At 37.6% G+C, this 72,089-nt stretch overlaps 4 protein-coding genes and 1 long non-coding RNA gene across 37 annotated transcripts; 4 read left to right on the forward strand and 1 right to left on the reverse strand.

The window, feature by feature from the left end:
- The first annotated feature begins 6,900 nt into the window (after positions 1-6,900).
- On the forward strand, positions 6,901-14,091 carry LOC105052372 (probable arabinosyltransferase ARAD1). Its single transcript, XM_010933157.3, has 3 exons — positions 6,901-7,063; positions 7,659-8,583; positions 13,161-14,091. Exons 2-3 carry the CDS (start codon positions 7,666-7,668, stop codon positions 13,671-13,673), a joined length of 1,431 nt encoding a protein of 476 aa, XP_010931459.1. The 5' UTR covers positions 6,901-7,063; positions 7,659-7,665; the 3' UTR covers positions 13,674-14,091.
- A 1,762-nt stretch (positions 14,092-15,853) lies between these two features.
- Positions 15,854-33,677, forward strand: LOC105052371 (uncharacterized). Of its 2 annotated transcripts, none has more exons than XR_833358.3 (3): positions 15,854-16,083; positions 16,439-16,592; positions 33,537-33,677. It is a non-coding gene; the product is annotated as an uncharacterized lncRNA (long non-coding RNA). The 2 variants fall into 2 exon arrangements; XR_012135025.1 differs by lacking the exon at positions 33,537-33,677 and adding an exon at positions 18,571-18,676.
- A 4,301-nt stretch (positions 33,678-37,978) lies between these two features.
- On the forward strand, positions 37,979-40,467 carry LOC105052370 (E3 ubiquitin-protein ligase SIRP1-like). 2 transcript variants are annotated; one of them, XM_073244400.1, is made up of 3 exons: positions 38,056-38,161; positions 38,382-38,506; positions 39,002-40,467. In XM_073244400.1, the coding sequence occupies exons 2-3, from the start codon at positions 38,430-38,432 to the stop codon at positions 40,074-40,076; spliced, it is 1,152 nt and encodes a 383-aa protein (XP_073100501.1). In that variant the 5' UTR covers positions 38,056-38,161; positions 38,382-38,429; the 3' UTR covers positions 40,077-40,467. The 2 variants fall into 2 exon arrangements, with proteins under 2 accessions (XP_073100500.1, XP_073100501.1); XM_073244399.1 differs by lacking the exon at positions 38,382-38,506 and having other exon boundaries at positions 37,979-38,161.
- A 6,232-nt stretch (positions 40,468-46,699) lies between these two features.
- On the reverse strand, positions 46,700-59,585 carry LOC105052367 (uncharacterized protein At5g19025). Of its 31 annotated transcripts, none has more exons than XR_012134800.1 (6): positions 59,139-59,585; positions 58,277-58,954; positions 52,510-53,183; positions 49,761-49,801; positions 48,655-48,739; positions 46,700-48,424 (listed from the first exon to the last, which is right to left on the reverse strand). XR_012134800.1 is itself a non-coding variant. In XM_073244393.1 (4 exons), the coding sequence occupies exons 1-2, from the start codon at positions 59,155-59,157 to the stop codon at positions 58,281-58,283; spliced, it is 693 nt and encodes a 230-aa protein (XP_073100494.1). In that variant the 5' UTR covers positions 59,158-59,585; the 3' UTR covers positions 46,700-46,958; positions 49,761-49,801; positions 58,277-58,280. The 31 variants fall into 31 exon arrangements, 7 of the variants coding, with proteins under 7 accessions (XP_073100494.1, XP_073100492.1, XP_073100493.1 ...); XR_012134796.1 differs by having other exon boundaries at positions 50,013-53,183; XR_012134789.1 differs by having other exon boundaries at positions 46,700-49,801; positions 50,013-52,677; positions 52,844-53,183.
- LOC105052369 (myb-related protein 2-like) lies at positions 51,042-53,283 on the forward strand. Its single transcript, XM_029266812.2, has 6 exons — positions 51,042-51,246; positions 51,355-51,431; positions 51,508-51,565; positions 51,647-51,734; positions 51,815-51,884; positions 52,465-53,283. Exons 1-6 carry the CDS (start codon positions 51,042-51,044, stop codon positions 53,221-53,223), a joined length of 1,257 nt encoding a protein of 418 aa, XP_029122645.1. The 3' UTR covers positions 53,224-53,283.
- Positions 59,586-72,089: the final 12,504 nt, after the last annotated feature.

Raw genomic sequence — 72,089 nt, forward strand, 5'->3', positions numbered from 1 at the left:
TGAGTTAACGACTTACGAAGACATTCAACAATACACAAGAAAAAGACCGAGCAGAAGAAAAAGTAAAGGAAGTTTTCATTCAAAGTCAAAAGGAAGTTTACAAAGTCGGGTCGAAGCCCGATTACAAGTATTCCAAAAAAAGAAAAGACAAAAGAAACAAAAGTCGGCAACGCCCGATCATCCCTCTGAGTCGATCTCCTCGACCGACAGGAGATCGGGGATGACCGGTGTGTCGACCACGATCGGTGCTGGGTCGACGGCCGAAGCAGGACCGTCGGTCGGCGGGGGGCTGGCAGTCGGCGCCACTTGCTCCGGGATGGCTTCCTCCGCCACGACGGTGCCTCCCGATGGCTGGTCGGCCATCTCCTCGGTGGCTTGCTCCTCGGCCCCCGGCGGGACGATGCTGCTGATGTCCAGCTTCGGGTACAAGGCATGGACCGCATCCCAACCGTCCTCGTACCCCACCCGGTACGATGCGAAGCCGGACTCCAGCATTTCCTCCCGATACTGGTCGGTGGCACGGAAGTCCTCCACCGCCCGACTGGCCGACTCCTTCGCCGACCTTGCTTCCTCCTCCGCCCGACCGAGCGAGTCCTTTGCCGACTCTGCCTCTGCCTTCGCTATGTCGGCGTCGGCCTGGGCGATCGATAGATCCTCCTCGGCTTTGGCGAGCTTCTCCAGGCTGACCTGAAGCTGCTCGCGCTCGCCTTGAAGTTCGGCGGCAACGCCATCCCGCTTGCGCCGCAGACGATGTGCAGTCCGGCCCTTGCGCTTGGCTTCTTTTTTGGCCGACCTTAGCTCGGACCCGAGCCGGGAGACTTCGTCTACCAACTTGGCCTCCCGGTCGGCCGACTGCTTTAGGTGGTCGACCAACATTGCTCGGTCGGCTTCGACCGCCGCCGACCTTTCCTTCCAAGCCGCCCGGACGTTCTCGAACCTCCGGTACCCGGCTTCAAGCTCCGACATGGTGTAGATCAGCTGCTGACACAAATGTTTCGTCAGAAAAACAAAGTGACGAAAATTCTAAGGGAGAAGGAGGCGGAACAAGACTTACCTCGACCATGGTCGGGTAGAACGATGACAGCATCTCGATCACTTGCCGAGACCTCAACGCCTCCACGTCGGTCGGGAGGAGGATTCCCTGGCACAGCCTCCTCGCCAGATTGTGGTCAGCCAACGCCGACGCCCCTTCGGGGAACTGTGCGCTGGGCGGCACAGTTCGACTCCCCGACCTTGTTTCGTCCGCGGGGTCCATCGAGGCCTTCCCCCGATCGGCCGCCCCGACCGACGAAACCGGTAGCGAGGGGATGCTCGAGGTTGAACCGGCACCCCCCATTGCGGCCACAGACGCCGCCGGATGATGTTCGGTTTCCCGAACGTCATCTGGCTCCACCGCCGCCGGTGAGGCCGCCGATGTTCCTTCGGCCGCTTCTTCCACCGGCCTCTCCTCCGCATGCGCTGCCGGAGCCGCGAGCGCTTTCACTGGCTCTGATTGGTCTGTCGCCGACGCTTCGACGGTCGGCGCCGCTGGAGTAGGCTTCTTCGGAGGACGCGAAGGTCCTGCCCCCGATGCCGGCCTCTTCCTTGTTGCAAATTGCCGGATCTCGGCGTCGGTCGGCCGCATTCTTGGAGGTGTCCCTGCGATACCGACAGATGTGTTAATCAAAGAGCCGGACAAAGGGCCGAATGAAAAAAGGACCGGGGGATCGGGCGATACCTAGTCGGGGGATCAAGCTCAAGCCGGCGTCATAGAGAGCTTGTTCGGTAACAAGCTCCCTCTGCTTCGGGACCGACATATCTTTGAGTCGGTGGAAGTCCTCCCGGTCGTCCGCCTCCACCCGGCTGTTGTCATTTGCGTCGGTTCGGGGCACGCCCCAGTGGGAAGGGAAGCCCCAAGGAGATGGAGATGATACAAAGAAAAACTGGTTCTTCCACCCATGGATGGACGATGGAAGACCAGTGATGAAAGAAAGACCCTTCCGGGAGTTGAAGAGCCACCACCCTCGGGCCTTAGGGTGGGGTCGGAGCACAAAGAATGCCCGGAAGAGCGAAATACGAGGGTTGGTCGGCAAAAGCTGACACAACAGCGCGAAGCTGATTATCAGTCGGACAGAGTTCGGCGCCAATTGCGCCGGACAAAGTCCGTAATAATTCTGCAGATTCCGGACGAACTCCGGAATCGGGAGACGAAGACCCGCGTGAAGGTCTTCGACATACAACGCCAGTTGGCCAGGCGGAGGGTTGTTAACCCGACCGCCGGCCCCTGGGGCGGAGAGTTGAAACTGCTCCGGGATGCGATACTGCTTCCGAAGCCGATCAACGTTCGGCCCCGAAAGCGAGGAAACCTCAACTTCCGGAGTCGACCGGGAGTCGTCGGTCGGATTTCCCGACCGAGCTCCCCGAGTCGGATTTCCGGCCATTACACCGGAACCGAACAAGAAGAAGAAGAAGCAAAGAGGAAGAAGAAGAAGAGGAAGGGAAGACCACGAACCGGCGATGAACCCTTCTGGAAGCTGGAGGAGAGGCTCTGCCTGCGACGACCGAGAAATCGCCCGGACAGAGTTTCTGCAGCAAAACGTCGATAGTGAAGTCCTGGGTCCGGATGGTCCTATATATATAGGACCGTCCGACGGCCGAGATGCCCCCGCGCCGACCGAAGACTCACGGATGTGCGACACGTGGCGGCCTCCGGGCGGCCTGATGATTCGGCGCGCTCATCCCGGGACGGCCGCACCGCCCTCATTAAATGCGGGGGGTGCCGGCCCAACCACCTCCGACACGTGGCAAACAGGGCCGCGGTTTCGCATTAAAGCGCCCGCGCCGATTCGCGTTCCCGATGGGATGCCTGACAGCGCCCCCCGCTCCCAGAATCGGCGCTGGGCGACGGTCTGCGTTCCCCAGAAGCCGTCGGATATCCGGTCGCCTGACACCGAATCGTCCGGCACCCGACCTCCTGACGCCGACGTAACGTCTGACGACGACAAGACGGGACGTCTGACACCTGACGTCGACGTGACACCTGACACCGACTAGACGTCTGACGTCAGCAAATCGCTCGGCGTTCATGGGACGCCTAACGTCGACCCGCGGTACGGTCGGAATTTGGCGTACGACGAATCCGCTCCTTTTCGCCTGGGATTGCTGCCCAACTAAAAGCATCGGCCAGCTCACCGTCCGACTCAGGAGTGGAGGGGGGCAACTGTTGGGGAATACCCACCGACCGACCGACTGACAGCCGGACCGACCGACCGACTGACAGCCGGAGGGATCAATCGACCGACCGATGGCCGGAGGGACCGACCGACCGACCGACGTCCGGAGGGACCGACCGACCGACCGACGTCCGGAGGGACCGACCGACAGGCGCCATCGCCGGTCGAATTAACGGCCCACAACTGACTGAGGATGTGTCGGTCGGGCATACTTTTTCCGACCGACTGAACCTAGAAGTCTGTTGGCCGACTCACGCAAGACTCGCCGACCAACGGAGGGGCCCGACGCCTCTCAGCTGGCCACCGACCTAGGGTCGGTCGACTCCTCCAATCGCCGTACAGCCGCCAGAGCTTGTCAGTTCTGACAGCAACATGCGGCACGGCCACCTAGGGGCATTGTCCCGTCGAGGGCATTGTCAACCCTAGTGATTTGACGGCCCCACGGTGATATGACACTTTCACGGTGACTCTGACAGTCTACAGTGAGTTGACAATTCCTCAAATTGTCCGCGCTATTAATGACGGTGCCATACCGCGCTCCACTATATAAATCGGAGAAGACAACAGTGCAAGGGATCTCTCCACTTCTCGACTTGAAATCGACAGGCTCGCTCCTCTCCCTCTCTCTCTCGATTGAGCTCTCTGTCTTCATTTCACTGTTGCCCAGTCACCTCTCTGACTTGACCGTCGGAGGGTCCCCGCCGGAGCCGCCTCCGGTCAGTGTAGACTTCTCTTTTTTGCAGGCGCACATTCCCCGACGATCAGACGACGAGGCGATTGGCCGCAACAATATTATATTATATATAATATAATATTATTTATAAAAATAATAAAATAAATAATATAATTTAATTATTTATTATAAAATTATATATAATTTTGTTAGAATTATATGCCGCCAAATACACCCTTAAGCCGTTATACGTGGGTTTAGCAGTTTTCGTTCTATTGAGATGACTCAGGGGAGGGATCTTTAATTTGTCCACCGGGTGATATAAGTACGGCGGGTAGGTGAGTTTAAAGGAATTCTTAATGGCAAGTACTGCTAGCTGTTCGTACAGTAGGCATGAACGTCATATAACACTCCTCTTAAATTTGAGAACAGAACCGACCAAATCATCGTTGCATAATGGCCTAGATTTGGTTCTCTCTTTTTAATTTATACATGGATGCGACATTCCGACCTTGATGCAATTTATGTGTAAGGCTGAAATTATTGAAGCTCCCAAATGATCCAACTAAATCTCCGGTCAAGATCCAGCATCCTACCAATGATCCAAATCCAACCGTAAAATTCACAATCAATATATAGCCGGCTCAGCCACAACGGGTATATCCTATATTATCCTTTAATCCACGTAGATCATGATTGAGTCAGGTTTAACATCATTTATTATAATTTAAAATTTTATTTAAAAATTAATTAAAAATAATATTTAAATTTTTTGATTATATATAAATATTTAGAATCTACTCATTACATTATCTATATGAAACTAAACACGCACTCCACGTGAATCTTCTTTTGATTTGGTGAGAATGCTAAAGCTTAATTAGGAGCATGCAGCAGGTATTGTTTAATCTCATGTTAGCTTTGAAATGAATAGATTTTAGATATTTATATTGGATCGATAAAAATTTAAATAATAATTTTAATTAATTTTTATAGGTAAGGTTCTACGTGGTTACATTAGCTTTTGCCCAAAGATTTTAAAATTTAAAATCCAACCAAGAGAGTCGTTGCTCTTTATTTGGGTAAACTTCTTATATAGTGTTTTGTATCAAGTGAGTCAACTGAGCTACTACTAAAAAATTATGATGGATTGATTATATCCAAAAGCACAATGCCTTCAAATTAAATTTTTGACACATAAGACTCTGCCCCGCCAACAAAAAAAAAAAAAAAAAGAAAGAAAAGTTAAAGATCAGGAACTAGAGAATGGACCGAGCATCACTGGTGGACTAAATCAGAGAGGGAGCATTTATATTACAGAATTACAGCTTCCGGAGATCAAATAGAGCACAAAATTTTATCTATTTCCGGATCCATTACACGACGATGAGAATACTAATCCAAACATCTTACACACCAACTTAAAATCAAAAACAACAGCATCGATGGATTATTTATGTAGCATGGCTTTAACTTCCAAAGACCGTTCATCAGGAGGCAGAGGTAGATGAAATAGGAGTGGTCATGGAAAAAAGAAAAAAAAAAAAAAGAGAAAGTGGGAGAAGGGTGGAGCTAGCAGTGTTGAGACCCAGGGAGTGGGAAAGAAGAGAGAGTGGGTGAGGAAGAGGGAGGAGAGACAGGCAGATAGCATTAGAGGTGGGTCATGGACATGAATGGGTGGACTATTAAGAATTCAAATTCAATAGAATTGGGGTGCATTTTGTTTGGAATTAGAAGTGGAATAGATTGGGATGGAAATTGGAAGAGTCATATAATTTTCAGTCATTTTGTTTGTGATCAAAATTGAAATTAGAATTGAAATGATATTTGAACATTAACAAGAAATAGGAATTAGATTTTGGAGGATTAAAGACGTTCCTACTCTCCTCTAAAATCCAAACAGAAATAAAACTTTTCAAATCAAACGGTTAGAATAAGAATTATTCATTTTTATTTTTATTCCGCACATTTCTCCGACCAATCATATTTTTGGTATCAGGAAGCGTCACATGATCAGGTCATTGCCTTCACCTATCCATTTCTTTTTAGAAAAGAGGTCCCCACGCAATTATTATCGGACCTGTACCTGCCCTAACAAAAAGGCTACCGTTGAATTGGCTCATTCCAATGACCCCCTTCGATATAAAACAAAGCTCCCAAATGGTCCCCAAAAATCCACATGCACTGTTTCATGCCAGGCATTAGTACCTTTCTCTTACCAATTCCATTCCCTAATCTCACAATCGGATTAGTAAAGTTTTCACCTAACATGTAAATGGTGACCTCATCACAGCATTACCACACCAACATCGGCTTCTAAGATAGGTCACTTCCATATATCTAGCATAAATAGATCATATGGTAACATTGTTTATAATTATTTCACATTGATGGCTAGAATTTGAACTTTATTATTGTTCTACTAGTCCCCTTGGTGGTTGCTTTATCTTGAATTAATATTTATTTAAAAAAATAATTTTTAAAAAAATATATTTTATTATATTAAAAATAATATTAAAAAATATTATATTTAATTGAAGGTGACCTTATAAAATATTGTCAGATTTTCAACATGCATTTGAATTAACAATTTAAATATTAAAATATACGGGCATGAGTTAATAAATATTTTTAAATTAATATAATAAAAATAATATGTTAATATAATATCAACATCATATATATTAATATGATCAATATTAATTATATGATATAATTAATAATATTAATATAATATAAATGATATTATTTTTATTAAAAAATATGATAATTTTAAATTATCTTCACTCGATAACGTAATATAGGAAATTAAATAATTCTTGATGGTATTTATTTTATTTTTTTTCTTACAAAAATAGATATGAATTCATCATTTATTTTATAATATTTTTATATTAAATATGATAATATAATATGATTATCCCTGACCAAAGGGTCTTAGTTAGTAAGTATGTATTATATAATTAAGCCATATATAAATAAATTAATAATATGCCCCCCACTCCATGCCCCGACCCCCCCCTCCCTCTCGCCCCTTTTCGTCTGACTTAAAAATGGGATGTAAATCTCCTGAGGATGCCGAGCCCGCTTCCCCCGAGAGACCCGGACATCGCGCACGAGCAAGAGAGTGAGAGACAACCAAAGATGGAATCCTTTTCAATCTCGCCAGGATATGGAGGTCATCAAACAAGCTCATAAATACGATCCGATAGATCTTTCGTTCTTTTTTCATCGTTTCTTCCATCTTGATCCCCTTTCCTTTGTTTTTTTTTTTTCAAATCAAATTCTGCCTTCTTGATAGTTTTCTTCGATTTTTTTTTGCAAGACTTTGTGTTGGTTTCGATTTTTCTGTTTCTTGGTTTGGTTCCGATCATAAAGCCGCATTCTTGATTGATTGAGATATGTAGCTGGATCCTTTATCTTAAATTGGAATGGGATCTGCGGAGAGTTTTGGGTGATTGGCTTTTGCTTGTGGGGAGGGAGTTATTTCTTCGTTGTTATGATGATGTTTTCTTAGAGGCTTTTACGTATTTGTCTGTCCTTTTATACATAGTTTCTTAATCAAGATTTAGTACATAATTGAATGGCGGCTTGTTGTTTGGTTAGCTGATTCTTGATTAAGAGCTTCCAGGGTTCTCTATGCTTCTTCTTGTTTCCATGACTGTTATATGTTTGACTCTGGTTCTCAATCGGTTTCTGCCGACATTGTTGTTCTTGGGTCGATAGAATTTTGATGCCTTCGAGCTAAATTGGGCCTTTTCTTGTGGTATTAGTGATCAAATGGCCAATAGAAACACACAGACCCATGGCCTTGTGAGCCGAAAGTTCCTGTGCTGTTGGCTCTTCCTTGTGATAGTCCTGGTTCTCTACTGTATCTTCTCTTGGGATTCCACCTCCCTGCCTGCTCCCATCGACCATAGCCTTTTTCCCAATCAAAAGGCCTTCTCGTTGTTCGAAAACCAGAGCATTCCTCTAAGGGATGAACTGAGGGATGACCTGCCATTGAACCAGGAGACCTATTCCTTGGATCAACCCAAAGAACAAGAACTTAAGAAATGTGATCCGAGCAAGGCAATCTTGAAGGTTTTCATGTATGATATGCCTCCTGAGTTTCATTTTGGTTTGTTGGATTGGGTGGCCGATGGCAAGAGTGTCTGGCCAGATATCCGAACGAAAATTCCATCCTATCCTGGTGGGTTGAATCTCCAGCATAGCATAGAGTACTGGCTCACATTGGATTTGTTGTCCTCAAGATTTCCCGATCGTAGTGGCCCATGCACTGCTGTAAGAGTTGAGGACTCTCGTGAAGCCGATGTTGTGTTTGTGCCATTCTTCTCATCTTTGAGCTATAACCGGCATTCGAAAATCAAACCACCAGAAAAGGTTAGTCGGAACAAGATGCTGCAGCAGAAACTGGTAATGTATTTAACAGCTCAAGAGGAATGGAAAAGGTCAGGGGGAAAAGACCATATCATAATGGCACACCATCCAAACAGCATGCTGGATGCTCGGACGAAATTGTGGCCTTGCATGTTCATTCTTGCAGATTTTGGAAGGTATATTCCACGTGTAGCTAATGTGGAGAAAGACATTATTGCTCCTTACAAGCATGTGATCAAGACCTTTGTGAATGACACATCTATGTATGATGATCGCCCTACATTATTATATTTTCAAGGAGCCATCTACAGGAAAGATGTAAGCACCTTTCCACTTTCTCTTGTTTGATGCTTCTGTTATTGCTTCTGTCATTCAGTCTTTGTAGTTGTATTAGCACTTTGATGACTGATAGTTGTAATTTTATAATTCCAACTGGTTAGCATATCATTCAATGTAGCTAACTGTATATCCTTTACCACTTACGGATTAAGCAGAGTTAATGCAACCTGTTTGAACAAAGATAACTTTTAGAAGCGTGGAAAAGCCTATTTGATGAAAACTCAACTGGTTAATGACATTGTAACTTGTAAATAGGTCTAAACAATGATGATGTAAAGTTCATCTCACAAACCAGATGGTTATCCAGGAACACAAATACTTCTGTAATTCACATTCAAATGATGCATGGGGGCCATATCTAATTCTTAGAAGCAATGGATTGATTATGAAGCAAGAAACCAAAGAACAAAATGATGTGCTTCCAATGTTAAAAATTCTTCCATGATGAAAATTATGTCAAGGACTTTTTGGTAAAATGATAACAATCCTCTGAAGTTGTTCACACAATATTGATTGTGGAGCTGCTATTTGAACAGACATTGTTTAAGCATCTTTCAAGTATCCATAACCAGGAGCTAGTGAAGAGAACTTAAATTCACATTGTTATTTTGGAGTGTATTAAAATGCAAGGCCTGCTTGAGATGAACCTTTGACTTGTTGATTATGACCTTTATCATGTCATTAACTTGGATTTGGTGGTTAAAGTGTGCTACCGATAATTTTCATATCTTCTAATCATTGGATCAAGACATTTATGAATGACTCATCTGATATTGATGATCACCCAACTTTATTACATTTGCAAGGAGCCACGACCTCCTACAAAAGAAGGCCAAATGCTTTCCCAATAATATTGTTTTGGTTTTTTTTCCATTCCTCCCTGGTCCTTTTTTGTAGTTTCATCGGCAGTTTGATGACTAGTTGTTGTTCATTCATCATTTCAACTGATCAGCACATCATGTGATATTATCTATTGTTCTACTATAGTCTATTCATAGCCTCTCATGAATCAAGCAATTTGTTAGAGCAAAGATAACTATTATAGGCATGGTACTTGACTGAAAATTCAACTGTTTAAAATGGCTTTGTTGGATTTTGCACATCTAAACAATGGTTATGTAGATTTTAGCTCCTTAGGTATATTGTCAGCCCTCCGTTCAAGAAAAGCAAAATGTACATTGTCAGCCAGAAGACCTATTTCTGTGCTACAAAGTCAAATAACCAATTACCTTTCTTTATTTTAAATGAAAGGGATGATGCATAAGGGAAATATCTAATTCTTAGAGGCATAGGATTGCTTTTGGGGAACCAAAAAAAGGATTCCTTTGTGCCTGTTTGTGCCCGCCGGGACTGCGAGGGATTTCCAATATTAAGATTCCCACCGACTTAATTGGTAAAGTTACCACAGTACTTTGTAATTTTGTTGCCATGAACTCATTGGTCGAACGGCTATTCAAATCTACATAATGAAAGCACCTTATGTGTCCTCATTATCAGGAATCAAGGCACCAAACCTTGAAGTTATGTCTTTGCTCTGGAATGTATCAAAATTCAAGCCCTGGGGTGAGCTAGGACTTGCTGCTTGTGACTCTCTATCATCTATCATCTTATTACTTGGAATTGGTGGTTAAGGTGTGCCATTTTAGTGTTTGTATCTTCTACTTGTTCCATTTTCCCGCACTCGTATAATCTAGTCATGAAGAACTTTAAATTCATAACCTTTCATTCTGATCATCTTTATACAAACTCCAAGAACGGTAGTCTTACCAGCTTCTGATCCCTAAACAAGTAATACCTGGAATCTCAGCTACATCTTGTATCATGATGATACTTATTCCTTTTTGATTTTTTTTTTTTTAATACTTGAAGTTTTCTAAGACTTGTTTTTTTGTTTATAGCTGATGCAATATCACATTCCATCTTCAGCCTTTCAACAACCTGGTCCATGGTTGGCTAAGCCCAGTCATTATCAGTACAAGATATGTTTAGTCCAGCTTTTGTTCCGCACAGAAATCAATTTTTCCTATTTTGTGAGAATTTGCTTTTGTTTTTACTTTAATGAAGACAGCAGTATCGTGTCCTTGAGACTTTTTAAGTCTTGATATTAATGGGATCTTATTTTCAATGTTTGTTTTTCTATTCAGCATGTCAGCTCATAATTCCTTACCCTAAAAGATTGCTTTCTTCCCCCTTACACTAAAAGATTGCTTTCTTCCCACTTTTGTTATACTCCTTCCAAGTCCAGTAAGTATCTTAATGGCTGCTTGTTGGGTGCATTAACTTAAATTGCACGGCCAAGCTAGATATCCTACCTGCCAGTAAGCTTTCTAGCTTTCATATAAGGGTACTTCTATTGTCTAAAGTTTCCTTTGTTTAAAAGGTGGAATCACTTCAACATATTGACATCACGTTGAAAATCGATTGTAAATATGTCTCGTTTTGACAAATTGTACCCTGATTTGTACGGCCAACACTGCAGAGATAGATTGAGCTTCTTGGTCAAGTATGCCATTTTAGCATTTAAAAATTTATTAAGTCATCGAGTACCTCATCAAAAGAGTTTTTCAGGGAGGCTAAAGTCATAATCAATATTGAATAAGATACTTCTATAAGTCTATTCATTTTTGGTCCATGAAAGAATCAATTAGTGGTTGAATAGTCACCATAAGCATATTCTTCATTAACCATGGAGTGGAGCAATTCCTTCAACTGAGTTATTCCGTTTAGTTAGTGATTCTACCTTCCAATGAGTGATTTCTAGATCCATTAGCAGCCTGTTCTGAATTGATTTTTTCCTCGTTGTATCATTCTTTGTTATTGCACGCATTCAGCACCAGACAGCACACTAACACCAAATTGTTTTTGGCTGTTCTGCATCTTTTACGTCAATTAGCAAATGCCTATAGTAGCTTGGATCGAATATCGAAGATGGTGGACCATTTGTTTGTTGACTGTGGTGACTGGTGACTAAGCAACGTCCAGTGTTGTATTATTATGGAATTTATTGATGACAGTGGGATTTTCATGTGATGCCATAAATAGTTTCATGAACACAGGACAGTTGTATTCTAGCCAACCAGGAGGGTTTAATTGAACTGCATTGAGTTGTATTTATAAACCAGGAACTTCTCTTCGGACAGAACAGACACCAGGAAATTGGTATCTTATCTTCAAACTCTATGAAGAGGTTGAAGTATTATGTCTTCTACCATGCCATGTCACTTGGAAATAGTCTCTGATGCCATCACCAACTTATTTTTTTAAAGTTAATATGGAAACCTTGGTGATGATGATTCATAAATTTAGCCAGCACCTGAAGGATGAGCAAGTGGTTGATGCAACTGTCATTCCATTGCATCCTTACCATAGGGTGGTGAGTATGAAGAGTGGGGGGGGGGGGGGGTGATGGTTATGGATTGGAACAGAGAGAAGTTGTAGTTAACTGCTGCTCTCCATTATCTCATGTGCATCACAATTTTCTTTCAACCAGTAAATTTAGGCCCATCTTATGTTGGAACTTATCTAGCTGAGGTTGATTTCTGAAATCTTCATTATTTCTTATAAATTTTACTTTACCAAGATAATCTGCACTGCCATATAGAATATGTCTGTATTCATACTGATTCTGAAACTACCAACCAGTGATGCAGTCTTGTCGAATCTTGTTTTGTAAAATGATGCCTTTTTGTTGGATAGAAAAATGATGCCTTTCATAGATGATGCATTGTTTATGCTTTAGTTTGAGTTTCTTGTTTGGTGGGTCTGAAGATGTGCCAACTCTTTACTTTGGATCTAATTTCAATCCAACAAGAAACATCACCCTTTCTTTATGTAAGCTAACCATTCCTCACGATTCACCAGCTAAGATGTGAAGAGAATTGCACATTGAGTGACTAAATGATTTTTTTGATCTAGCAGACGAAGGTAACTTTCAAATATTTTATGAGTTGGATATGGTTTTTGAGCAATGTCTCTATCTTCTCGATGTCTCTATTTTCTGACCTGTTAAGCTTTTAATAATCAACATTTCATAAATTGGGCCCTGAGAATTGAGTTTGTGCATGTCTCTTAAAATATAACATGCATTAATATAATATTTTGCTACTTTGTTCTTTTCTACAACACTGTTAAGCTTTTAAACACTACTGACCTTTCTTGCAGATAAAGCCTGTTATATACATTTACATACAGTATTGCAATGGTTAATTCTTAACATTATATTTGACTGTAAATGATTTTTAACTTCTCTACCCCGTATCTTTATTGTATACCAGTACTAATCAATGAGTTCATGTGGATTTGTGATATTAGATAAAGCTTAATTCTCTCTGTTGTTACACTTTGAATTCTTCATATGTTGTTACACTTTGATTTCTTCATATGAGGTTCTAATATTTCAACACGGAACTGTCATGGATCATAGAAGTTTTAGCTTTAAAAAAACTCATTAACCAATGTAGTCTTTAAATTTCTTGACTTCTATTGAACTCCATTTGCCTTTCTAGTAGTAGTATGAAATTTTTCTTAATTGACAGTCATCTCGATTTCACCCATAGGGGGGGAGCATTCGACAAGAGCTCTTTTATCTTCTCAGAAACGAAAAGGATGTACACTTCTCGTTTGGCAGTGTTCAAGCGAATGGGATCAATGAAGCCAGCCAAGGGATGCATTCATCAAAATTCTGTCTGAATATTGCGGGGGATACTCCTTCCTCCAATCGCCTTTTTGATGCCATAACCAGCCACTGTGTCCCTGTCATTATAAGTGATGAGATTGAACTCCCATTCGAGGATGTCCTGGACTACTCTGAATTCTGCATCTTTGTCCGTGCTTCTGATGCAGTCAAGGAAGGTTTCTTGATGAAGCTGATTAGAGGCATAAGCCGAGAGGAATGGACACGAATGTGGAAAAAGCTGAAGGAGGTTGAGGGCTATTTTGAGTTCCAGTACCCTTCTCGGAAGGATGATGCAGTGCAGATGATCTGGCAGGCGGTGGCTAGAAAGGTACCTGCAATTCGGCTGAAGGTACACAGGTCCAGACGATTTTCTCGGTTTAAAATTGGGAGATAGAATCTGAACCGAAGGATGCCTCACTTTTACAAATGACTGCTGGAGTGCTGAGGATCTTGTTTCGTATCATTTCTCCGGCAAACAGATTTAGTCTCAGGATATGAGGAATATTTGGGATCTAACGGAGTTTATATTCCATCGTAGCAATTTTCTCTGACCATGTAAAATTGCAGCTTGTGAGGGGGGGGGGGAATGTGTTCTTAATGTAGGATTTGAGCATTGATTTTTGAGTTTTGGTCTGTAAACAGTAGGGTGTCAGTTGGCATCCTTGTATCGACTCGTACTCCAACAGAGAGACATTATAGCCTTTTCCCATTCAAGTCTAACAAGAGGAGAAAGGTCATTGGACTGTCAAAACACCGGAACAAAAGTCATTGAATGTAGAAATGCCAGTGGATCCTTGAGGTATTCAGTAGTAGCCATCTTTGAGTTTATTCTTTACAGATTTTACTGACTCCTTTATCATATTCCACCACAGACAGGTCGGGCTGCTATAGAAGGCCACAAATTTACCTTCAATATTCAGTCATTGAAGGCCACATAATTTTTTTCTTCAATTTTTTGTCCTTTTCATTGATGAAGGCTTATAGCTAGGGGATCCATGAATAATATAGGCTCTGTTTGCTATTGCTACGGTTTTTGGTTTTCAGATTTTAAAGTCAAATGCGAAAAATCTGACACAAAAATTATTTGGTACCTCAGTTTTTTCATTTTTTTAACAATTCTAGTTTGATTTTTGAAAGAAAATAGTAACAATTATAAAAGAGAGAGCTTTTGTTTGCTGGCTCTTGCACCATATTTCCACGCGCGTAACGGTCGGATCTTTTATGCCACGCTAGGTACATCCAGTCATCCACACTTTATCTTGATGACAGTCTGCTTGCTATCAACAATGGTGCAAAATGTGCCCTTCGAGATTGGTGTATCATGTGGACCTCGGACGGTGGAGAAGTAGTGCACTTGCGTGAACACCATTGTTTTCTAGGCCACGTCATATGCCTGCCAGCCTGACCCACAACCGCTCTCCCTCCTTTGTATCGTAGAAAGTAGAATAATGATAATTTTATCTAATTTAATCCAAACATTTGTAATCTAATTAGATGATATGGAATGACATAATTTTGATTATGCATAAAATCATGAGTTTTTTGAAAATTTAAAATTTTATCTTAAATTTTTATTTAATGCAATCAGGTTATCTAATTTTTAATTTTTTTTTAATTTAAATTCTGATTGTAATTTCCGTCGGTATGCTGTGATGGAGTTATGATGTGGTCTGTTGGTAAAAATCTGCTTATGTGACAAAAATAGATGCTTAAATCATATTCCCCATCTACTACAGTGATGGTATAAATAACTCCACACGTCTTTTGGCTAAGACTTTCTTTCCAAAAGAAGGGGAGTAGAAAGATGAAGATGTCGTGAGCAAAGTCTCTCACGAGTTCGTTGGGCTCTGATAATGGCAATGATGACAATGAGAAAAAAAAAAAAAAAAAGAGAACCTTGAGAGATCATCTTAAGAGTTATCGTCCAAAGAAGTGGAATTTGATGAGGACCTCCCCATAGAGTCCAGAACCTTAATGAAGGGTATCAAAGAGGACCTCTCCGAGCTCACCAAAATCTTAACTCACCAATTCTGAAGCATAGCGTCCTTCTTTGTCTTGCCATCGGCTCTCCTAAGACCCAACTCTCCAAAGATAAATTCTTCGACCTCCAATCACGATTGGAGTTCTGATTCCTCTGATCCAGTGGCCTATGGGTACTCTAGTGAGGCTGCAACAGCGGAGTCACCGAAAATCGCTGGAATCTAGAGCGATTTCACTGAGATCAGTGGGAAGGTTAGGAGTGGGATCTTGATGCTGTCAACTATCAAAATGACGTCGTAGATCTTTAAGATTGCATTTACTTTTCTGTCATTTGGAGCCGAGAATGAAGAGGAGGAGGTGGAGGACGAGGAGGAAGAAAATTTTTGAATTAAAACTCTAATTGAAGAGGGGATAATCTAGAGAATAAAGTCCATAATTCTGCTCTGTCATTCATTTTGCCATATAAACATATTTTTACTATATAGATAAGTCACATCATATTTTCGTATCAATATATATGGTAATTAGGTTGAAAAAATTTGAGAGTATTGAACAAAAATTTAAGATAAAATTTACAATCTTTTAAAAATTTAGGGTTTTATGCATAATTAGCTTCACAAGGACGAGAGGATCCCGCGTCCTTGTGGAGGGAGGGGGGCATATGTTGCGAGTTCTTTTCCGTTCTCGGGGAATTGGGAACGGGTTCGGTTTATAATGCCCTGCTCTTTTACGTATCTCGGATCGCGGATTCGATCGTTTCTTCAGGATTCCGTTAGGACTCCAAGCTCTCGCAGTTATCCTCAACTTCCTCATCGATCCCAACGGTTCAATCCATAGCTCCTTTCTATTCCTAAATCAATTTTTTTTTTTTTTTTTATCATGCTCTCCTTTCTCTGGATTCAACCGCTCTTCTAATTACACCCCGACATTAGGGTTATTTCAAGATTCTAATTCTATCTACATTTGTTTATTCGCGATCTCTATCGTTTTTGTGAATCCTACGGAGGCGAGTTTTCATGAATTAGTTCTTGTTTTCATATATCACTCGTCAGTATGGATGCAAAATTGGTTTTTGATAACTGATTTGTTTCCGTCTTTCATTCCGTTTAGAGGGAAAATGAAATTGTTTCAAGTGGATGTGCTGAAGTTGTTAAACTACTTTCTTTTGTGGTATTTTAGATTGGTTGCGCTGTGGTTGGATCTCGTGTGGCATTATATAATGATCTGCTGCTGAGTAATCTGGTGGTGGCGCGCTGGTGGCGGCAGCTAGGCTCCTCTTCCTTGCAATTTTGCTGGATATGGCGTGGTTCATACTTTTCTCGCAAACGATGTGGTATGCCACTCGAGTATTCATTGCCAAAGCCTTGTTATGGATTACTAGTGTCTGCTGAAGTAGATCAATGAATGTGGTTATGGGCATATCATGAGATCTTCAAGCCTATATCTGCGCATGCATATTTTTGGTGTATTTCTTTAGTAAGGTGTCTGAGATAGACTTCATTAGCTGTTGAACTGAATTCAAATAAAGAAGTGAAAGAAGGCAGAAAAATAGTGTGAATATTCTTTCCCCAATGCCTTTGGGCTCTAGTATACATAAAAATGATATATATCACTAATAATTAAAAAAAAAATATGCATATCAGCATGTTAACACAAATTGTCAGATGTCATAAATCCCTGATCCAAAGAGCAGTTAAATTCAACCAACACTAGGTCTTACCTGAGCATTTTCCTGACCTGAAGTAATTCTGTATTTAAACTTAAGTACCATCATAAAAAGTTCTGTTCTGAAAAATAGACTACAGTTGGAATTTAAGGCATTGGACATCTTAGTCTTTAAAATCTTTTCTAAATTATAGTATGATAAATTTGTTATCTAATATATCTAATATATATATATTAAAATGGAGCAACCGTATTGGTCCATCTCCATTTAACACGTGGATAAAAGGTTTTGTGCCACGTGTCCAAGGCAGCATTTTTTTTTTTTGCTTTGGCGTGACAGAGAGCCATGGAGATGGATGGAAAAAATCCGTGAGGTGGGACAGCGGCCGACTCGTGGGAGTAGATGCCGAATCTGTCCTTGCGGCCGTTGTCGGAGAAGGAGGGGGCACCGGGATGGGGCAGTGGCCATCATTCGTGGCCATCGTTGGAGGAGGGGGCGTTGGTGCCTTCCCTATGCAGCTGCCTGTGGCGGAGGAGAACGACAGGGGTTGGGAGGTGGTTGCCATTGGCTCTTCTGTTGCCTTCTGTTGCCTACGACGACTGCTCCATCTTTGAGGGTGCGTGGCGGAGGGTGGTGTGGGCGAGACGGTGTGAGGTCGAGGAAGGCACAGAGGCGAGGGAGAGGGGCGCGGTGGAAAACTTATGGCTTGGGTCTAGTCGAGTTACTTCACCATCTCCGTTGGAGCACTTAGTGGAGCTCCGTCACTGGCCGCTCCTCCACCTCACCGCCGGCCACCAGCACCTCCACACGAGAGAACCTAAGGGAGATCCGGGGGTTTTCTTAGTTTTTGACGGGGGTGCTTTCTGGAGCATATGAGATTTTGAGCAAGGTGTGGTGATGTGAGTTGGTCCCTTAAGGTTTTGACAGCTTAATCTTGGTAGAAGAATTATATTTGGCAGGATTTGGGAGTTCTGATAATTATGGATTTCTGTTCTCGCGATAAAAAAAAATGATCAAAGGGAAAAAAAAAAGGAGGAGCAAAAAAAAATACCTAAGAAAAGAGAAATAGAGGTGAGAAGAGAAACGGATGTTTGGGGATGAGGGATGAAAAGAGAAGCGGATGTTTGGGGATGGAGGATGGGGGGGATGGGTTTATATCAACATTGCCTTTATGATATTTACAGTCCTATTGTAATTTGGAATTTTGTGAGAGGATAGGAGAGAGAAGATGATGGCAACATGAGTCGGGCTGGGTCCCTATGTCAATAATTGTGGGCCACATAAAGACAAGGTTATCGTTCGTTTCTATATAAAGAATCTTTGCTCATTATTACTCTTAATCGCTTATTATAAACTAATAATTTTTAAAAAAAAAAATAAATAAAGAAAAAAGAATAAGATTATCTTACGTCACTACATAAAGAATTTATCTATTTCTACTCGATCACTTATGATATACCAAATTTTTTTTTGAAAAAAAATAAATAAAGAACAAAGACAAGGTTATTATCAGTTGCTAGATAAGGCTTGCACTAGGCTAAGTTTCACCTTTCTGAAATATCATGTGGGTACATGAGGATAGTGAACTTTTGACGGTTTGCTGTTAGCCAATTGAGTTCTAACTTTTGTTCTGTCTTTTTTGCAGATCGAAGTAGATGAGGATAAAATTACTGTTATTGATACGACTATAAAAAAAGAGATATGCGTGGGATGCAAATAAGTAGTTGTACTCTGCTTAATGATGAGGATTCCTGAAAATATTTACATCTTACTCTCATGTTATTTAAACAATCTAATTTTATATTTTCATTTATAATATTTGATATCATCTATGATGTCTTTTATATTATGTTTGATTTTTAATTTATATAAACATTATTTCAAGAAATAATCACATGTCGTGTATTGCACGGGGTTCTAAGCTAGTATTGTTAAGATGCCAGAAGCTGGTATATGTTCATCATCAAGTAATATGGTAACTTGGACCCCTTTTAGGTGAAAGTTAATTTTGATGTGTAATTTTGAAAGAGTTGAATAGATTATTCATGCAACCACTTTCCACATTAACAACAAATCAAATTCTAGGAAATATTCTTTTCTTGCTTATTTATAGAACTCTTTTAGCTTTTCAGTAAGAAATGAATATGAGCACAACTGTGGATAAGTTCAAGGGGTCCTACAACTATAAATAGAGGTGCCTAGCTATTACAAAGGGTATCTTGAATTGAATAAAGTTTCAGTTCTCTTCTCTATTGTTCTATGAGTTTGAGACCTTTTTATTGTTGCTTCTTCCTCCTATCTGGCTACCTCATTGTTGGATAGATCTTCTTCATTGAGGAGAAAGATCATAGTCTGCACTACATGGTTATATTCTCTTTATTATTATGCAATGTAAAGTTGCATCATGTTGCTTAAGCTTCTAGATGCTCCTATGTCAAAGAAATCTTAGTCTAAGAAGCCTGAATTATGTGCATATTTCTGCATAGTAGACAGCTTTGTATCATCTTGTGAGTATATTCCCGTATTTTTTATGTAGAAGTAGTTGATGAAGTTTGTAAGATTAATACAATATTTTTTGTTTGGCAAACCCTCAATGGTTGGTGTGATTATTTGTAAACTGTATATTTAAAATTACAAGATAACAATATGCAAAAGTGAACAATAGACAACAATAACGAAGAGAGAGGAAAATAAGTTTGCTTTTTTTTTTTTTTAATTGAGAGTTTACTTGTTCTATGATTCCGGGGGGAGAGAGAGAGAGTTTGTAAAAGGTCAAGAAGGTATTAAATGCTTCCCTCTTTCATCTCTCTCTCAAGATCATCTTTAACTCATCATCCTAACCAATCCTGTCTACCGCTGCTCATGGGATTGGCAGCATACTCTAAGATCTCAATGTGTCCCCACTCCCCAAGGATCTGGGAAGTTGGAGACCTTCCTTCTGTCAAACTACAAGTTGAAAGGGTCCCACATATTAAGACAAGAATAAGCCATCTGCTGTCTTAATTTATTGGATGACATAAGGTTATGAAAACCTTGTTGAGCTATCTTAAGCATGAGCATTTATTTGAGGCACAACAGTATTTGGCCCACCGGTATTTTAGATTCATGAACAAAAGGACAGAATACTTTGATGTAGCAATAGTAAAGAAGATATGCAAGATGGGAGGAGTTTGAGAGCTGGGAGGAATGAGAGAGTTAGTGGGAGTGATCCAGCTTGAGGAGTAACTGGGAAGAACTGGGAGGTTCAACAGGGGCTTTCTCAGAATAGCTAAATAAATTGGAAGCATTATAAGTTCATGCTGAGAATAAAAAAGTTTCCTCATGGTCATTGGCATCCTTATACTTTTTTGGATTAGGATTATGGGGGAGTATACTTTTGGCTTATTTTTTTAACCTTTGTATTAGATCTTCATGAGTAGTTAAATGCTAAGTATTTCATGGTTTTGGTATCCTTTTGTTGTACACCATTGTCACCTGAAATCCCCATCTTTAACGATTGATAGCATTTAGAGAACTATTTCTGGTGGTTGCCTCGGATAGGACAACCTAATCAGCAGCACTGGTGCCCAGACAGCCTTCTTAGACTATGCCAGTTGGACACAGACAGAAATCAATTGATTGATTGGTATTTAGGTGGTCAGCTGGGATGCAATACAGTTTGAAAATGGAAGCAAATCAGGCATGCAAGCTCCTAAGCTCCGCCAGAATAGGTGAAATTTAGAAGGGAAAATGATGAAGGCGCCAAGTATGGGTGCCTGATGGTGACAGCAAATGGGAGCACCTGATGAGGGCACCTAGGGGCATCAAGAACACCCGGCACCAGCAGTGTTGTTCTTTCTTCCCTTTTCTCCCCAGCACATTCGGTCCTTTTTTTTTTTTCCCATCTCCTTTCCTCTTATTCCTCCTATTCCTCTCCCAGGTGTGATTGCTTTCCACTTTAGTGTGACACCTGGGTAACAACTTATTTACTTATTCTATCTTAAACTTTTAGATTACGTTTGATGCATCGCCAGATAATTTTGAAAGATAATGTGAATTACTTTTAAGATAAATTGTTACTATTAAATTATCGATAATATTGATTACTGTATTTGGTATATGCAGGTAATATTGCAGTAAAATTATTGAAAATTTTAATTGACATATTTGGTATGACAATCAGATTATTGATAATATAAAATTAAAATTTTAAAATATCTTAATAAAATTTTATGAAATTTTGAATTACTGAAGAAGAGTTTGGTTTTATTTTCTAAATTAAATCAAAATTTTCAAAATACACTTTATGAGAGGAAAAGGCGGCGGCTCGATCATCGGAGGAGGGGTTAGTGGTGATGGAAGCAAGGGAGGAAAGATCGATGCTAGCGTAGAAGTGGGGGCCGTGGCTGAAAAAAGATGAGAGTACGAGCAGAGGGGAGGCGGTTGAGGGCAGCGAGGGCACGGGGGAGTTCGGAGAAGAATGAAAGGGTGAGAGCCGTCATGGGTTTTGTGTGATTTTTTTTTAGGGATAATTTTGTCCAAATTTTTTTTTGCAATATTGCTAAACAAGTGGTAATCTGGATAGCTACCTCTTTCCAAGGCAATCTGGATTGCCACCTAAAAAGCATATCAAGTACAATAATTTGGTGGGCCCACTTTAACCTCAGTTGTTGTTTTTATGTAATATTGTCCACTTTTATGCCTGATGTCAATAAAACCTAGGGATGTCAATGGGTACCCGTCCCTACCTGTTGGGTAAGGTCGGATTTTTTTTTTGAAAAATCCACCATGGGTCGGGTTAGGGTCTTGGTTTTGAAAATTTGCAACGAGTAGGATCGGATTGTGGATTTATCCCTAAACTCTATCCTATCCGACCTGTTATGTATATATATTTATTAAAATATCCCCTCCATAATAGCATATTTACAAATATACCTACATATATATACCAAATATGTTAGAGACTTAGGACTTTTTTTGATTTCTCTACTCTCTAATCTCTCTCCCTCCTTGACTCTAAGTAGCTGTCGCCGCCATCGCAACTCTCCAATCTCCCCCTCTCTTCTTGTTTGTTGTTGGAGATTTGAGAGAACTTATTTTATTTGATTGTTCTTGTTTGTTCTCTTATTTGTTGTTGGAGAATTAAAGAATGACTTGCCATAGTTAAGACTGGCCCGGGGGCAGGTCGAACTGGGCGATCGCCCCAGGCCCCAGGCCTTGTATTAATATTCCAATGGGATGCAAGGATGGCTTTCTACAATATCATAACAAAAAAAATAATTAAATAGGTTAATGATGGGTTTTACATGCTGCTTAACGAATATATCTATAAAAAATTATTACACGTAGATTAATTTTTTAATAATAATTAATATTTAAAATATATTAATTTTTAATAGAGAAGGTCTTATTTTTTCATTTGGCTCCAGGTCTAAAAAATATCAGGACCGACCTTGGTTATAGTATGTATTTGTTTGTATTGTACAGATTGATGGTTGAAACAGATTTTAGAACTTGTTTAATTTAAAATAGATGTAAAATTTGATAAATTTAAAACAGATTTAATTTGGTGGTGTTTGCATTGTGTATTTGCTTTAGTAGATTGTGGATAGAGCAGGGTACTATCCACCATCTGTATGGATAGGATAAGGATTTAAAATCCTTACCCGCCATGGTGTTAGAAACCTGAATAGTTTCATGTGTAGATTTCAAAACTTTTTCAAATAAATACGCAGTGAAATAAATCTAGATTAACTTTTTAATCTAACATACAATAGATTAAATCTATAAACTACCCATGCACGGGTCTTATGACATAAAATGTAGCATGCATAATTTGAAATTTAAAAACCATAGATCGTATCTATGGTGTAGATCATATGTACTACAAAACAAAGATCAGATCTCAATACCGAGCATGGGTCAATCTTCACTGCAGTTGATGATCATAGATTTGAAGGTTCTTCCAGTTGCACAGATGTCCGGCCTCCACAGGTATCCACACAAAGCTCCTGATTCAATCAGAGGTCCGATGAACTCCCCAGGGTGCTAGCTCTGTTGCAAAGTTCCGCTCCTGATGGCTGATGAGCTCCTTCTTCAAATCTCTCAGACTCCTCCAGAAAGAGAAGAAGGACTAGAGGAAGAAGAGGTGGAGGATTAGGAACCAAAGAACACTTTCATTCTTCCTTAAGACCCCTACACCCAAACCCTAGAACCCCAGGGCTTTCTACATGCCAATAAGGAGTCACCCATACTAAGCCAACACCCCACCTGATTTTTTTTTTCTCTCTAGGAAACTCGGTAAAAGGTTTCTCATGGTGAAAATTAATCAGGTTATATGCCAAAAAAACATTCCTTTTAAGGTTGGCATCCAAAAGTGGTTAGGGATTATCCTTATCAAATAAGGAATCAAATCAAGATAGGATTAGGTTTCAAACTTGAATTCAAATTAAGTTTGAATTCAAACTTGAACCAACTTCCATCCATATCCACGGGTGGAGAAGAGGAGGCGACAAATGCATTTCAGTGTGAAGAATTCCTCACGCAAAATTAGTTTTTGTGTGAAGGATAAGTGGCATCAATAAAGGTGTGGCGCAAAGGGAGGAAGAGTCCTAATTGATTTGGACTCTTTCTGATTTAATTTGATCTCAAACCAAATCTAATTTGGTTAGACCCAAAGAGATAAGAAAACCTAATCTAATTAGGAATCTAATTTTCTCAATTAAATTCTAATCTAATCAGGAATTAATTGAGTCCAAATCCTGATCAAATCAGAAATTAATCTCCCTTACAATCAAACTAAATCCAATTCAAGACAAACTGAATCACATTCAATTAGACTTGATCTGAACTACATTGCTTAATCAAATTAAGTCAATTAGCAATCCAATTCCTAATTAATCCTCCTATAATTCACTAACTCTTAGTGAATTATTTTATTATAATTTTTGTATAAGGTTAATCATCAATTATATTGATAATTATATCCTTCAACGATTCATAATCATTAATCAGCCATCTGATTAGACAAGAATCTCTTTTGTGTGTGACCTCATATGTTCTATTCTGTTTGGTAGTGAGATATATTATGATTTTCATCATAATATCATCAAAACTCTTTTTGATGGGTTGGAACAATTCTAACTCTATCCTTCGAGGGTCATCGATCATTAAAACAACATTCGATGAGTCTCACAATCCATCAGTAATATCTAGCAGTATGTAATGGCAATCCAGTAGAATGAAAGTATTGAATCCCTAGGTGTAGTTATCATGTGATTCAGCCCTTCTATCATGAGTCTCGATTTGACAAAAGTCATGGAGAACTCGTCAAATCTCAACGTCAGTCATATGCCAGATTAGCTCGACTTGAGTTCATCTGTGAATCCTATAAATTTTTTTTCAGTATTCACACTTGCTTTGGTCAAAGACTTCTTGAACTCAGTCTTGCAAATTGTATAGGACTACTCTTTTTCTACCAAAGTTGATAGATTTTATCTAGGTGCATCTTACTCCTAATAGCGAATCTGAATCCATTGAAGCCAACATACACTGTAAGGACTCAAATGGCTAAGAGTCTAAGTTTAGGTGCAGTCAAACTTAGTAACCTCACTACGAATAGGCAATGCACCTTAGGTCAAAAGATCACTCACACCATTGCAGCATCGAGAAGATCACTGATGAGTGAGTAGACATCCAAGTGATTTTTCGTATTGATCATGCTCAGTGCAAATTATTTTCTAATAATCATTTGTACTCTCACTCCAGTGTCTCCACACTACAGACTCGAAATTCATTCAAAAGAGAGGTAATCTGTGCATCGATCTAACTGGATCGATTATTATCCTCCATGATGATCGTATGATTGAAGGTATTTAAAAATTAATTACTAATAACGTATGTCTCAAATTTTCAACATCTTAAAAATATACAAAATCATTTGTTAATCTCTAAGACAAATCATGGACACATAGAAATATGATTGAAAATAAAAATATCCTTTATTAATTAATAAAATTTTATAAATACAAACTTATGTCCTGAAATTATATAATGTATATGCCAATAATTGGCTTCTAGGGCACACATCCAACAAACTCCCACTTGACTTAAAGTCAATTGGCCATATACCTAAGACTCATTTTCTTAAGGTGAGCTTCGGTCTTCTACTGGTTGAGTGGCTTTATTAGCAAGTCCACCATATTCTACACGAAGTCGACTCTCTGCACCTCGATGAACTTCTTTTCGAGGTGTTTACATATGATGTGGAACCACCGCTCTATATGCTTGGACTTTTGGTGAAATTTGGGCTCCTTAACGAGAGCTATAGCGTCGTTGTTGTCGTAGTGCAATACAATGGCATTTGATGACATCACATCTAGCTCCATAATAAATTTTTTGAATCAAAATGCTTCCTTAGCAGCTTCACAGGCGGTGATGTACTTGGCTTCCATAGTCGAATCTATGATGATCGGTTGTTTGGAACTCTCTCAGCTAACCGATCCATCATTACATAGAAAAATACACTCCGATATAGACCTTCTATCATCGACATTAGACATGAAGTCCGAATTAGTGTATCCTTCCACTTTTAGCTCCGATCCTCCTTCAAAGATCAAGAACAAATCCTTAGTCATTCTCAATTATTTAAGGATGTTCTTCACAGCAATCTAATGCTCTTTGTCTAGATTCGATTGATTTCTGCTCGTGATACTCACGGCAAGGGCTATATTAGGTCGCGTACACAATATGGTATATATGAAGCTCCATATTGTCGAAGCATAAGGGATCTTGCTCATGCATTGGATCTCCTTAGGTGTGTCAGGACACATCTTCTTGAAAAGATAAACGCCATGCCTAAGGGGCAAGAATCTCCTTTTGAAGTTTTTCATACTGAACCTTTTCAGCACCTCTTCTATGTATATTTTATTTGAGAGTTCTATCATTCTTTTAGATCTATCTCTATAAATCTTTAGGTCCTTCATGGAGAATTTCTTTAACAACCATACTTTGATCGATGTCAGTATGAGAATATCATTCTCAATAAGGAGGATGTCATCCACGTACAATACGAGAAATATGACAGCACTCCCACTGATCTTTTTGTATACACACGGCTCCTTATTTCTGATGAAATCAAACGATTTGATTACATCATTAAAGCGAGTGTTTCAACTCTGAGATGTTTGCTTAAGTCCATATATGGATCTTTGCAGCTTGCTGACCTTGTGATCACTATCACTGGATGTGAAATCTACAGGCTGCTCTATATAGATTTTTTTTCAAGATATCCATTCAGGAAGGCAGTTTTCATATCCATCTGTCAGATTTTATAATCATAATAAGCTATACCGCAAGCAGAGTTCGGACGGATTTCAGCATGGCCACTGGTGAAAAGATTTCTTGATAGTCGATATCTTCACGTTGACTATAATTTTTTGCTACACGTCTTACCTTGTAGGTCTCTACTTTACCATCCGAATCTATTTTTTTTTATAAATCTATTTACACCCGATAGGTACAATACCTTTAGATGAATCTACTAAGATCCAGACTTGATTGGAATGAATGGAGTCAATCTCTGACTTCATCGCTTTCTTTCATTTCTCGGAGTCTACATCTAACATCACTTCATCATAGATTTTGGGATCATTCCTAATGCCTTCATCTCTCACAAAAAATGCTTTTTCTAGATCTTCTATGAGTATACCTAAGTATCTTTCAGAAGGACAGGAGACCCTACTTGATCTACGAGGTGGAGAAGGTACTACATCAACTGGCTCACTAATGGGTTCAGGTACTTAGACTCAATACTCTTCAAAGACTTTCTCTTCGAGCTCAATTTTCTTTCCACTGCCTCCGTCTTGGATAATTTTTTTTTTCAAAAAGATAGCATGACGGCTCACAATCACATTATAATCCTCTGAGAGATAAAAATAGTATTCCACAAATTTTTTAGAATATCCTATAAAATGAGCCCTAATTGATCTAGCCTCTAACTTGTTCGTCTGCTCTCGCTTGACATGGACCGGACATCTCCAAATTTTGAGATAACCAAAAATTAGTTTCTTACCATTCTATAACTCGTATGGTATGGTAGGAATAGATTTAGAGAGAATTATATTCAAAAGATGAATAGCAGAAAGTAACGCATGTCCCCAGAGAAAAATAAAAAAATTCGTGAAGCTCATCATGGATCGGACCGTATCCAATAGGATCCGATTCCTCCTCTTGGATATCCCATTGAGCTGAGGCATCTCCGGAGGTGTCCACTGTGAGACTATATCGTTATCTTTGAGATAAATCTGAAATTTTTCATTAAGGTATTCCCCTCGATCTGATCGAAAAATTTTTATGGATTTTTCGGTTTGCTTCTTCACTTCATATATGAACTCTTTGAACTTTTTAAAGGCCTCAAACTTGTATTACATCAGGTACACAAATCCATACCATGAGTAATCATCAGTAAAAGTTATGAAGTAGAGATAGTCATCCCTGATTGATACATCTAATGGACCACACACATTAGTGTGCATCAGGGCTAATATCTCAGTGGCTCTTTCTTCATATCCTACAAAGGATAGCTTGGCTATCTTTCTTTGAAGACAGGACTCACAAATTGGATAAGACTCAGAAGTTAATGGCCTCAGAAGGCCATCTTTCTCTAGTTTGTTAAGTCTATCATCTTCTATATGGCCTAGCCTAAGGTGCCACAGATATTTTTGGCTAATTCTATCTGTAGATCTCTTAGATCCTACGGCATTCATAATTTGCTTATTAATATTAACACTCGCATCCATATGCAAATGATAAAGCCCATTAATTAAAAAGGCACGTGCGATAATTTTATTTTTAAAATAAATTATACATAAGTCTTTATTAAAATAAAAATTATAATTATCCTGTGCCAGCACAAATACAGAAATCAAATTTCTACTGGCTACAGATATATAATAATAATCTTTCAAAATTAAACTAAATCCTAATGGTAGTCGCAGAGAGTAGGTCTCGATGGTCACAACAGCAACTCTTGCCCCATTGTCGATTTGGAGAGTGATTTCACCTTCTCTCAGCCCTCTAACTTCCTCTAGACCCTACATAGAAGTGCACAAATGAGCACTCAAACTAGAATCTAGAACCCAACTAGAAGAAAAGAAAACCATTAGATTAGTTTCTATAATGAGCAAATCACTTGAACTTTTCAAAGAGCCTTCAACTGTCATCAACATATTCAACAATTCGGACAAGGTGCTATCAATTTTATTCATATGGTAGTTTACAATAAACTGTCTATATGAATTAGGAAGGAATTGCAGGATCAAATCAACTTGTAATTTCTTGTCTATCATCATCCTAAGCTTCTGAAGCTCTTCAATGTCTTTGATCATTGTCAAACAATGATCATTGACGGACTATCCATCACGCATCTTTGCTTTGAAAAGTCTTCTGGAGACTTCAAAGCAAGCCGTGTGACTCTGCTCACCATACAACTCTTGCAAATAAGTCGGTATTTCTTTGGCAGTCCTCATGTCTTCATGCTGGCACTGAAGATCATTAGACATGGACGCAAGAATGTAGCACCTAGCCCTATTATCTTCGTCCATCCACTTTTCAAGTGCGGTTCGTTGATCAGAGGATGGATGAGTTGGTAACACAGGCATATCCTGGTCGAGGACATGGATTAATTTCTCAAAACTGAGAATAATTCTCAAATTTTCGAGCCAATTCTTTGTAATTGGTCCTGATCAATCTATTAGTATTAAGGATTCGGGCTAAAGGATTTGAACTCGACATAGTTAATTGCAGAGAAAAATAGTATCTAATTAGATGTTTATACTTAGTCAGAGTTTGTTATAGGGACTTTAATAAACAAACATGGCTCCCATTATTTTATTCGAGTCTCTCATACTCTTCGGGTGGATAAACGAAAATCTATACGCGATCGATTTCTAGTGGGTACTGTATTTTTATTAATCTACGCACACCTCACCTAATAGTTATTGATAACATACAAATCAATTAGTGGACAATATCTTGTCTATTGTTTCACTAAGCAAGATGTAGCGGGTTCCGTCTCTAAATCCTGTGACCCACCTAACAGTTATTGGTATATTTTTTAATTAAGTCAGACCCACTGTTCATCAGCGGGCGTAAAGCCATCATTGGATCTCTCATCTAACAATTATTGGATCCAACCCCATCTCTATCTCAAGGCATCCAATACTAATAGAATAGTTATACCTTCTCGATGTAACAGAACCACTGTAACCAGTTGAGAACGATCAACACAGGAAGGCACTCGCATCTCTACAATGGTGAAAATTCACTAGACTTAATATTTAGTAAGAAGATTTAGATTCAAATCTCATCTAAATCAGTACATCTGATGTCTGACTGATCAAATCCAGATCAGCACAATCTCATGTTTGACTAACCTAGTCGGCATGGATGAACATGAATGGCCAAACAACTTTATTCAATTCTTAATCGACTAAATTGACCAAATAAGTGAGATTGATGGGAGAGTCCGTCGATGCTTGCCTTAGACACCATCGAAATGGCTAGATAAGTATGCTCTCAATTAAAACCATCGATCAAGATGCATTACTTATTTTAGACACTAATTGATCAATTAAAATCGAACAGGTTAGTCTAGTGACTCGGGCTCGGACCATTGAGCCAAATTCGATCTTAAGTCAATCAATTCACATCAAAATATCAGTTGATACGATCAACTATAATTAGACTCAATTTTGAGCCCCTTTGACCTAATCTTAATCCATCATAGATTAGATTCGATCAATTGCTCAAAATTGACAATAGGTTCTAACTTGATCTAATCGATGATCCTAACTATAGTTTGATCATTGGACTTAATTTTTCAACCCATACCCAATCTCCATGTTTTATGCATTAAATTTTAGATCTTAAAATTTTATTTTCAGATCTATTAGTCTTAATTTCAGATCTTAAAATCTAATTTTTAGATCTTAATTAAGTGTGTTATGATCATGAGTTTAGTTTAGGTATCAAAATAATTTCAGATTTAAATAATTTTTATTTTTAATAATGTATCTCATACAAAATTAATTCATGCAAAACTACATAAAATTTTAGATTTGTAATTTTAAATTTTAGATCTTTAAAATTCATGTTTAGATCTTTAATTCATAATTATAGATCTAAAATTTTGTATATAAAAAATATTTTTTTCGCTATTCTTCTTCATGAGACATTACAAGCGGCATCCCTACACGTCATAAGAGAATTCGTTGATTGGTCAAGCGAGGGACTTTAATCTCTGCTTTCTCTTATGATCGGACGATCATGGTGATGTACCCATTTCGAGTACTAGACTATTAAGATATTAAATCTAACATATCATATATGTATTTAAAATAAATTTCAGATCTATGATGCTTTTACATATCTCATATATGAACAGAACTTCAGATCTAAATATGAGACACATATCGCATATATGAACATTAAATTCAAATCTACATATGCTTCACATATTATATATATGAAAATAAAATCAGATCTGAACATTCATGTCAAAAACTTGGCTCCGATACTACTGTTAGAAATTTGGATAGTTTCATGCATAGATTTTAAAACTTTTTTGAATAGATGCACAGCGGAACAGATCTAGATTAACTCTTTATTCTAGCATACAATAGATCAAATCTATAAACTACCCATGCACGGATCTTATGATATAAAACATATAATGTATAATTTAAAATTTAAAAATTATAGATCGTATCTATGGTGTAGATCATATCTACTATAAAACAGATCTGAGCACAGGTCGATCTTCACTACAGCTGATGATCGTGGATTTGAAGGTTCTTTTAGCCACACAGATGTCGGACTTCTATAGGTATCCACATGAAGCTTTTGATCCAATTAGAGATTCGATGAACTCCTTAGGGTGCTAGCTCCCTTGTAGAGTTTCACTCCTGATGGCTGATTGAGCTCCTTCTTCAGATCTCTCAGACTCCTCCAGAAGGAGGACTAGAGGAAGAAGAGGTGGAGGATTAGGAACTAGAGAATGCTTTCTCTCTTCCTTAAGACCCCTACACCCAAACTCTAGAACTTTAGGGCTTTCTACAGGCCAATAAGGAGTCGCCCACACTAAGCCAACACCCAACCTGATTTTTTTTTTTTCTTTAGGAAACTTGATAAAAGGTTTCTCACGGTGGAAATCAATCGGGTTGCACGCCAAAAAAACATTCCTTTTAAGGTTGGCATCCAAAAGTGGTTAGGGATTATCCTTATGAAATAAGGAACCAAATCAAGATAGGATTAGGTTTCAAACTTGAATTCAAATCAGGTTTGAATTCAAACTTGAACCAGCTTCCATCCATATCCATGGGTGGAGAAGAGGGGGCGACAAATGCATTTTAGTGTGGAGAATTCCTTATGCAAAATCAGATTTGCGTGAAGGATAAGTGGCGTTAATAAAGGTGTGGCGCAAAAGGAGGAAGAGTCCCAACTGATTTGGACTCTTTCTGATTTAATTTGATTCCAAACCAAATCTAATTTGATTAGACCTAAAGAGATAAGAGAATCTAATCCAATTAGAAACTTAATCTTCTCGATTAAATCCTAATCCAATCAGAAATTAATTGAATTCAAATTCTGATCAAATTAGGAATTAATCTCCCTTGCAATCGGACTAAATCTAATTCAAGTCAAACTGAATCTCATTCAATTAGACTTGATGCGAATCTCATTGCTCAATTAAATTGAGTCAATTAGCAATCTAATTGCTAATTAATCCTCCTATAATTTACTAACTCTTAGTGAATTATTTTATTATAATTTTTGTATAAGCTTAATCATCAATCATATTGACAATTATATCCTTCAAGATTCATAATCGTTAATTAGCCATCTGATCAAATAAGAACTTTTGTGTGTGACCCCATAGGTTCTATTCTGTCTGGTAGCGAGATATATTGTGATCTTCATCATAATATCATCGAAATTTCTTTCGATGGGTTGAAACAATTCCAACTCTGTCCTTCGAGGATCATCGATTATCAAGACGACGCTCGATGAATCTCACAATCCATCAGTGATACCTAATAGTATGTAGTAGCAATCCAGTAGAATAAAAGTATTGAACCCCTAGGTGCAGTTACCGTATAATTTAATTTTTCATCCGTGAATCTCGTGGAAACTCTTTTCCAGTATTCACACTAGCTTTAACCAAAGACTTTTTGAACTCAGTCTCGTGAATCATATAGGACTACTTTTCTATCAAGATTGATAGATTCTATCTAGGTATATTCTACTCCTAACAGCGAATCTAAACCCATGAAAACCAACGTACACCGCAAGGACTCAAATGGCTAAGAGTCCAAATTTACGTGTAGTCAAACTGAATAACATCACTACGAATAGCCAATGCACCTCAGATCAAAGGATCATTTATACCATTGCAACATTGAGAAGACCACTGACAAGAGTAGACATCTAAATGATTTCTCGTATTAGTTACGCTCAGTGCGCGTTGTTCTCTAACAACTATCTGCACTCTCATCCCATTATCTCCACACTGCAGACTCAAGACTCATCTGTCTAAAAAGAAGATGATCCATGCACTGATCTGACTGGATCGATCACTATCCTTCGTGAGGATCATATCATCGAGAGCATTTAGAAATTAACTACTAATAATGTACGTCTCAAATTTTCAATACTTTGAGAATATACAAAATATTCTGTTAATCTCTAAGACAAATCATGGACACATAAAAAATGATTGAAAATAAAATTATCCTTTATTGATTAATAAAATTTTACAAGTACAAACTTATGCTTTGGAATTATATAATGCGTCTGCCAATAATTGGCTTCTAGAGCACACATCCAACATATGGTGGATAGGATGGGGTGGTCGGTAGGAGGGTAGGAGGTGGGTAGGGTACGGATTTAGCAAAATCCATATCCTACCCTATCCATTGACATCCCTAATAAAACCCCCTCAAATCCCTAAATAAAGCTTAATTTTTTGTTCCCTCTGCTTGGGAAAGCCCTACTTTTCCCCAAATTTTTGGGCCTTGGCGCAATCTTGTGGGCCCAGGCCGAGGCCCTTGTCAACACTTTTTATATCCCATTACCACTATACTATATATGCACATTCAATTCTTTTGAGAATAATAATATCAATATGTTTTGGTAAACTATGATTCCCAGCAGCTGAAGGATTTGTAGCTTAACTAGTGCTTCACCATACAAACCTCAACATAATCTTATTTTCCTCCTTTGATTTGCATTCTGACTTTCTGAGGTTGCTATAGAATCATGCCTGTCTTAACTAAATTCCCTGTTCAATTTTAGCCAGGGAAACTATAGTCTGCCGGTTGGGAAATGGTTCTGGGTGTGAACCCGGAAGGTGGCATTCCCACATTTTTTTCCATAAAATTTCTCAAATCCAGAAACAAAGGTTAAGTTTCCAGGTGGGATGCATAAAAATTTCATTAGGTGCCTAATCCGTTATTTTTGTGGGATACTCATTAGGCTGTATATTATGAGCTGTAGATGTGAAGAAGCCTTTTTCCTAACAACTTTCTTCTTATGGTCTAGTCATTCTAACTGTTAAATGTTATGCTGTTGCAGATTGATGATATGCTAAGAAGGCCCCTGAATCATTGATATGTAAAGCAGCGGAGAATGGAATTTTGTTCAAAATCTGGCCCATCTTTGCCTTCTCTATATTTTTGAATGCATCCTGGGCTTTAATGTTACAGCTACCATTTTTGCCTTCAAGATTCATTTTTTTGTGGGTAAAAAATTTATCTAAAAATTTATATTTTTCTCAATAAATATTTTTCAGATAACATTTAGACGAAAAAATAATTTATCCATTTTTTATATGTATGAGAAAGTGACTTTTATTTATGTCTTTTGTATTACTATTTTCTTGGATAAGTTATTAAATTTATCCATATCTTCCAAAATACCATTTATGTTTTTTTTTATTTGGAGAAAGTGGATAACCGAGTTATTGAGCATTAAATGATGGAGGTATTGGAAATAAAGATGGGATATTTTAGGAATCACATTAAATGCCTATTTTATTGGTTGATGGGAAAAATGATACAGCTATCCTCTAGATGGATACTTTTTTTTTCTATTTTATGGATAAATACTATTCATAAAAAATAATTTATTCATCTTAAAAAGCGTGCGAATATAGATAAATTGAAAAAATTGATCAATTTTTTCATAATATTTGCCCATAAAAGAATGAGCCCTAAAAGGTGTCTGGTATCACAAAAGAAAGAAAACTACAGCTTCTGCTTGCAATCACAAGTTGCGTGCACAATGATGATGCTATTTGCCGAATCTCTTGCCTCTTCTAGCAAGTCAGCTATCAGCCTTGCAGCTCTGAAGCTGTCCAATATGTTGTGCAAGGACACTGGTCAATCTCTCTCCCTCTGGTGAGGACGCTGGTTAATCTCCATGTTAACCTGTGCATGATAAGCATGCATGGTCGGTAGCCGACATTTATATCTCTAGTTGCTGATGAATTATTTTCCGACGGTATTAGAAAGGCGAAGAAATTTCTGATCAACTTGGATTTTGGTAATGATCTAAAGCAAATTCATCATACTGCTGGAATATATTTTCCAGCAGGTGAGAGTGCATAGCAGCATACATGGAAACTTCTATATTAGCATTTGAAATTTTGAATGGCAGTTGAAAGCCAACCACAGATTTCAATGCTTGCCATCCACTCTCTCTCTCTACATATGATGTAGACGCACCAACTTGTGAGTGATGAAGACTAATTTCTGTTGCAATACTACAAAAGCAAACAAGATCCAATTTTTTTTTTCTGAAGTCTAGTCTCAAAGTTTTGTCGCTTGATTTGCTTGCACTTCTCTCTGAAATACCTCTCATATTTATCATGATTAAATTGCAGTATTTTCTTCTCCCACAGGTAAGTTTTCGATCCTAATCTTTAAAAAAGAATAAAATAAAATAAAATCATCAAGTTGCAAAGCGGAGACCGATGGTGAATGAATTGGCTTCCCTGACTCAATGAGTGGCTCGGCCTGAAACACTCATCAAAAACTTGATGACAAGAGTATCCTTACATTCTGAGGCAAAATGATGGCCCAACAGTTTGCTGATTGCTACTTTGTGGAGGACTCACGTGGAACATCCTGCCTCACGAGGTTCCTCTCCATCGCCATCTGAGATGATGCCAACTCTCGTGAACCTACTTGTTGTTGTCGTCGTCGTTGTTGCCTACTTATTTTTAAATTTTGTTTTTCATATGGTAGGTGATGAAGTCCTCTGGATGCACTTAAATCCACTTTGCATAGGAACTCACCTCAGCAATGGGACCTCCAGGTGTGGGAACACCGCGTCTTTTTATTGGGTTTGGACAGCGGAAACGCAATTTGATGAAAGCTACGGTTTTTGTCTCCATCAGGCTCTATGGCTGTTATGTGTCTATGTATGATATGAGATGATTTATATGTTTTTTTTTTTTTTTTTTTTCGATTTTAATAAAAGGTATAGAAGATTCTGTTTGAGAGAGGAACAAGGAAAGTGGTAGTATGTTTCTCCAATGAAATTGTGACCATCCAAATAATCCATGCTTCACACTTGGCAAGCACAAGGCGGCATTACTGCCACTTGCTGAGCACAAGCGGACATGCTAATAAAATGGCATCTAGCAACCAGAACAATGGTATATCCAAGAACCTCTTTTAATAACTTTAATTTGTGTAGTCTAAGATTACAATCTCACACACCCAGAGCTCAAGGGAAATAAAAGGAGATTCATGGAGACATGGTCTTTTTAGTTTGAGATCATACATTTGGTTACTGAATAGAAATAAGTTTATTCTTCGAAGCCATTTAATGAACATATATACTTGGATTAGGTTATGTATGATGATGCTAGTATTATTGCAACAAAATCCACAAAATTTTTTTAGTCGATAATAATTTTCATGTAAGATTCGTATTATTAATGATAATTAATAATCTTTAGTTAAAAGAGCAAGATAGGAAATCTTTGCGCATATGCGTACGTGAGCCAAGGCTGAGTTAGGCCTTTGGGAACTCATCTGAGAGACACAGACATTCTGAGCCTATCATGATCTGAGATATTTTTTTCTTTTTTGTTAAAAAATTAAATGATTATTTCCTTGCCTTTACAACATCAGTCGATAGGACTTAGGTGCCATCATTTCCAAGGAAAGGGGAGGCTTCTGTGCTTTGGAACTTAGCGCACAATCTTTGGTGCATGTGAGTCGGTCAAATTCAACGTGGGTATGTATCCAAAGTTCATCAATATTTTAATTATTTTTAAAATTTAAAATTTTATTAAAATAGAAGGATATTGAAGGATAATTCAGAAAAATTATCAGATTTGATATGATAATTTTAAATTACAATAATTTAAAAAGACCATCAAATCTGATGCGAATCATTTTGATAATTGCAAGTATCCAAAAGAATCGTACGAAACTATCTAATTATATTTAAATTTAGATATTAAGTTTATTTAATAAAAAATTTTGATTTTTGTTGTCCAAAATTTGATTCGACTAACATGGTGGCTATGCTTCCTATCTCGATTTCCATCCCTAATTTGATCTGTCCCTATCTACTATATTATCCGTAGTTGAGACTTAGAGCATATAAATGCACCATATTATCATTGGTTGAGACAATAAAATAGTGTTTTGTTGCCAAATAAGGCTTAGGAGGGAGGGATATCTCTCTGACAAAAAATTGAGGATATCCCCTTACAGAGATATTCTGCACTTATTCTGTAACCGAACACCGTCCGAAGTCCAATATCTGGCTCCTAACCTTGGGTTTAGAGTTTAGGTTATGCCATCATATCATAAGCCAAAAGAAGTCGATTTGCTTGGATACATCCCACCTTTTGAACAGAATATTTTTCATGCTCGGTCCAACCGGGCCAAGCTAGTACATAACAGTTTGAAGGATCCCATGGTACTATGTAATTAATATATATCACAATTATAATATATAAATTAGTTATGTTTCTCTATCAAAATAAAGAATAGTTAAGCTTGAGTGTAATTAGTAAACTAAATCTCCGCCAGCTTGTCATGCAATAAAAAGGATGGTCATGTATGATAAGTTTATTAGACTTTGATATTTCAATGTCTTTTTTTAAATTTATGCAAGCACAACTTTATATTATGATACAGTAATAAGGTCAACAATCCAAATGCTGTCATGCTGCAGTGTGAAGATAGAATTCCAAACCATCAGTTTACCTTTTGCACCAAAAAAACCATAAAGTTTAGAAGATTCCGTCACTCCAAAGTCCTAATCTAGTCTTATCTCAATATTTTTTATTAAAAATTCTATAAAGAATAATCCAAATCCTGTCAATTACACCAAATCCATTACTCATGGATTGGACTAATAGCATTTAAAAAAGAATTTGCACATCTAAAACCGCAAATTATTTAGCGAAATGCGGACATTTCAGTAATCTAGAAGCTCATTCCCAAGTAACCTATCCATTGTTATGATTAAACTTGTTCAGAGCAGGTGGGCCTCCCCCTGTTTTCAGAGACGTCGAACCCTCACCGGCAAATTCTTCTTTTGAAATAAAAAAAAATTAAAATTAAAATTAAAAACGTAAAATAAAAAATTGATAATAAAAATATTAATATAATAATAAATATATAAATATTTATAAAATATAATATTGAGATCGAAACTATCATATTTATACCTATATTTATTTTATTTAATAAATAAAAATATAAATATAAATATTAATTGAATATAAAAATTTATATAAAAATTTATTTTATATTTAAAAATAAAAATATTAATATAAATAATTAAATTTTATGATTATAAAATAAAAAATAATATTAAATATATAATAATAATATATTAATATTTATATTTATATTTTAAAAAAATATATAAATTATATAAATATTAAATAAATTTATAATAAAATAAAATAATATTTATATTTATTATTTATAAATATAAATATAAATATAGATATTAGTTGAATGTTTGAGATTTAGATAGGAAAAATGAATGATCCACCGTCCCCGGAAACGATTAAAAAAGTCAAAAGAAAATCAACTCCAGCGGGTAAAGAGAAGAAGATGGGGCTGTTTGGGTCTTTTCCTCTGGAGCTTCCCATATTTCCCCTTCCCCCGAAACCCCAAGAAGGGCAAATCCAAATCAAAGCAAAGCCACAAAATCTTGCGAAGGTAACACCTTTTTTCTTCTCTTGCTTAAGATTTTGGGTGAATCTAATGGTTTTCTTCCGTTCCTTTTATTTCAGTTCCGTGTTCGAATTTTCTTTTATTTGTTAGCTTATTGGATCAAGAACGTAGATTTCTTTTTTCTTCTTTCTTTTTGGTTGATGCTTCTAGTTGTTCTACTCTGAGCTTATCTGAACCGTTCTTTTATGATGTAATGTTATTTTAGAGCTTAGATGCAGTCTTTATCTAGGGATTCTTGGGAAGCCTGACTTTGATGTTGAGGAATTTGTTCTTGTCTTCTTGCGCAAGAGAGAAGTCCTCTTTTTTGGGTCCGTTTCAGATCTTCTCCTGGTAAATTCTTGGGATCTTGTTTCACCTTGAGCTCTCCTTTCAAGAAAAACATGATTCCTTTGCCTGCTTTCTTATGTAGGTCTTCTTTGTTCTCGTGCTAATTTCTTGTGCATCAAAGAAAGGGATCTCCTTCTTAAGTTGCAAAATTAGAGGGTTTTTTGTTTCCTATAAATTCCATCAATATATCTTCTTTTCACTTATGATCCGTGTCCAAACTCCGGACTTGTTAATTTATGTGGAAAGATAAATACTTAAATATGTATTTCTGCTGGATTGCAAAAAAATCAGATTTTTTTTGAAAAAAAACTTCTTCATGCTGTCACCAATCTGAGATTTTTTTCCCCCTGTAGATTAGCAGTGATGACAGGAGGATAAAGGGATAGATGTTTTTTAGTTGAAAGATTTCTGTCTGTTGAACTGAGATTTGAATAGATCTAGTTTATCTAAAATGGGCTTTCTTCCAATATAAATTGTTGGATTTTTTGCATTTCTTAGTGGTGGAAGGAAGACGAGGGTTGTGCAAAGGAAAAATAGTAAGATGGGTGAAGCACTTACTGGTAGGTACTGGTGCCATGCCTGTTTAGAGGTAGTCCGTCCAGTCATGGAAGTGGAGCTTAAGTGCCCCATTTGTCATGGTGGATTTGTGGAAGAGATGAATGGCAGAGGGGACATAGACACTGCTTCTGATCTTGGATCTGACCAGGGCCTCTCACTGTGGGCTCCACTCTTGCTTGGAATGATGGGACGTTCTTCACGGCGGTCAAGATTCCGAAGGGGAGAGGAAGATGATGACTCAGATCATGAGCTTGAACATTTCCTACGAAGGAGGCGGCGGAACTCTGCCATATTTCAGCTGCTTCAAAGCCTCCGGGATGATATTAGGTCAGAGTCTGACAACCCTGAGAGGGGGGGAGAGAGAGAGAGGGAGAGGGAGAGGGAAGGAGAAAGAGAAAGAGAAAGGATGATCATCATCAGTTCTTTTAACCAAGCCATAATTCTTCAAGGAACCTTCGATTCTGACCAAGACTCGGGGAACACTGGTGTTGGTGCTTCATTGGGGGACTACTTTGTGGGGCCTGGTTTAGATCTATTGTTGCAGCATTTGGCAGAGAATGACCCGGACAGATATGGCACACCACCAGCTCAGAAAGAGGCAGTGAATGCTTTGCCTACTGTAAAAATTGAGGAAAGCATGAATTGTTCAGTCTGTTTGGAGGACGTTGTTATTGGAACAGAGGCTAAGGAGATGCCCTGCAAACACAGATTCCATAGTGGGTGTCTATTTCCATGGCTGGAGCTCCATAGTTCATGCCCTGTTTGCAGGTTTCAGCTGCCTGCTGATGAATCAAAGGTTTCAAATGGCTCTAGCAATGGTGATAATAGGGCGGAAGGCAGTGGTGAGGATGGTGGTGATGGGGATGGTGGAGGAAATGGGAATCGATTCTGGCTTCCTGTTCCTTGGCCTTTTAACGGACTGTTTTCGTTGTCAGGGTCTGAGAATGGTGCCAATTCTTCATCAAATTCATCATCATCTGCCTCTGGAAGTGACTTCCATGGTGAGGAGAATTGAACATGTTCACTTAATGGCTTGAGAGTAGTAGAGGATATGCGAGCAGATTCTGGGGTCCAATCTGCTGGGCATTTTATGGTTTGTTGTCATTGTCAATATCGCATAGTGGATGAAGTTCACCCTCGACGACATCCACATCTGGAAATAACTCCCATGTAGATGAGAACTGAAGATGTTTCTTTGGTGCTTATCTTCTTTACTTTCATGCTATCATTCTGTACATAACCTTTTGTTACGTGAATTGGGACAGGTTCCTTCACTTTAGCTTTTTTTTTTTTTTCCAAAGCTTCCTGCCTTTGTGTTTGAAGGATGATATCTGTTGTAATGCTATGTTGTCTTTTTAATTTTAAGTGAGTTGAACGAATATAATAAGAGCCAAAAGTTTGGGTCAGGAAGTCAGAGGTTTCTTCTGAAGGATTAGGCTTTTTATTTGATTCTCTGGTATGTGCTTCTGAAGCTGTTATTAATGGAAATTCTAGTTACAGAGATGGTATTCATGTACATGGTTGCTTTCAGAATTGTTTTTGCAGCTCAAATTCATGGATAATTGTAGAAATGTGGATCATGACCCCTAAGTCCTAAGGGTTGTCATGAACGCTGAAGAGCTGTATATGTCATATCAAAAGCATTTTTCAACATCTTGGAGGAACAAATGTTTGAAGAAAGTTTATGATAAGTAATCTTGTCCCAGTGGATCAAATATCAAGGTATGATGAGTTATCATTTATCAATTTTTGATCTTTTCTTTTGCCAATTTGATATTAATGAAAAAAGACTAAACTTGAGCATCTGCTAGAGGATGGTGTGTTCTTGTTATTCAAAATAGTGGGTGGGCGTGGCGGAGACCCACATGCACTATAATCAACCAAGTCCAGATGTTTGAGAATGCATCATCCAAGAATCGAGAAACTCTGGTTACACCATTGGGGTAATCCAAATTCTCAATCACAACTTGATTGGTTGCAAAGGGTAAGTGTGAATTACAAGTTTTCTGGTGTATATAACTGGACTGTATATGTAGCATTGATTCTATTAACATCTGTAACTTTATTTTGGATTAATGGTTGAAATATAGAGTGACAACCGCTATTGCTAGCTGCGACAGGCTGATCTAAACTTCTCATGGACTTGCAGGATTAGATGGTGTTAGAAATGGTCTTCAAATGTATGGGGAGGAGCTGAACTTGTTTAGGGCATGGAGGCTGGGTGACTTGGGCAAACAGCCAAACAAAAAACTTGGTGTGTTGAAGCAGAAGCCTAGTGTTATAATGAAAAAACATTTAGCTCCTGGTGGTATGCTAGTGCCTGATTATTGATGAAGATGGCTCAGTTCAGCAAATCTTTGCTGTTTAATGATCTTTACATATTACATCATTCTTTGCAGGATTACTTTGGCCTCAGAAAATTATTGCTGGTTTCTTATGTAGCACAAAGCACTGGATATAAATACCTCGTTTCATGTGATTGAGGATTTTTAGTCTATCTACAATGATTTTGCCCATCAGTTTGTATCCCTAGTGCTTGATGATTGATCAAGATGTCTTTCAGTTCGGTCAACAGAGGATCCACCACAGATTTGTCCTTCGGTTCGGTGGATTCCTTCCATTTCCTTAATGAAACGCTCGTCAATGGAAGAGATCTTGTTTCGCAAACGGCAGGCATTATATGGGTTTTCAAGGTGAAAGCAGCCCTCAACTTTCTCTTTTTGGGTAATTTGCTGAAAGAATAAGCCTTTATCATATAGGTGCCAACTAAGTGAACTCACAATTATGAGCAAAAAACAGCCACTATATTCAAAATCACCATTTTATGATTTGCAAAAACTTATTCTAAGGCATTTGCAGGTGTTTATTTGATTGCCGTCCACATTATACACCGAATTTATTTCACAATTCTCTATTCATTAAAATATAAGATATATTTTAATACAAATCCCATAGCTACACTGGAAAAGAAATAAAGGTCCATAATCTGGGAAAAAAAAAATTGCTACTAGATTGTTGAACAAATGCGCTTAGGAATCTGCTGTCCCCCACTCCATTTGGTACGGTATGTAGTAAACATTTTTGCTATATACATCGCATATATAAATATAAACAAGGCACCAGGTCTAACCTATAATCGTTAAGGGTATTTTTTTTCTCTAAGTCTAAATCAATTAAGGTATTTTGGTATTGTCCAATTGTCATTGAAGCTTCTAATCCTAACCCAGTCCAACTATTTCTTTCCCTAAGTTTGGATTGGTTCAGTTTGGTGCTCGGTCGCTGCAGGTTGCATCTGATTATTATTATTATTTTTTTAAGAAATGAGGTTAGTGAGTCACTTTCCCCATTACTGTGTATTATATTACTATTAATGAAAATGGTGGCAACGGGAGGACGTGTTACAGGTGGATGAGACCGGCTGTGCGTGGCGAGTTTTTTTTCCATGCAAACTTAGGCGCGAAGCGAGGTTACGTTCCCCTTCGAGGCATAGCTGCGAGAGGAACGTTTGTACGTCATCTCCTTTGGCATTCTTTGATGGTCCTTGTGATCCCGCTACAGCTGCGATCCACGGAGTTAAATAACCTGCAGTTCTTCTCTTTCCACAATGTTCACAAGGTCACCGCGATGAACACATAGTTTGAGGTTGCTATAATCCTATGTTTTTTTCTCTCCAAACGTACTAACAGTTCATATCATGCGGAAGCTCGTTTACCTGGCATCTGTGAAGCAATATGTTCTAAACTTCCGCTGAGAAAGTGCACTGGAGCATTATGTGATCCATAGTTTCTCTTGTATTCTAACAGAAGAAGCACCTCCTAGGTCCAGTAAAGCCCTTTTTTTTTTTTGTTCAGAATTTTTACTGTAAAGACCTTTCTATTTAGCATAACCAATTGAATAGTTTACACTTCTCCCAGATTGGAAGCCTTTATATTATTTTTTCGAGATAAAAAACAAGACCGCCATGAATCAAGAACTTATAAAAAAAATGAGATCGGGAAAGCTCGCTTGGGAAACCATTTATAATATCTTTTGTCATCTTGTTCCGTCAGTCAGATGTTTCTCAGGATCTATATCAAGACCAGAAGATTTGTTTGGGCTGTGGGGGGTATGGGGTTTCTAAAGTTGTGAGACCAGTGATGCTTGTTCATGAAAGCCGCAATGGTGCAAATTTTGTCTGTGGCAATCCGGTATAGAATAGGAAAGAGAGTTCTGAGACTAGGTTTAGTGATCCAAACATCATCCCAAAATAAAGTTTATAGCCCATTTCCATCTGAGATGGAGGTAAATAAAAACATAATATTTCCAACATCCACAACATTTTTCCAAAAGATTGAGGCTTTCCGTCTGAAGTAAAGGGATTAAAGACAATTTCCTTGAATTAGTAACAGTGCCCGACCATTGTTTTCCAAGATTCTTGATGAACCGAGTAGAATCTATCCCACCATGTAATAAGCAAAGCCTAATTGAAAACTTTGAGATCTATGATTCTTAGCCGTTCGAAGGCTTTAGGACGATAGATCTGAGAACATCTTGCCAAGATTTTGAGATTCTTGTATGACCACCGTTTTTCTATGGAAAGTTTTGACATATGCTATCAATTTTTTTAAGTCAGTATCTCGACGTGGCATAAGTGCGAAAGAAGTGCAAGAATTAGTTTTTTTTTTTTTTTTTTAAGGGCCAAAAATAAATCACTTATTTTGACTTTTGACCCATATTGTGGGATGGACCTCGAAAGAATGTTCCGTTGGTTGGGTAAAGAAACCGGTGGATTCCTCTCCTCCTTTTCAGCCTAAAAAAACAAAAGCAAAAAGTATTCCATTGGTTGGGATTTTGTTTGGGTCAAATGCAATTCTGTAACTTAGTAAGACCTCGAACATGGTTGCATGAAACATTAGGTTGGCTCCAAAGTTGGCCCTGAGATCAACCTTAAGACCTAATCCTGGGCTTGGAGCCGGCATCCACAAAACTGCAGCCCACTCCTACCCAACGAATGGGTTGGGCTGGTCGGAATTATGTTGAGCCCAACCCAAGCTAACCTGACCGAAGGATTAGTTTTTGACCAAAACAAAGGGTTATTCTCTAACTTGGTAGCTAATATTTAATGCACTTGTGCTCTTAATTCCAGACGTGGGTAAACCCAATCTCAGCCTAAGCTCAGTTGCAGAACTTTGGGCAGGACTTGCACTGCAAGACTAATATGGGCTTGGTTGATATTGGACCCAGTGTCATCTTTCTCACAAGCGATAAATATATGAGAAATTTTTTGTGCACTGCGGGCGGTGTAGAATACGCACCGTTTGCGGTGATTGGCTCACATACGGAGCCACAACATGTCACATGACAAAAAAATTTTTTCTTCGACCTCGTGCGTGAGCCAATCACTACGAACGGTGCAGAACTACATGTGTTGTCCATGGTGCACAAAAAATTTCACTAAATACATTGAGTGGCTATGCCACCCTCCTCCTCCTCTTCTTCTTCTCTTGCTGATAAAGGCCAAGTTGAAAGACACCTTTACCCCAGCCGAAACCACCAAATGTGTAACTTGGGCAGACTTGGCCAATCCTAAACCTTGGCTGGATGGATCAATCTGTACACTTTCTTTGCAAGTGGATAGAGATCAACATGCACATGATCGAGACTCCTCAATTAATGACTCTCTTCATCCCTTCAAGGTGCACATGTTGTTATATCCAGCTGCATGATTCATCTACTTTGATGTCACACTAAAACAGCACTTGTGTTATTTTTGTTTGCACATAAAAAAAACATCCATCTCCCCACTACAAACTTGTTGCCAACCAAATATAGCGACTTCACCATTGCTTCATACGATGCAAACCTAAGAGACCATTTTTTTTGTTTCAGAATATTACAGAACTTTATACTTGTCTAGCAGCTCACCAGCAAACCATCACAGGAGTCTATCATTAAATCAAAGCATCTTACAACAGAATATATCACTTAATTGAGATAGTTGCTAGAACAGTTAACACCACTCAAGCAAATATACCGGCGGAAAGCCATTAAAAGGTGGAGGCAGCTTTCTGGAGCACCTTCCCAACCCCTCAAGCAGGGAATATTAGGAACCAGATACAAATGCCCCACCATATGAAAAGAAGGAAGGAATCTGGAAGTGTGATAGGGAACAGCAGAAGCCTTGCTCTTAGGAATTTCCCTGCCAACTTGTGAGACATAGGTGTCGAAGGACGCTGAAAGAAGAATATATACTCTCGCGATGGTTTGCAGAATAATATGCTTAGGAATCGGACAGCTCTGGTCAAAAAAGCTCGAGTGAACTTGAGTCTGCCCCACCGGGTTGGACTCCATTGAGTTCCCAATATCAATCATATCGGCACAATTGCTTTAATTTTTCCCTTTTTGGAAGGAATAATCTGCTAATCTTTGTGAAGAAATTTATTTATTGGTATTTTTTGGAAGGATAGGGAAGAGAATTGCTTTTCCTGGATTTTTTTTTTTTAATGGAGAAGAAAAGAATCCAAATTAGATGCTAAATGGACTCAAATCTTATCAAGATATTACCTATTCCATTATTCTAAGCTACCATTCCTCTCCTTAAGGTCCATAAGCATTATCGGCTTAATGACCAAGAATCTGATTCTGCATTCAGACCTAAAGAAACGTATACGTTGGGACTCCATACTCCAAACAGTGGTAGAAGCTTGTAATCAGATATAAAATTTTAAATCTTATGGAGCTGAGATGTCCTAGTTTCTCTATAGAATTAGATGCCCTGTTATCCCATCTTATTTCAACAATGGTCTCGATCATATATTCCGAGAGATATTCTTCATGTTTCTCTTCTTTTGTTTATCTTTTTTTTTTCATTATTTTTGTATTTCTTTTTCTTCTCTCTTTCTTTCTATTCTTATATATATATATATATATATATATATATATATATATATATATATATATATATATATATATATATATATATATATATATATATATCCTTTTTTTTTATCTTTTACTTTATTTTTTTTTTCATTTTTCATTTTCTTTCTCTTTCCTTTCCTTCTTCTTGTCTTCATTTCTTTTTTTTCACTCTTTTTTTTTTGTTCTTTTTTTTCTTTTCTTTTTTCTTTCCTTTCCTTTTTTTTTTTTTTTTCCTCCCTCCATATAGATGGGTTCCGGAGATTAGACCCATCTAAATTTCATTTTCTTATATGAACAAGACAGGACAGCTGGCACCCCCTCCTCAATTCCACCCGAGCTTAAAACCTTGATCAGATGATTGTTTCATACAAAATTACAAACTTGCACAATCTCAAAGAAGATAAAAGACATTGGCAATAAAACTCTGCTAATATAATAAGGCCATGTTGTGCTCAGCTCACGCCCAAGTCATGTGATATAGATCATAAGCTTTTTTTTAAAAAAAATTAAGTGAAAAAAATGAGAAAAAAATTCATAGGCCAACGCTTGATTTCTCTAAAAAAAGTTAAAAAAAAAAAAAAAAATCATAAGTCTATTCTTGATTTTTCTCTTTTTTTTCTTTTTGTATGAAATTAACGTATCCAAATTGTCATCCAAGTAGTCATGGGAATACTGCAACAGCACCATGAAATGAAAGCCTGTTGCTGGTGGACATCTGTAACCTATGGACAGAGCCAATACAGGGAACTAATCCTTTAGTTCAGTCATTTGACAGAGGAAAAAAATATTACTTGGAGGCTGAATTAGTCATACCCCTAGTTGTCATCAGCAAACATTATTCACCGGGCTAATTGGGCCCGATGAGCGTTGTTTACTTTCCTGCCATGTTGAAAAGATACCTAAAGACTTGTTACAATTGACTATGGCCATCTTCTTTGACCCTTCAACCTCAAGCCACTTAATCTTCACGCCAACTCTAGGCCAAAGTTGAAGAATGCTGAGCTGCCAAAAAAGCAATATATCCCATTTCATTTGCAAGGGCAAATTTCATGTTAGTGTCACATCAAAAGCAAAAAGAAGAAAACCTTACTCTATTGATTGTATGGTTGTCCTGATTAAGGACGACAGCGGATTAGATATGAATTAGGTCAACCAATATCCATATCCGTTTCGTAATTAAAAACTCTATATCTACACCCGTCCCATATTTGCCACAATCAAGTCAGATCGGATAGATAAAAGAGATTAGATTGAATCCGATACATATAAGCATTATAAAATAATTATAATTTTAAAAAAAATATATAGATAATTATATTGATTTAAGTTCGAAACGAAACATACCATTATCTATATCTGATCCAAATCGACTTTGAATATTTTTTTTTAGATCACGAATTCTAATCAGATTGGATAAAACCTACCTTATTCAGATTGGATCAGATTGGATACCAGATGGATCGACTAAAGTTACCATCCTTAATTCTGATCATGGTTATTTTTATGCTGAGATCCCTGTTTTGACCAAAGATTATGATTTAGCCGCTCTAAGATAGTCTCGTACGTGATGTTCTTGTTTATCTTTCAATCTTTCTGCAGTACGAAAGGAAAACAAAGATACTTGCGCATGATTTGTTCAACAGACTAGCTATAGATGTGTCCCTGCATCCTGATGACTGTCTAATATTGTGCTCTAGATAGAGCACAGCATAATTACCAGAACAACAAAAGTGTAACTAAGAAATCATTTGGTAGAATCTGAAACTGTGAGTATATCAAGCAGCTGGAAACGAATACAACAATTATATTAGAAATTCGATAAAGGCATGTCTCGTTGCCCGAGTTTCCTATTCATGTGATAACACTTGGAATGGTAGAAAGAGCTAGGAGCATACAGAAGCTAAGAGAGGAGAAAGTTGGAAGTAAACAGGGCAGATCCCACATTCCAAAACTATTTGAAACTAGAATTCACCTCTTAATTGAACTCCATTGAACAAAAAATTGGGGATTTGGAATGCATGGCCTATACCCAATCCAATAGGATTCTCTCCCACCTCTTACTATTTTCAGACATCTGTAAATTGTCTGGGAGATAGCAGAGATCCATAACTTGGGCACCAGAAGAGGCCCCACTTGTAATTTGTAGAATTGTGTAATACAGCAATCAATGTAGAGAAGCATAAGCTAAGCTGCTGAAAGTTGTAAACCAAGATACTTTGATGAGGACACTTCTAGCTGCAGGCTCTTCAGCCAAAGATGCTTCTTTTGATAAGCCAGGTGGTCGACCTCAAGGTCCAAAATTTCAAATTCCAAAAATTGAGTGTGAAGTTGTGGAACCAGACCTCAAACCCTTTTTCACCGTCCAAAAAGCACAGCCTCATCAAGCTTTCCTTAGGATATACAGCACAGTACAGGTTAAAATTCTGGGACCCATCGGGAGCCCCGCACTGCATGGCCAGAAACCTACTAATTGATTTTCAATGTAAAAGTTTCTACTGAATCCAAAGACACCACCAGAATCATGAACTGTGTTACCTTTACTTCCCAAGCTAGTCCTATAAATTACTAACCGAAGAATAAAAGTGACATGGTGGAGTGTAAAAGGAAATGCAAACAATTTGTATCGACAAATAGAGGACATCAACACTAAAGGGGAAAAGAGTTTCAGATGCATTTGCTCTTTGGTCACTTGCCTTTAAAGAAAAGTCTTTCACTATTGACGTTGATGCTTGGATGAAGTGCTAAACTGGATGAGGGTTACTGTCACTCTGAGGGAAACTGGAGATTCAAAGAAGGAGCAGCACCTATTTGTCAAGATCAAACAAAAAAGGGGAAATATATTCCTGCTTATTCTTTTCATGAAAGAGGAATTCCATCAAGTGGTTGATCTTTATTTTTTTAAAAAAATAAAGTGGAGTGGGGTGTCGACATATGCCATAATGGAAGTTTTTCAAGAATTATCTCAATGGAAGCTCTCAACACTTTGATATAGTATGTTTTAAGATTCTTACTAGCAAGACAAGCCTCCTCTTCTCAATCACGGTAATGTTAAAACAATGGGATATTATTATGCATAATCTGGTAATCTGATCAAGAGAATCCTATCTATATAACAAAAAGGCAAGAAATTAGTTTTCGTTATACATGCAGAGCATTTGGTCTCACTTAAACTGGTGGAAGGAAGCATAAGAATCTTGTAGTTTTCTGTTCTATTAATTCTTAATGACAACTCATTCTACAGGGATTAGAGTCTCTCCCATGTAAAGGTAATTCATATGCTAAAAACAATAAACAAACATGGTTTACCTGTTTTTGTCTATCCTTTTATGTCAAAACTACATCGATGGGCAAAGGTATAGTTCAGGTTCTGGAGATCAAAATAGGACCATATAGGCCATTAAATGATATGCATAAATTACTCACCTTAAGATGACCACAGAGAGATTCTCTTGGAATAATTTAGTCAAGCTATCTGATGTAAATGTGCACAATAGTCTAGGCATGAGGAAATCAGTGACCAACAGAGCAATGTTTTGAGCTACCTCTGGTCCTAAACACATATTAAGTTAATCCAGACTTTTGATGCACAAGGAATGGCCATATGAGCTTTCCTTAGCCTAGGATGAGGCAAGATATGCTGGATGATGGATGAATATAATGCAAGTCAGGTTAAATATTCATGACGAAAGGCTACATAAACTACAAAAGACAGCAGATATGAAACCTTTGCAATCATATAGGCACACAGACAATAAGCATAATTAGTAACATAAACAAGTGTTAAGTTATGAGACATTACCTGTAATCAAAGGTCTTGACCTTGCAATTGACATCAGATTCCTACATAAGCCAGATAAATAAATTTATAGATGCAAATTACTTATGTAAATAAATGAACACACTGGCATACACAATCATGCGCATGCATACATGTATAATATTATAGTAATGAGCAGATTGAAAGATAACAGAAAAGTTGTCCAACATGAGAAACTATGAAGTATGAAAGAGATTATCCTTTCCGATCTTAATATGGTATAAAAATTTTCACCAAATTCAAGTGCAATAAGTTGATGATTGAACGATGGCTTCACATGAACAGTGATTGAATGGTGTCTGCTTCTTCTTCTGCTATGTTGGTGAATAAGTACCTATCTTAACAGAGGAGACAAAAGAGAATTACATGCTTATTCCGAATAGGGTACCTTGCTTTCAAACAGTACAAAGAAAGCATCAATTATCAGTATGTATTAGTTTTCCAAATATGATGTTCTGCTTCTCAATGCACCAGTCAAAAGAACCTTAAGAACTTCTATCATCAATGAATACAAAATTCCTAAAATTCTACCACTTATGGTCCCAACCCAGAATTTATACCATTGCAATATTTTTAAATTGCACATGACGACTCATGGAATGCCAAAGCATCATGGAACAATCACCAAGCGTGACCCTTTGAAGCCCCAAAGAAGCAAGCATTCCACATGCAGTGCATCCAAGAAATGAGTTGTTTCAAATAGTTCAAGGAATCAGGAACTCAAAAGATTTCAAGAAATATCAAGTGGCAAACTGTTATGTCAGAAATTCTCCTTGGAGGGGAAAAGGTTTTGGTTTTTCTATAGAGATCGATCTAGAAATAGATTGTTATGGATATATTCCCTTACATGTATCACAAGTGAAATCTGTGGCATGAAAAGTTGTCAGTGGCCAGAGAATTGACAACAAAAGTTGACGGGGTCCGCAAAAAACTAAAGCAAAGCCAAAATATCATATCAATTGCCTTGAAGATTGGATAAGGTTGAGTGTTTGTTCCAAAGATTCCAAATACTTTTGAGCTTATAAAGAGAGCCTAGAATGCGCTCCTCATTGTTGTGAGAAGAATGAAAGCCAAGGCTCATTCCCTAAGAGCACAAGAACTTTCGAAGCCTGCAGAATAGAAGCAACTCAGTGTAGGCACTAGCAGCTTCCACATGAATTCTAGCACATAAAAGGAAATAAAGGTAGGAAGCTCCAAACAGATCATGCTTGCATTATACACACTTCTTTAATTATCTAACTGATGTCCATTCATCAGCAGGAAATGTATCGCCAACATCAAGGAAAGCATGACCTGTTCTCTTCTAGGGCAGCCTTTCCACCAGAAAGGCATCTATTCCTACAAGGAGGAAATTCTCCAGGAAATTCAGGACTAATTCTCTCAACTGATGCTAAGCCTAGGCTGAAATGGACCCCTGAGCTCCATCAACGTTTTATAGAAGCGGTGAATCAACTTGGTGGAGCAGATAGTAAGCATACAAATAAAGAAGAATGAAAAAACATAACTGCAAAATTTGCTTCTTTGAGTAGAAAATTTGTTCTGCCAAATCAGCTTATCCAAAATTTTCATCTTTCAGAGGCTACTCCAAAAACAGTTATGAAGCTTATGGGCATTCCAGGACTGACCTTGTATCACCTAAAAAGCCATCTTCAGGTGCCCACAATTCTATATATATATTCAGATGAAATTTTGATCTGTAACTAAAGTACATTGGTATTTTGATTTCCAGAAATACAGGCTCAGTAAAAATCTTCAAGCTCAAGTTAATACTGGAAGCATAAATAATGGTAGGACAGCAGTCTCCCAAAATTTATCTTGGACATCTATAACATGCGAAATGATGTAAACATAGATTTCCTATGTTTCAGTTACAGGATCCATGATAGCTGCTGACCGGACATCTGGAGTGAGTGGATCACTAATGGACGATACAAACATTGTGTCTCATTCAAACAAGTAAGTAATCGCAAAAGACAAATACTAGATTGCCGTTCTTCTAAGAAAGTTTGCACTGATAGTATGTTTCTGGATCTCAGAACAATGCAGATAAGCAAAGCACTTCAGATGAATATTGAAGCGCAAAGACAGCTACATGAGCAACTAGAGGTGAGAGCCAGTAACAAAATAGCTTAGGTTGACAAAATCTAGCTTAGGTTGACAAAATCTGCATTATGAAGCACCTTTATGTAAATAATATGAACCAAAAGAAGATTCAGTTTTAAGTGGCATTCCAGTGAAGGCAAAATCTTAGTGCTAAATGCCCTGAGCTGTTGTCTAGTATTAGCGTAATAATAAAATAGCTATCATATGTATGTATACGAACCCTGCCACCCTGATATACATCACGGAGACACATACATGTATGTATATATTTGGATGCATGGATGGATAATCAACCTTGACTTCAAATTTTCACGATGTAAAACAACAGGAATGAAACAACAAAAACCTTAACAGTTTATTAATTCTGGTTGCTTTACGCATAAAATAAATATAGTGGCCAGATCATATATAATTATAACATTTTAATCTGCTCACAGGATTAAAAGTTGCAACAAAGCTACCCTGGACTGAAATAATAACTTTTTTATGCTGTCCTTGTTCCAGCTAGTTAGTGTCTCATTTCATGCTGATAGATAGAAGACAAGCTTTGTTCTAAACCAGAGATTATACTGGAACCAAACAGGTCCAAAGGCACTTACAGCTCCGGATAGAGGCCCAGGGAAAGTACCTGCAATCAGTGCTGGAAAAGGCCCAAGAGACTCTTGGCAAGCAGAGCATGGATTCTGTAGGGCTGGAAGCTGCCAAAGTGCAACTCTCTGAACTGGTCTCTAAAGTATCAAAAGAATGTTTTGGTACTGCATTTCAAAGTTTGAAAGAATCTTCCAGTTTACACACCCTGCAAGGACAGACGACCCAATTTGCTGATTATTCAGGGGATGGTTGCCTAATTTCATGTGAAGAATTCCAAAAGGACCAAGAAACACATAATGTCTGCGTTGGATTAAGAACTTGTCCTAGCAATTCACTCCCATGCACTCAACAGTTAGGGAAGGATTCCACACTTGAACAGACTCGATTTGCATGGGGCGGGAATGTGAATCAGCATAGCTTGCTTCATTCATCCACAGTGAAAAAATCTGAAATGTCAATTGTTCCAGTTGATGGAGAGTCCAACATAGTATCAAAGAATATTAAAGTGCAAGGAGAAAATAGATGCAGTATTAGCATTTTTGAGGCAAGACGAAAAGGAATAGATGGATATGACTCTTATCTTGAATTGCCAAACTGCAAGAAAGCAGCAGTCATGCAAGAGAGAGAAAAGCAGCTGAATGAATTTGCATTGCCATGTCTAACATCACAGCTGGATCTAAATTCCCATGATCACAATGATCCTCCTCCAGGCTGCAGGCAATTTGATTTGAATGGTTTCAGCTGGAGCTGAGGATGTTATGTAAGCTAATTAGCAGACACGCTTAATGAATAGCATGCTCCTATACTAATATTACAAGTTTAGCATTTATAGTTGGCTTGTGAATAGGCTGCATTACATGTTGATAACCAACAATCCTTCTCAAGGCTTTAAACATTTAGCATGATATTAAACTTCCACTCGTGATTGAGGACAGAGATTATCCTGCAGTAAGGCATGCCAGCTAGTGTTTCTGTTGGACATGTACTGAGTAAGCAGCAAGAATATTACTTTGGTCTATTGTGACATCAGCAAATTGTGTCACAAAGTCTAATATTAGAATTTCTAGATTTCTTTCCAGAAGGTTGCAGCTGCATAGAATGAAATTGAACTACACATGATGTTCTATGCGACACCGCAGCTGGTCAAGATTCATACAGGATTGTATTCACAGGGTTTCTCATCCTTTTGTTTCGTCAGCAGCACACAAGAAGATCCTCTGAGTTGCACTGTTATGATTCTTTCTTCCATATCAGTTGAATTGCACAGGTTATCTAACCCACAAGTAACAAAGCAATAACATATTCTCTATTTCTATTAGCTAAAAAAAATTCTGGTACATTTGCATAAAAATCTAAAATTTAATTTGATTTCATTAGTAATAAAAAAAAAAAACTCATGTGAAACAGAATATTATGACTCCTCCAAAAATGAAGCACATGAAGTTTCAACAAATCAACTTGAAGAAGACCATGCAATTAAAGCAAAGGGTATCTCTACTTTCAGTCAATTTTAACTCAATAAGTGCAAATACAATGTAAAGGTATCATGAAACAGTAATCTGCAATAGCTGAAATGGCAAACATTTTAAATGAAAAAGGAAACAGAAAGTCTGATCTCTACTACAGTGGATAAAACTATGCGGCATCCTTTGCTTTTTATTCCCTTTCCTGCAAGCATATAGTAAAGCAATATTACACTTTCATTTCCTATCCCACTACAAATTTAGTGAAGCAAATTACTTCACAATCAATTCCTTTCAGTATTATATTTGTAAACTCATTTCTGATTAAAGTTTATTGTTCCAGCATCTTCATGTTAGGTAAGTAATTTATAATTTACACCAGTAAATCTTTCCAAAATTTGATAAACCATAGATCCTTACAGTAAATATTCATAATTTTTTTCGCTTGATATTCACCAGCTAGTTAATTATACTCTTGCAAAGAAACTAACGTATTTCCAGACAATGATGATAATAATAATGTAGTGGCATGATAGAATTGATGGACAGTGTCAACTCAGGTATTTAACACGGCATCTCCATTTGCGTGTCCAGATATCATGCATAACCCTGAAGCAATGCTATTCATGCCATCCTCTGCCACCAGAAGAAGTCAATGATACTTCAACTGGAAACCTCATCTAAAATTATGCAGTATCTACACCCTAGCTGCTTCATTTTCTGCTTCAAGTTTCCAAGCTTCCTGTAATGGTTCCAAAAACATCCTTTCATGAAACTATATTCTGTATCCACTCCACTGAGACGAGTCAAAATTTTTAGGTTTTTTTAACCCGAAGGTGCAACAATCACTAATCTGAAATGAAAAGCAGCTTTAGAAGTATATGAAATAAGACGTTGCCAAATTATTATGACATCAAACTGAAGAAATTATAAAAGAACCTATATGGACATTGATAAAAGCTACCATATCATAATTTTTGTCAAGAAAAGTTGAAAGGGAACTTCTACAAGTGTGAATAATGAGAGGCATCAACTGGGTCTGACGGATAAAAAAGTCAAACCAGGCACTTATGGAACGGGAAAGATGTGCTACTGATAGGGGATGGCAGTGGAGCTTCTTCAATTTTATTAAGATTCATACTATCTATTGGCAACCACCAAAGAAAATAAAATTTAATAGATTTCCATCTTCTCCTTCACCAGAATGCATGTATCTATATAAACATACTATTCAGAATTCCAATACTGCCCTTATACAAAAGGGTATTGACATTTAGCTTGACAGAAATAGGAAAATTGTCTGAAAGGATGAAAATGTTAGAAAGCAACATCAAGTATCATCAACCTACAGCTTGGAAACTTTACAATCAAAATAGCATTGGAAATTCCTTGTATAGGAAGGAATGATAAATTTTGAGATACATCTTTAATATGTGATTCACAAACAGATACACATGTAAACAACAATACTAGTAGAAACATACAAAAGATAAAACTATGTTCTATGATGGCCGCACAAAAAGAAAAGCAATGATGAGTCTTGTAAACATCTTTTATTTGTGATACAAGGTTTTAGGCATCAAACCATCTTGGCTAGTACAGGGCAAACCATACTGACCTGATACAACATCCATATAGTATGGGAGCTCCGTATGCCCCCATATCGACACATGGTATAAATGTTGGACCTACTCCAACAGTGTACTGTGTGTTAGTACAGGGGGATAACCTTAACAACCTATACTAGAAAGGTACTGGTATGGGGTCTGATATTGAGACTTGGATCACTGATGTGTGATGCACCGGGTAAGGTACCTGTATGGAGTCCGATGTTGAGACTTAGACGGTTGATGCATTATGCACAAACAAATACAAAATGAACAATCTTAGCAGTGGAAAGATACCGAAGATATCACTATCTTCTATGATGGATGAAAAACTAAATCACATAAGAACTATTAAAGATCACATGGTGCAATTTTTTGATGGTCAATGATACTTCTTTGAAAAACTTTAGCTATGCAAGAAAATAAAACATAGAACATGTAATTTCTGGACAGTGAATGCGCAAAGTAAAACTTATACCATCATTGCTAAAGTATGTGACGAGTGCTCAAAAATGACTTGTATTATAACTCCACAGATCTTCACAGTAAAAGCCAGAAAGAAAAGAAACTAAAATAGGTATATGTTCAAACATCAAAAAATGCATGCTAATATTCCATTAACAACTCCAACACAGACTGATGTTTTGGTCCCTAAATCCAGTATTAGGAAACCGAAAAAGGGGGGCTTTTTGCTTTGTCTTACAAATTCTCTGTACTTTGATAGAGAGTTCCTTTTCATCAAGAAATAAATCATTGCTTATTTTAGTGCCTGAAGCCCAAAATAATAATATGAAAATACTCCAAATCCTTTTGCTTCTTTCATCAGATAATTATTTATGATAAAGCCAAAATTTTATCAACTCCAAGCCTTGCACAAAAAAGAAGAATATCTAACAACCAAACTGAAAAATTTCGAAGGCCAAACCAAATGCCAACAAAACGAAGTTCACACTGGGATGAATTCCGATCCCAACATTTAATTAGTATATCGCAAACAATTCGATGGATGAGAAACCTGCCTGTGCACATGCATTCAAATCAAGAAAATATATAGTTCCATGAATTCATGATGGGGGCTTTTAACCACCATGATAAAGTGGCTATTTGTGCAACCATACTCTGGCAAAATCATCTATGTAAGGAGTCACCTCCAGATAGACTGGCATAGCAATCAAGCAAATCCATCATGTTCTCCATACCTGTAAGAAACATAAACAAGCCGAAGACCTATGCAGATAAGATGGTCATAACCATGACCTGACTGCTGCTATGGAATCTAATCCTGAAGAATGATTTAGGAATTGTTTTCTGCAAAGTATGCAACTATATTATGTGCCCATAATACAAGCTAAATACTAGCAGAACAAGAAGACCACTTCTATTTTGTTGGCTCAAAGTTCCACCTTCTTGGTTCAAAAATAATATCATATTTTGCTCTAAAGAACACTTTTATTCTAGGTCCTCTCACATTGACCACTGAAGAAAAAAACTCTTTATGTTTAACTGTTCTCTTCATCTTCAATTTTGTGCAAGAAGTCTCAATGCATAACTGATAAAATATTGAAAATTAGTTTTGAAAAAACTCTTTGATTATAGTACACTTCAAGTCCAAGAGATGAGAGCAAGGTTGGATGTATAGTCCTGTACTGAACGTACCAATAAGGTACCAGTAAGGTACCAAGGTTCAATTTAATATATGAGTTAAGCAGCTCCATACTTGTCTGAACTGAGCGGAACTATCCCTACTACCTGGTGCCGCCAAAATTGAGGTGCATACCATAACATACTGACAAGTACCGCCCAATTTCAGGTGGTACCATGATGAGAAATGAGAGAAAGAGGTCAGGAGCTATCTCGGGTCAGGGTGTGTGTCGTACCATACCGACTGTATTGTACCGAACTGGTAATATATCAGTATTGTCCGATATTGAGATTGCCAACTTTTAAATAATTTCATAGTGGAATGGAATTTTAAGTCAGCTAGGAATTTGCTCCAACATCACCAGCAGGTTAAAGAATCAGTGTAGCCTTAACCAATAAGCATGAGCGGGAAGAGACAGTGAACTAAAGAAAATGCTCTTTTAATGAAGAAATACTGCAAACACTCCAGCTCTAAACAACAAATAGATGAGAGAAAAGGGTGACTGAATGATGACATCCATGCAAACGACGCATCGGTAAATGAAAGAAGTTAGATAAAAACACTGCAAAAAATCATGCTCCATAGCAAGAAATGGACCAAAATATATCTCATCAGGATGCCAATAATTCAAGTTAGCAAGCAAGGTTGCTTCTTACTCAACGAATGGGCTTGCAAAAGTTAAGAGATCAATACCACCCCCGCACCGGCCCAACCCCACACCCCCCCAACAACCAACACCACCCCACAAGCAAAACACCCAAAAAAGGAAAAAAAAAAAAAGCTAAGAAAGTAAGGAAATGAAAATACATAACAGAATAAAAGCTCGCTCTAACATGTCATCACGAAAATATCAACAGCCAACAACAGCAAACTTAAATCATTTTCAAAAATGATGTCTTAAACTTTGTAATATTAGAATTAAGATAGAACTAGTTCAAGAGCATTAAGGTTATTCAGGATTCTACATGTGCCAGCCCTCTTAGTATACCAAATGCACTTATTTGAACATGGATCAAGGTACTATTTCATTGTCGGGTATTTCTAGTTTATTCCTATAAAAGAACATTATAACTAGCAACAGAGAAGGCATGCCTGCCTACTTCTTGATCCTGCGTACTTTCTTCGGTCCCCAGACTTCCATCCTTCCTGCAGGGCATCCACAGGGGGAGCGACAGATGAGAACTGTTCGGCCATTCGGCGGAGCCATCTTCTTGAGCTCAGCTTCAAGTTCTTTGTGGTCCTCCCCTAGTTCCAGGGGACGAGTCCCAAACGCATCCTTCGGCACCGGTGGCAGGCACTTCACGCACTCCTCCGACTCAAGCTGGATATCGAATGCAACAGCTTTACGCAGGCCTTTGCAGTAAGGATTGCCGCATTTCCTAGCCTGATGACTGATGTACTCCCACGCAGCAATCCCAGTGATGAACATGAGAACAAAACCAGCAGCATAAGCAACAGGGGCTTGGTAGAGAACATCACCCATCAGTTCTACGGCCACAGGGAGGAGCTCAGCGGCTTCATGAAAGATGAACTTGAAGTAAGGGACAGTCAGAACAGCGAGCGCGCCGAGCACCAGAAAGAGCATCACGACATCAATAGCGGCGAAGGGGGAGTGCTCGCAGAAGGGATGGGACAGAGGGTTCAAGGACTTGCTCCTCCGGTTTCGGGGCTGGCTGCTCCGGCGCTCCGACGAAGCCTGGGAGTTGGCCATGTTGCGGTGCTGCTCGAAAGTTCTGCAGAACTCGATCAAGCTCCGGCAATCAACCATTGCTAAACCCAACCGATCAAACCCGGTTACCAACTTTTCTCGATCACAGATAGAACTACCAATGTATTGATTGCAGCCAATCCAAAAACAAAAAAAAAAACTTTTTTTGGAAAAAAAGATAGCAATTTTACAGACCGATAGCTGATCTTTTAATCGGAATTTCACAGATTGAGATCGGAAGAAAACCTGTCAATTTGGATACCATCAAAAGAAATCCAACCCGAATCAAATCCTATGCGATCTGAGCTCCGATCGAGACCGCTCGTGCGCACGATGCCTCGGGGCTTGATTTTACGATCGGACCTAGGGATTGGAGATGCAATCCGATCGAGGGCGCGGGATTTCCGATGGCGCGCGAGATTGGATGAAGGCCGAAATGGATCGAGATCGAAAACTTCAGATCCCACTTCCCAACGCCTCCGGAACGGGTCCGATCCGTCTCCAATCCAAGAACCGTAACAGAGAAGGCTCCTTGTTTTCTATGTTCCTTGTGCTCCCGTCCTTCCTTTCTTTCTTTAAGGTTTTCTTGAGAGTGCCGGCGGAGACGCAGGAGAGGGAGATCACATCCGAATGACGTGTGGAGAGGGGAGCCGTGTGGATTTCAAAGAAAATAAAAGGAAAGAGAGAAAGGGAGAGAGAGAGTGTAATTTTAATTGAAACCGAGTATTTATAGTAACATCGATGGATTTATGTGATGTGTATAGAGATCGAATCGGTAGGCCAAGAACCCGCGTTTCACGCCGCTAGGAGAAAACTCCATCGACCCACGGTTCAGTTAATTGATATAAAATTACGAGATTGCCAAAAATACGCTGTAAGGCATGATGGCATTTTGACTGGGAAAATGTTCCTGCCAAATGCTGGAAGGAAGGAAGAAATATCCTTCCCTCTTACGTAATGTCGAAATCATCAAGCTTTGAATTATTCCACGGATGTTGATTTCCAACGAGGACGAGCTTGACCTAACGCATTGTTCCCAGTTGGCTAGCTTAAAATATGTGTTTATTATGGACCGGCTTGGATAAGGATTTCAATTGACAATACTCTTAGATTGAAATTTAAAGATAAAAATAATCATCAATTTAATAAAAAAATTGATATATAAATATATATCTATATATCAATATTATATATCTGATATAATATAATAAAAATATTTAATATATTATTTTTATTTTCTTTATTTGTTTAATCAAAAAAAATATTCATATTAATGAATAATATGTCATAAGTATAAATAAAAATATTAATTATTAATATATTAATAAAATATTAATATTTTATTAAATATATTTTATATGATTAATAAATATATTTTTATGAAATATATTATAGATAGTATGGATACTGTAGGGCTAGTGATCTTGGATTTCTACGAAATACCGAACAGATTATTCATAAGTATTTGAGATTTTTAATCATTAGACCATAATCTGTCAAATATAGTAATCTTAGATCACTGAAGATCAGATCATCATACTATTTAGGTTACCGATGATCGTAGATCATCATAATGATTTCATTTAGATCATCAAATGCTACCGAATAGGATTTCACTAAAACTTGATATAAATATTGTAACATAGTGGAGATCACCTGTGACCTTAGTTTTTACTGGTTCTACCATATGTGCAAATATATACAGATGATTAAAGATTTTTGCTTCAGATAATTTAACAAATTTTAAAATATTCAAAATTAGTTATTATTTAAAAATAATTATTAAAATCTTTTAAGGAAAAAATGTATTTAAAAGTATTTTTGGGAATTGAAAGTTGAAAATACTTATTTCTATATATTGTTAAAATATATAATCATAATAACTATAAGTATGGATCACCCATATTGATATTTGTATTTAAATTTAATTTTATATTTATTGCGGCTAAGGACTCATAGCTCGGCACATAAGGTATTATTCGTTCTGATCCATGGACCTCACAATTTTGTCCTTCAAAAGATATCTCATATGAGAAGTATGATCCTGTCCTATATAAGTTAAAATCTTCGATTCACAATCAATATGGGACTATTGATGCCTTTTCTTTTACACCACAATAATATTTTAAATAAAAAATAATTTAATTAATCCCTAGCAAAATTATACAATATTTTGTAATTGAAACACTTATACAATAGATAAACCAATATCCAACATAGGCATTCCATCATCTAGGTCATGTGAAGAAGGGATGCTCCCTCATGTACATCACATGTGGTTGATCCTAGATCCTAAAACATCCAGCCATTGCAACGTATCTACTATGTCCATTATAACAAGATTAAGAAGGTATGTTAGGATTCATTGATTTGGGTATACATGTTTTTATTATTATTTTTTTTTTTTGAATAGAGATGACATGCAAGTTAATCGATTTGGATATGAGTTTAGCTTGAATGTTTATCCTTTTTTTTTCACTTCTATCCTCTAGGACGGCTATTTTGGGATGCTCGCTAGCACATATGAAAAGTGCCTCAACCGATTTCTTAGTGGCCCAGAAATTTAGCATCTAGCCATCCATTGTGTATGACATCAATCCTAGCAAGATGCACCAATTTTATATGCCCATAGCAGGAGAAAATTTTCATACATAAAAAAATTATAATTATCATGGTTTGATCATCATCAAGTTACATGCCTTGGTCTACTCAATCAAGGAGATTTGGTACGTATGGAAAATTCTTGTTTCTTAAAAGGAAAGAAAAAGAAAAAAAAATATAACATCCTTTTCTGTAACCAAAGTTGAATCATTCGCCAAAATAAAAAAAAAAAAAGATAACTTCCGATTATGTGATCAATAGATAGTTGCAAGAATATCTATTTATCAGGAAAAAACCTGACCATGAATATTTTCATTTATTATAAGAGAGAATACAAAAGAAATTTGATGAGACTTTGCTTGGAGGAAGTGCTTCTACGCTCAACCATGTGGCCGACATCAAAGTCCTCTAGAAAACTATTGACTGAGAGAAAAAAACTTAACCAAAACACTTTGCTATTCTTATTGACTTGCAAATCAAATGCCAATAGTATCTATGAAATCTGTGACACACATAAAATTATATGCGTAAGAAATATTAAAAAAAAAAAAACTTAGATGTCACATCATCAAATAACATGCACGACTCCACCCTCTGCATGGTCTTTCCCCTTCCTACAAAGCGGTTTTCTTCTTGGGAGTTCTTTTATGGTGCTTAAAGCATTGCTTTCAGAAAAGGAAAAAAGGACAATACATAATGTTCCCATATCTAAAATCATAAGGCTTCTGAGAGCAATAGAAGTCACGTCCTTGGAAGTTCTTTTTTGCAACAGGGGAGAGATAGAAATGCAAATAATATTATGAAAAATGCTGACATATGATCATAGCTTACATGATATAAAATTTATGAGTAGTCCTTGTGTTTAGCATTGCAATGTGAAGTCAGTGGTGGCAGGTAAAGTCGTTGAAAGCATTTTCCTTTACTTGCCCCACCCTTGGCTCTAACCTTCGGAGATATGCTTAATTATATAGAGGGGACCTATTGCACAAGGGCCCCTGCTTTAGTTACCTGCCAACAGTAACAGTATTATATCCTCAACTTTTTTTACCACTCTCTTACCCAAAAAACAAAAAAAAAAAGCTTTTTTTTTACTACTTACATCAGCTGACGATAAAAGCAACCACTGCACAGGAGTATACTGTTGGGATAATAGTTCTCCATGGTCCCATGATCCCTACATGATGTTACACGTTCCTAGGTATCTTTTTATCCCATTTTTCCTCACTCTGCCTTTTTCTTTTTTGACTTCTCTTCATGACCAGGCTCTGAAATCTAGGCCTGGGGCTCGTTTGTGAAGATGCATAGGAGGGAAATATCAGATTTGCCCCTTGTCTTCTGTCCACATTAAAAGATTAGGTGAAACCAACCAATTTCAATCCAATAAAGGCATGATGGACTTTCAATTCAGCTTTAAAGTGGGACACTTGAATGTTTCTGAAGTGTAGTTTTTAACTTCATATCTCCACTGACGTAATCAAATGGTGAGTCCCCCCTAATGAAGATTCCACTTCTGGGGCCATAAGAATGGCTCATAATATCAGTTGAAAGTAACAATGTCACCTCTACGCTGTAAAGGACACATACAAACATCTATTATGCGTCCTAAAAATGTTTAAGTTGGATACTAAAGTTCTTTGGCTAACTGTAATCTGTACATTCTTTTGACTTAATGAAACCTGGGGGAATAATTTTGTTTCCTCCATTTTCCATCAAAAAAAAAAAAAAAGAGAACAAAGAGAGAGAGAGAGAGTTGTATCCATTGCTGTTGTTTATGTTTCTACTGTAACATAAATAGCATAACAGGGCATTTACAAAGCATTAGTGGCTACAAACATCGGTATTTGACATTTTATCATCCTTTTTAATTCATGATTCATACCCTAAAAGGAGCAGTCATATTCAATGATGTAGCAAGTTGGTGAATGGTTGAAGTAATGGTTGGGTGATGCAGCTCGGTGGGGAACTGATAGGAACATCCATCATATTTGCATCACATCTCTTACAATTTTCATTGCCGACATGCTGATATGGTATATATTCAACTTTCTTATCATTAATTGACATGTGGCCAACAATTCTGTAAAGATTTGAATTTCAGAAAGTTACATCTTTACAATTAAAGTGAATCTAGAAATAGAAGGATGATTATTTTAGATTTAATTCAAATTAAAAAAAAAAAAGAAGGTAATGGCTCATAAGGAGGGAGTTATTTCTCATTCCTTGATTTTCACCTTCAATTATAATGGATTCTTACTCCACACCTATATAAATAAGACCAAAGAGACCCAAAAAAAATATGCTTTAAGAGAGAGAGATTCCCACAACTCAAAGCTTTCATGATGAGAGGCTCATAAGCCCTCACCCATCATGTTCTTTTCTTTCTTTTGTGTAGATCCATAGGTCATTAGAAGATCAAGAAAGTTGATCTCATCACAAGGCCGAGTAAGTCGACCTTATTAAATGATCGAGAAAGTCGTCCTTATTAGAAGGTCAAGAAGGTCAAAGCTCATCAGAAGGCTGAGCAAGTCAATCTCATCAGAAGTTTGAAAAAATTGATCTCATCAGAAAGCCGAGAAGGTCGAGCTTATCGGAAAGTCGAGAAGGCTGAGCTGATAAAAAAATCAACTTTAAAAGATTGAGAAGGCCAAGAAGGCTGAGAAGATCGAGCTCATTAGAGAACTAATTTCAAAAGACCAAGGCTACGGAGGTTGAGAAGGCCAAGCCCATCAGAAAGTAGATCTTGGAAGGTTAAGAAGGCTAAGCTCATTAAAAAGTCAAGAGGCCAAGCTAAAATAAATCGAGCTCTGAAAGACAAAACTCCTAAAGATTAATTTTAAGGCCAATGCAAAAATACCAAAGTGAGCTTATCAGAATAGAATAGAATAATATTGTACACTATAATTCTTTATTATATTCTCTTTATTATTATTTTTCTAAAATCTGATCTAACTTAGACATCGGAGAGTTTGGTCGGAACCAATCCGGTGAGTTGTTCATTATTTCTTTTTATGTGCATATTCGTAATTTCAAGATAAATCATTTTTCGCAGCTGCGGATCTTATAGCATCCTCTTGATGGTTCTGATTAAATCGGACTTTGACAGCAATAGTTGCATTTATAGGTGTGCTCGTAGCCTCTAGTCAATTGCTTTGATAAGCTTCAGAACCGCTTTTGCTTGTCACCTGCAGCATCCAACTGATGGTTTCAAGGAAGCAGTCTTGCTTGATCTGAGCTGTTCTGACCATCCATTGCTCTTGTCAATCAACCTCATTTTATGAAATGTGGAAATAATCGGTACATCATAGTCATTAAAACATTATTTCAGAGAAAAAGTAGGGGAGAATTGATCTTGTGCTACACACATCAGTCATCCCTCTACCATGGTGAACATGGGTGGGACCAGCATGATTTATTATATTTCATGTCTCTATTCAGGAAAAGTAAACAATGTCTCTATTCAAAGCATGTGTCAAAATTATCAGAGAAAAAGTAAAGAACGCAAAGCATGGGTAAGAAATGTCCCTATTCAAGAAATATATAGAAATGATACCTTGTGATTTTAAATCGAGAACACCTTCTTAGCACATACACTCAAGGAGAAGGGGGCCAACCAACAGACCTGGTGTCCGAAGCAAGTCATCAAAGATTTTTTTTTTTTTTTTGGATAAGACGGAGGAATCACACTAATTTTCACTAACTTAAAACAACTAAAAGATATTGAAACTGACTCTAACTTCACTAGTGAATCCCAAACTTACTTTGCCGCTCTTGTTATGTAGTAGCATATATGTAGCCTTTAAGAAGTCTTATGGCTAATCAAATGGCTTACTTGTATATTTTTTAGGCCATGTGATATGAACTTAAAATTTTGGTAAGTTCTCCCTCCTCCTATCCCTCTCTGTTACATGTAATCAAAACAACACTTGTACATATATATCCTTAATTTATTTTAAGCAATAAATCATGGGGAAAGTGATTCAGTTTTATGATAGCTTTTGAAGTACTCATCATAGAACCTTTAATAATGTTATTGACTAACACCTCAAAATCTAGAATCAGTTTATGGAAGGATTCCAGTGTTTGCTTCAGCCAATATCTGATGAAGCTGGATTGGCCACTTGAATAGATGTTGGCTGTAAGTGACTGAAACCATCTAAGCTAGAGAGCATGTGGTTACATGCACCAGTTGTTCTTAACACTTCTACATGCTACATCCACCAATGGGAAAATGCAGCTGTTTGGATGTACAAAGAAAGGGATATTCCACAATGTTTTTCTAGCTGCAACTGTGTAGGCATCATCACTGAGTCTTAAAATGGAAACAACTAATGAAATTATACTTGGAGGGCTAAGAGAAGTCAATGAAACTGCAAGTTGGTTTAGGTATCAGGAAGTAGAGAAGGAAGCTGACAAACTGTTCATTGATTTCATGAAACATTTTATCAGTAGAAAAAAAATTTAGCCTTCTACAGTAATCTAATGAAGCGTCATCAAGGATTTGATAATATCTGCAATGCTAAAGGAAATGACTGGAGATAATACAGAGATTTACCTTTCAGCTGTTCCAAAATCTTTCTAGTCTTCGTCGCAAATTTGACTTTCTTTTGACACTGCCGAAATGTTGCATACCTGTATCCTGGGTAAGGAATAACATACGAAAAGGAAGAATGTTACCATACACAACCAGATTGAAGCACCTGAATAGAAAACAACTGTTTGGTCTGAAGGTTTGGCTTCAAATGCTACATTTCCGATTACTATCCTTCAACATGTCTTACCTCAAGTATTAGGTCTCTATACATGTTTAAAGGAAAAAGGAAAATGCATGATTCAACTTTGATCAACACCGAAAATTTATGGTACGAACTTATCATATTCAATTTTATTACCTGAAATGCAATTTAATGCTCTGATGTTTACATAGCTGTGAAAATGGCCAATGTAAGCATGATGAGCTTGGATTAGCATGCTTAAGTTCTGACTAGAATGGAGAGCATAAACTACAAGCCTAGCTCATCTGGGCTTAGCTCAATGGATCTTATTCTGCTAATAATTTCAAGCTCAAGACCCAAGATTCTCAGATTTCCACACTGTGTTCTCGGTCATACCAACGCTGCGTGCAACCTTTCAACCAAAATCTGATTATCTGAAACACCATCCAAATACCAACTGGAATGTGTGAATATATAACCATGTTAGCATTTAACAAAGCTGGCCATCAACACAAAACTTCTAAAGCAAAATAGGTCATACATGACAATTGAGCCAGCCGACCACTACTGTGGTGTCCCCAGATCTCCAGAAACTTTCAGATAAGTGTTGCAGTGCAATGGAAACTAAATTGCCAATTTATACCCAAAAAAGGGCTCGCTTTCTAGGTGAATAGTACTCTGTAGGCCAATGACACACTGTGAATAAAGTTATTGCTTGCAGAATCATTAGGCAAACAGTACAAGATCATTAGCTTATACAACAAAATTAAAAGTTGCTGAAACTACTGACACCCAAAAAAGCGGCCTGGTACTTTGTCTCCTTATCGTTGCTATCTTATTGCATAATCTGCCTATGTACTCCTTTTATTGCATCAGTGAAAAGTGTGTCTCCTAGTTCTTAAGATCAAGAATTTTTAGTTCCAAGCAGTGCAAAGTCCTCATTAAAGTCTACTCAAGTTACCTGCTTAATAACCAGAGGAATGTCCATCCTTCAGATTGCTTAATAGATTTAAAGAATGCACTCTTGACCCTTTTCACAAAAGGCCTTGCTTTTTTTCTGTAGACCAACAGCTTTTTTCTTGAAGCTTAATCTCAACCACCATGCTAAGTGGGCTAGTCTGCGCAGGTTTCCCCACTTAACATTTCAAAATACATTCTCTCTCTCTCTCTCTCTCTCAAAAAAAAAAAAAAAAAAAAAAAAAAATCACTATTTGCACAGTAGCTCATCTCCATTTCCATTTGCACTCTTTCCTTGCTAGGCAAACCTGAGGACCTTAACCACTACTAATCACACTCCTGCCGCCCCTCGAAACCAAAATGTTCCAGCCTCAAATCCAAGGCTCTTATCCTCCATCAACATTATTAGTTTCCAAATTCACTACTTAGCATGTGCAATGATTAGTGTTTAAACCTTCGATGTTGCAAAAGGAAAAATCCAAAGATTCAGTATCCAAACTGATGGGGCAAAACCTATCACCAATCAAACAACAGATAAATAAATCTATGATCATGTTTACCCATCCTTACACTAATCAAATCGCTAGTTGGAGCTGGGGGTGACAATTTATCACCTGGACTTGCCCATTCACCTAAACCCACATCCAATGTAGACAGGTTTCAGTGAAGGCTTTTATAATCTGCTCGAACTTGGGTTAGCCGAGAGAGGGGCCAAATTGGGTTTGGGCCTTACAACAAAGGGCCACTATGGCCTGAACAAGCCCTTAAAGCCTAGCCCCAGACCCCTAGGATAGGGGTAACATTTTAGTGGGTCAAGTAACAAGTCAGGGCATGGCTTGGGTATTCAGAAAGGCTGTGAAAACCATGGTTAAGAGAAAACACAAAATATATTGAAGAGAGAAGTGAGAGTATACGGCACGCCCAGAATTCAGTCCGACCCCCTGCCACTCCAAGTTAAAAGTATTGCAAATGCCCAACAAAATAGAGGCCAAGCTATCCATGCCTGCCTTGAGTCTGTTTTCTTTTAGTTTTTGCTGAGGTGCCAAAAAAGAAAACTACAGACCAAGCTAACCGCCAATCCCAAATCAGTGAATCACGCTTCCTAACAACAAGCAACAAGTAAACAAAGATGTTCCATCTCATAAATCTGGGTGGCTCCTGCTTCCCTTTCCCTCAAAAAAATGTAAGTAAATGTTTCCTAGAGTACCTCATCAACCTTTTTAGCTTACTTTCTATCCTGAGTGTGATGTGGGAGAAATATTTGTAAACCCTATCACCATGAAGATATGTTCACATAAGAATATACAGCGGAAGGATAAGAAATACCGATCTTCAGCCATAGACACGAATTTGTGAGGTAGCCACAAGTTCTTGAGAGTTTCTTCTAACTTATGTGCAATTCTACGTGATGGTTATAGGACGTATGAATTGCCTTAGTTAGAACCCTCCCAATGTGTTAAAAAGCATTATTAACTTCCCACCATCAAGGAAGTTACAACCTGTAGGAGATAATCACCAAGCCTTTTTTTTTGGGGGGGGGAGATGATAGGATAATGGATATGTATAAAAATATGAGATAATGGATGAGGACCATATATATATATTATTTAAATAAAATAACATCTAACATTCTTCCACTTGGTCCGAACATCTTTTACCTTATGTGCTCGTATATCCATAATCCACTGCTATAGGCTCAATCAAGGATAAACTACATGAATCATGGCGGTAAGTTCTTTGATTAATTAAGCATTACCTTCCATGTATTACACTACAATTCCCTTGTCTCAATGTGGTTTTGCACTTTATGAATAAGCCTCAAATGCTTATTTGGGTCCTTATAAATATAATGGTATGTGTCATTCTCAAACATATATATATATATAATCCAAAATAGAATATAAACAAAGAAATAGAATTTCATCACGAACATGTGTCATAGCAATACAACACCTCCAATCAATCAGAAAATGATAATTCGGAACTAAGTCCCATATAGATCACATGATCCTTAAACAATATTGGTGGCATGCCTTTTGTTAAAGAATCCTCAATCATCTGTTCTGATGTGTTCAATGAGTGCTTCATTTAATTTGATACGCTCTTTGATAGCTAAGTACTTTATGTCGATATGTTTACTTCGACTCCTATTTTTATTATTCTTAGCTAAGAATACAGCAGTCAAATTGTCATAATAAATTTTTAATGGCTCAGAGATTGAGTCAATAATTCAAAGTTCAAAAATAAAATTCTTCAACCAAATACTCTGTGAGGTCACCTCAAAATAAGAAACAAACTCAAATTCCATAGTGGAGATAGCTATCAGTGACTGTTTAGCACTTCTTCAAGATATAGCTCCATTAGCAAAAATGAAGATGTATCTTGATGTTGACCAATGAGAGTCAATACAACTAGCCAAATTTGAATCTGAATAACCAATAGCTTCCAAATTGCTGGTACGTCTATATGTAAGCATGAAATCTTTGATGCCTTGAAGGTACCTTATAACCTTTTTCGTAGCTTTCCAGTGGTCTAAGCCTGGCTTATTTTGATATGTACCCAACATTCCTATTACAAATGCAATGTCCAGCCTTGTACAAACCTGAACATACATTAGGCTTCCAACAGCTGAAGCATAAAGAATCTTCTTCATCCATTCCCTTTCAAAATTATTTTCAGGACACTGGTTCAAATTGAATTTGTCACCTTTCATAATAGGTACTACACTAGGTGAACAATCTTTCATCTGAAATCTCTCAAGAACTTCGTTTATATAGGCTTTCTGAGACAAAACCAAGATACCCTGAGATCTATTTCTATGGATCTTTTTGTCAATGACATAAGATGCCTCCCCATATCTTTCACATTAAAATTTTGAGATAAGATTTATTTCACCTCATGTAACAATCTCATGCCATTAATTGCAAGCAAAATATCATCCACATATAAAACTAGAAAGATGATTTTACTCCCACTAATCTTGTGGTATATACATTGATTCATGATGTTCTCAACAAAACCAAATAAAGAGATAACATTATGAAATTTCAAATACCACTGACAGAAGGCCTGTTTCAGCTCATAAATAGACTTTTTAAGCTTGCAAACTAAATGGTCACCAGCATGTGAGAATGTGGGATAAATCCTTCAGGTTGTTTCATATAAATCTTTTCCTTAAGATCACCATTAAAGAATACCGTTTTCACATCTATTTGATATAATTCCATGTCAAAATAAGCAACTAATGCCATGATGATATAGAAGAAATCTTTCTTAGAAATAAGAGAGAAAGTCTCTCTATAGTCTATTTCTTCCTTCTGAGTGAACCCTTTAGCAATAAATCTAGCCTTGTAGTACTCAATGTTACCTAAAGAATCCTTCTTGATCTTTAAGACCCATTTACAGCCTATGATTTTTGCTTCATCAGGATCCCAAACTTGATTACTCGTCATAGAGTCTATTTCATCTATCATAGCACCATACCACAATTTGGACTTATAACCATTCATTGCTTGTGAAAATATCTTAGAGTCATCCCCTACACAAATGTCACAATCAGATTCTTGTAGGTGCACCTCATAATCACTAGAAATTGTATGTTTTCTTATCCTAGTTGATCTCCTCAATGTTATAGCATTATCCTCTTACGAAGGATGTTGCACAACGGGATCTATCCCTTCAAGAGATTGTTCCTTGATAGGATCTTCTAAGATATTTTGTGGATCATTAAAACTTGATTGTTCAATACTTACCCCATCTGAATGGACGTCATAAAGAATAACCATTCTATCACTCATTGTGGGATTCACATTAGAAACATAATCATCCTTAAAAATTATATTTTGAGATTGATCACTCTCACTATCCACATCATTCTTAAGAAACTTAGCATTTCTAGACTCTACAAATTTAGTGATATGGGAAGGACAATAAAACTTGTATCCTTCGGACTTTTCAGCATAACCCATAAAATATGCACTAATAGTCCTAGGATCTAACTTTCTTTCTTGTAGACTATACATCCGTATTTTAGTTGGGCAACCCCAAATGCATATATGATTTAAACTCAGTTTCCAACCTTTCTATATTTCAAATGGTGTTTTAAAAACTGTCTTAGTTGGAACTCAGTTTAAAATATACATAGCTGTTTTAAGGGCTCCTCTCCGCAAATGATGTAGGAAGTTTGGAGTTACTTGACATACTTTTTACCATATCCAATAACATCCAGTTTTTTCTTTCTGCTATACCATTCTGGTCTAGTGAGCCAGGCATAGTATAATACCATGCTCCTTAAAAAACTTGGCAAATAGATCAGGTGCTTGTTCACTTCCCATGTACCTACTATAATATTCTCTAAGTCTATCTGATCTCATGATTTTAATTTGTCTTCCACATTATTTTTCTTTGCTTTATAAGCTTTAAAAGCATCTAGTGCTTCATTTTTATTATAAAGTGGATATATATATATATATATCATGAGTAATCATCAATAAAAGAGATGAAATATTTCTGATCACTCGAGCTCATATCTGGACAGCAAATATCAGTGTGTATTATTTTCAATATGTCAGAACTCCTTTTGGCACTCTTTTGTATCTTATTAGTCTGCTTACCCTTAATGCAGTCTATACACGTATCAAAATCTGTAAAGTCAAGAGACTGAAGTACCCCATCCTTTACTAATCTTTTGATTCTCTCTTTGAAGATATGTCCCAATCTCTGATGGCACAAAATAGAGAATTTCTCATTCATAACACAATGCTTTATTCCAGTGTTACCATGCATAGCTATCAGATTACCGGAAATATTATAATTCAAATGGATTTTGAATAAACCATTATCCAAAGTACCATTTCTAAACACAACTGAACTTTTCATTAAAGTAAAAATAGTTCCAATAAACTGAAGAGAAAAACCTACAGATAGA

This window comes from Elaeis guineensis, chromosome 10 (assembly GCF_000442705.2).
Source record: "Elaeis guineensis isolate ETL-2024a chromosome 10, EG11, whole genome shotgun sequence".
NCBI classification, from domain to species: Eukaryota; Viridiplantae; Streptophyta; class Magnoliopsida; order Arecales; family Arecaceae; genus Elaeis; species Elaeis guineensis.

What these genes read in the sequence shown, in the direction of transcription:
- LOC105052370 (XM_073244399.1), top strand. Translation starts at nt 37,983, where the DNA reads ATGATCCACCGTCCCCGGAAACGATTAAAAAAGTCAAAAGAAAATCAA. An exon ending in AGCCACAAAATCTTGCGAAG is followed by an intron (nt 38,162 to 39,001) that starts GTAACACCTTTT and finishes TGCATTTCTTAG; the next exon opens with TGGTGGAAGGAAGACGAGGG.
- LOC105052369 (XM_029266812.2), top strand. Translation starts at nt 51,042, where the DNA reads ATGTATCGCCAACATCAAGGAAAGCATGACCTGTTCTCTTCTAGGGCA. An exon ending in TACTGGAAGCATAAATAATG is followed by an intron (nt 51,566 to 51,646) that starts GTAGGACAGCAG and finishes CCTATGTTTCAG; the next exon opens with TTACAGGATCCATGATAGCT. An exon ending in AGCTACATGAGCAACTAGAG is followed by an intron (nt 51,885 to 52,464) that starts GTGAGAGCCAGT and finishes GGAACCAAACAG; the next exon opens with GTCCAAAGGCACTTACAGCT.
- LOC105052372 (XM_010933157.3), top strand. Translation starts at nt 7,666, where the DNA reads ATGGCCAATAGAAACACACAGACCCATGGCCTTGTGAGCCGAAAGTTC. An exon ending in GAGCCATCTACAGGAAAGAT is followed by an intron (nt 8,584 to 13,160) that starts GTAAGCACCTTT and finishes TTTCACCCATAG; the next exon opens with GGGGGGAGCATTCGACAAGA.